The 72,089-nt window shown below is 38.9% G+C and overlaps 1 protein-coding gene across 4 annotated transcripts; it reads right to left on the bottom strand.

The window, feature by feature from the left end:
- Positions 1 to 6,149: 6,149 nt before the first annotated feature.
- On the bottom strand, positions 6,150 to 38,039 carry ZFYVE27 (zinc finger FYVE-type containing 27). Of its 4 annotated transcripts, XM_053450379.1 has the most exons (14): positions 37,945 to 38,039; positions 34,129 to 34,341; positions 32,984 to 33,054; positions 32,042 to 32,228; positions 31,812 to 31,907; positions 28,850 to 28,962; positions 25,300 to 25,439; positions 24,202 to 24,246; positions 21,861 to 21,932; positions 20,965 to 20,985; positions 19,760 to 19,904; positions 7,707 to 7,753; positions 7,239 to 7,320; positions 6,150 to 6,899 (listed from the first exon to the last, which is right to left on the bottom strand). In XM_053450379.1, exons 2-14 carry the CDS (start codon positions 34,338 to 34,340, stop codon positions 6,835 to 6,837), a joined length of 1,296 nt encoding a protein of 431 aa, XP_053306354.1. In that variant the 5' UTR covers position 34,341; positions 37,945 to 38,039; the 3' UTR covers positions 6,150 to 6,834. The 4 variants fall into 4 exon arrangements, with proteins under 4 accessions (XP_053306354.1, XP_053306356.1, XP_053306355.1 ...); XM_053450381.1 differs by lacking the exon at positions 24,202 to 24,246; XM_053450380.1 differs by lacking the exon at positions 20,965 to 20,985.
- Positions 38,040 to 72,089: the final 34,050 nt, after the last annotated feature.

Raw genomic sequence — 72,089 nt, forward strand, 5'->3', positions numbered from 1 at the left:
AAAGTTAGCAATGATAACACTTCTCAGTGACTCTAGGCACAATTTACTCTCTTTCCTCCTTAAAAACTGTTCTCATGTTAGCTATTAGACCCAGTAAGGACAACTGGCACTATTATCAAAAAGTTGCCAACTAGACTCTACAAAAGAAATCCATATAATATTTTTTGCTCTTTTGCTTCTTTTTTAACAATTTGTTATTTTTCTGTGGCCTCCGTTTGCCGCAGGTTGGTCATTGCACACCGTGGCAAGCTCATAAAGCTTTTTGTTGTTTTTGGCCGGTTTCTGAAATCCCACCTGAACTTAACTTGAAAGCTTCATGTGTTTTCAGAAGAATGTACTTCCATTTTGCAGCGTGCTAATCACTAACACGTGTCTACGCTTCGCAGTCCCAGATGTTTCTTACATTCAGGCCTTGCATGCAGAGAAGAGAAAGACGCGAAAACAAGGGGGGGCATTGTCCTGGCTGTCAACACATCAAGCGCAGGTCTGTCAAGCCTCACGTGAAAAGGGTGATTCTAATTCAGTGGTTGTCTGAACCTTGAGCCTATTACAACAGCAAAATTGGGGAGACCTCGTCGCCGTAAAGATTAGTTCATTATAACATTTTGGCAAGAATAAGACAAGGAATAGACAGACAATGGGCTCCTGTGGACCCCTTTTCCTTAAATCACTGAAACGACATAAGCAATGAAAGGAAGGTATGAATATTCAGATAATACACCCTACCAGCAGAACGCCAACTGCAAAAATAAACAGAGCGTTATCACCACCCAAGCCCATTCGTCTCACAATGGTCTACTACATTCATTTTTCCTCTTGGTTTATGATATCTTCTTAAATATTTAGTTAAAGGTTTCCAAGACAAAGTAGGGAAATGGGTATGTACATTTCCTTTAGTGTTTAATCTAACAAAACGTTCAGAGTTGAATTCATCAGAGCTATGAATGAAAACTATGAAGTCTTGTACCTTGAGCTTCAAAATATGGGGATTGACCACAGGACAAGCTATTAAGGTTTGTTCATTACTCCTCGCGAATTACTACATGCTCACACCCCAGTAATGTTGCCCAATTATACCCCTAGGAAAATCTTACATATTATGGATGGAGAATGGTATGGGTCATACAATAACCCCTTGGTTTACTTATGCTGCAATACAACCGATATATGTCTTTGGCCACGTTAAATCCGGCCAGACATAAATACAAATTGTCCAATATTCTGATGCTTGGAGCTACTACACTGAAATAAATCATCCTTTAAATATTTAATGTTGGGTAGAAAGCCCGAGAAAAATAAATGTGTTATAAGAAAAAAAAGAAAGACTTGTGAATTTTGATTCATGGCTATTATTTAGTACTAATCATACAATTCATCATTGTGATTTTTTTATTGATGAGATATAAAGTAAAGGTGGAGGATGGCTGCGTTGGCGTAACGATGACTATGCAGAGGATGGTTCGCATTTAGAATTTTATAAAAACATCTTATAAGAAATGGGTTCTGCTCTATTTATCACATTTTACACGAAAATGAAGAGAGGAATGATCCATTCTATCAGTTTTTGTAAAAGTAGAAACTAAAATATCTCTGTATTCTTCATATATACAATGAGTTTAATTGTCAAGGAGTAGAATAATGGCTGAAAAAAGTGATTCAGGTGCAAAGATTTTAAGTGGTCTTATCACCATAGCAACCAATGGAATGATGATAGGAGCATTCCTTAATTTGGTATGATGATAGGACAACTTTTCAAAAAAAGTAAGAGGGAGAAAAAAGAAATGGGTACTAAAAATGGGTCAGTACTACAAATGGGTCGGCAATGATGAACAAGTCAGCAACGCGTTTCACCCACCACAGCGGGCTTCCTCTAGGCTAGACCGTGAAACGCGTTGCTGACTTGTTCATCATTGCTGCTGATTTGATGCTGCACTATTTTCTGCAAACCCTCATGTAAGGTATTCACTAATATTAAATTATATACTGCTTTCATAAATGCTGATTTTGGCTCTTTTCTTATTTGGAGGCTCTTTTATTTCCACACTGGGAAGCTTTCAAGATATCTACTTGGGATCCCTACACAGACCACCTATATTACACTCAAGTCTCAACACTATCCTATATTTAGGATTTTTGCAAATTAGAGGACATTTACAATGTTGTACCCTTTTATGCATTTTTTTGGACACCTTCCTTTCCTATATACTGCACATGGTGCACATGGATCCCATAATTCTATTGTATTTTCTGATCAGGGCATCTTTACCATTTGTATGTTTCTTTTGAAACCTCGGAAATATGTTCGGAAAATAAATCCTGTAAGGTAAAGGCGGGATTCTTCTAAATGTCATATCGAATTGACTAGTACTAGGTCACTAAACCACATAAAAAGGTACTGATTTATTAGTAATTGAATTGCTCATTTAGTAACTAGGTAGTAAAGAATTTTCAGTAATAGTAAAGAATGTTTATACTGGAGTAGTGATTAATTTGTGATAAAGGGTTGATGTATTTATATATAGTGGATTGTTTTTATTTGATTAATAGAGATTAAATAGTGAGTTAAGATCACAATTGTTTGTGAGTTAGGGATGCCTTTGTGATTCATTAGTAATTTATATGGGTAGCCTTAATTGTATGGTGACTAATTAGTCATTTAGTATTGCTATTATATATAGTAATTAGTGATACCTTGCTTAAATAGTGATTGGTGTTTTCTTTAAGAGCAATTGTTGGATTCCTGATGACTTACTGACTTAGAACAGTGACATACTTTATTTAAATGTTTGGTGATTTATTTTCGTGGAGATTAATTGGAGAATCGGGATCAGATTATTTGAATAATAATTACATGACAGCCTGGTGTCACTTTATTTGAATAACAATGAATTGATTATTCATTTTTATAGTGATAAATTGGTAGATGGGGCTTATTTCATTAAAATAGCGATTAAGGGGTCATGGTTATTTTATTTGAATTATGATAAATCCTCATTTTTTCCCTTAATGAGAACTTCATATGTCGAGGCAGTTTTACACTCCGGTCCCCGTTTAAAATAGACTCCTATGCATTTTACTGCATGAAAATCTGTGCAAGTATTCTATTATTAATGGAATTAAAAATAAGACACATTATTTTTCTCCCCAGTCCTGATCTGCTGTATTTAAGTATAGTTCCCACAAATAATATGTAGCACTTATATAGCACAAATATGGCTTTTATTTAACTGTACGGCTGAAGGGTTCCTGTGACAGTAAGCCACTAGAGTTATTCTACGTTAACCCCTTTCGAAACCAACAGCATACAAGGTATGTCAGGAAAACATTTCCATAGAGGACCAATGACGTATCTGGTAAGTCATCAGTAAAAATTGGTCCTGGGTCGCTATGATCATGATGATCGCAGAGCCACTGTTGTTGCTGACCGCTTCATGACCAAAGTGGTCAGTCTACAGGAGACCTCCTATGCTTCCAGGCATGTGATCCCTTCTACAACCAATCACATGCACAGATATTGCCAGATGACTAAGGCAGTGCTATATTTTTGAATAGCATTGTACTTGCTCCATAGGTGCCAGGCTGCGCATGCTTAGAGAGGATATCCCTTTAACACCTGATTTATCATTATTCAGAATTAGGGCAACACCAGAAAAAACAAGTCACGGGATTAATTTAATACAATGTTATATATTTTATTCCCCACTGCAGTTTCTTTAAACAAATAACAAATTTAGCAATACTAACAGTAATCTTTTTTACATTTTTCTCTTAAAAACCACACACGCAGAAAAAAGAAATATTGAATTAAATCATTCATATATGAAAAAAATCTATTAAAAGAGAAAATACAATAAAAATAAAAACATTTAGACAAACAAAATAACAATACACGGGAAAAAATGAAGGCGAGTAGTATATCTTAGCATGAGATTGAGATTCCAACAGGTAACGAGTAGTGGCAATGGTTGGGCACGGGCTGTCAGGAGAGAAGTATAGATTAAAGGAGCCGGCGGGGCGCGACCTGTTGGCTATCCGTGTTATAAGTGAATGTATAATTAAAGACAGCCTCATTTTATTCAGCGTGTGTTTGACGTCATGTCCGTAAGTAGTCAAGGTGCAATGAATAGGATCCTTAGAGTAAATGCTTTAATATATAGTCTCAAATGAGAGGTTGTAAGGGTTAATCCTGTTAATAATGCAAAACTTATCTTTAAAGTCTACACAAAGCCTCAAAACATTAACCTTCTGAATGATGAATCATTGTATCAACAAAACAAGATATATATATATATATATATATATACCGGTATACATACAGTATATATTGAGATATATATATATATATATACATATATATATATACATACAGTTTATATATATATATATCTATATATATATATAAGATAGGGTGCACTAGTGTTTTATTTAATGAATAAAGCATAAGGTTACATGGGTACTTTTATCAGTCGTGGTTTTGCATCGTGTCTTCTATTTTTTAGCTGGGGGAAGCACCCAGGCATTGTCTATTTTTGTTGAAGTTGCATTCTTTATATATATATATATATATATATATATAAAAATCAATGTCCAGGTTTAAGAAAAAAATAATCATCATCAATACATTCAGGGTTCACCCTCTGTAATAAAATATTTCGTTCCATATAAGACAAGACAGAAAAAACGCCTGTATACATCACAAATAAATAGAATAAATAAAAAGCATGGGTTTTAAACATTTCTTAAAAGGTACATTAACCGTTGTTGGAAACATGTTTATTCCCATGGGATGCGTACAATGTAAGTATATATAACTTCCAGGGTTAACTTAGATCGCTGTTGAGAACAAAAGGGGAAAAAAAAGAGAATGTAAACCGAAATATGTATATGTTGTATAATGTGCCGCACAAAAGCGAGTAGAACATATAAACAGGCTGTTTACAAAGAAAATATTGTGATGTAAAAAAACTGATAATTACCTAGATATAAACACGTGTGTCAGTGCGTATATATATATATTATATATATATATATGGATTATTCTTATTATTTAGCTTTATATATTTTACTTTTTTAGAACAATAGTGCGTTTGTGCTCAGATGCACCATATGCAGAAAAAGGATTTACATATTTTACATTTATTACAGGATACAGTAAATAAAGTATTTTTTTCTCTACAATATAAACATAGTATAGATTTTATGGAATGGTTAAAGATATTATCCGCGAAATAATGAATGCATCCAGTGTTGCTCTATATGATAATATTGAGAATGCTTTGCCCGATTCAAGTAATAGATTATTTTTGTGCCCACTTCTCCTATGTGGCACACATACAGATTAGTTGGAGCTTATGCACCAAACTGTATGTTTGCCAGTATATCATAACTCCCAAGAGTCCTGGTATTTAAGGGACAGTCCTGATTCTCAGGCATTATCCCATGTAGCTGCCACATTGTTCAGTTTCTCCAAACCAGCCCTGCATAATGCATACTTAAACATGTTGAATGTTATTTCATACTTAGCCTCTTCTTTTTGGACAGAAGAACCTGCCCAGGGTGGTCTCTACATAATACCCAGTAACGCCGATGACTTGGAATGTATAGGCAAGTAAAATTGAATTATCGTATTTAGAGAAGTCAGTGAGGTGAAATGCAAGCTGAAATTTTAATAAATAAACCCAAAAGAGAACATATCAAAGGCTATAGACAAAAGGGTGTCTGTTTGGGGTGTGAGGGCACAAGGGTCAAACAGCTTACAAACCGTATCTATGTAAGGCAACAAACACGTATAATTACTCGGCTTACTCGGTTAGCGGCCATGGCATGTAGTTCCAGTGGTTGTAATATTTTAATATATTTTAAGCTTAATATCTTTTGCTCTGGAGCAAATAGATTTCTAGAACAGTGGCGCGTTATCCTCAATCAAAGATATTAAGTTGCTAAAAAGTATCGACAACAAAATACCGACGGGTAACAAGATACCCTCATATATATAATTTTACCCGGTGCCGCTTACCGGGGGGGCTACCGACCGTTTCAACGCCGAAACGATAGCATCCAGTTCTGAAGGAGTTAATAGCGAGCCATACGCGTGCAGGACTTGTTCTTGAGGAAAATAACAACATCTTGTCACCGTCACCAAACCCCCCCCCCTCGGTGACGGCATCTGGAATAATGGCAGATCACAGCCTCGGCTCATACAGCCTCTATTCATCTGCGAGCTTCTTGCATACGCTGCAGGTTTACCGAGAAGCTATTAGCGAGCCGCCGCTGATCTGTTAAAAGGGATGATGCATCTCGCACGCGTCAGCCGAGGATGATGGACTCCATGACATAAGGTGGCAGAGGTTCAGTTCTTCAACGCCTGCCGATCCAGACCTGAATCCAAGGCCGGCTGCAGATAAGCGGCATCTTATCACCCTTACAACTGCTGGAGATAAAACGTTCTCCGTGCGAGACGGCATTTTCCTTTTTTTTAATAAAATGCATACACCGTAAAACCCACAAACGTAGCGTGGGGCTTCCCGGCATGGAGGGGACCCTTTCAGTACGTCTCCTACTGAGAAGTGATATTTTTAGAGTAGGAAGTCAGTACTGTAAGGGACGGCAGACACAGAGCGATCTTCAAAGCTACCAAACCAAACAGTCGGTTCCAGAGCATCTGCCGTGAGCATCTAGAGAGGTAAACAGAAAATGTGCAATGTTCCAGACACACACGTGGGGCTCTAGAGCGCGCGCTCACGCCATGGACGTCATTTCCTACAGGACCTTCTAATCTTAATTGAGGATTGAGAAAGGTATTTGCGTTCGGAGTCCGCAGGGATTATCCAGTTCCTACTTGCTTAACGCCTGGTTGCAAATAGCGCACACAAACACGGTTTCTCTCTGCGCCTCGGGAGCTGAAAAAGAAAGACAGGATTTTGTTTCCCTGGAACTCGCAGCATTAATCATATGATCCTCGTCCGCTGCCTGACGTACATCACAATGAAATATTACAAACTCGGTTGCTTAAAAATCTATCTCCTTTTTGTATAAAATCTCATTTTTGTATAAAAAGAAGACTGAGTATGTTTTTTTTTATATGTATACCCTTTTCCGGGTTAGCACTTATCTACATATCACTGTCGAGAGAATAAGACCCAACGCATTTACCAAAAAACACATAAAATCACACGAAGGTTTAAAACATATACCATGTAAACATATATAGAGAGCCGTATCCGTATTTTGTAACGTACCTGTGGCCCCCATAACTGATTTTGGAACTTTGTAAGAGCAGCACCTCGAACAGAAGCTATTCCCGCAGTTACTGCAGCTTCTCTGCCAGAGAGGATTACAAAGATTGGACAAATGTTTGAACCGCAGTCACGTTTAGCAATCTTTAATGTTTGTTATAATAAAACAGAGGCAATAGTTGAAACTTTGGGCAGTTTGTGTAAAGTAGATTTTCTGTTCTGTGTTTTACTTTGCAGAGAGTGTGGTAGATAACTAGAACTGCCTCCCAGCAGAAGTGGTAGGTGTTAACACAATACGGGAATTTAAACATACACAGGATAGGTATGTGGCTCCTGAATTTAAGATTTGGGTCTTTAAAGCAGTCTTTAAAATGGATGGACTAGATGATCCGCATTGCTTTTATCTATCATCAAATTCTGTTTCTGTGTTTAACCACAAACATGCATGGAATATAAAGGTATTAAACTTACCCTCTTTTTCAGTACTGAGAAGTTGGCGCTGCATCCGGTACATGTGCCTGGAACACGAGCGGAACAAACACACAATGATTGACAGATAGATAGACTGCAATAAAACAAGTAATTGCCCCCCAATCCAATGAGCAGCCCCACAGAGGGGCATCTGGCGAGGGGCAGAGTGTTTATAGGAAGGCAAGCGTGTTTACAGGAAGGCTAATGGAAATAGTTGGTCCATATGAGGCATCTACTGAATTATATGACACAAAGGTTGTTGATGCCGGTCCATGCATCTGGTCATATTTATAATGCGCAATTCTGGTGCAAAACGAAGAGCAAGAAGCTGGAACATTTCATTGGCTTCCACTTAGAACTTTGCTACAGAATGCTTCTTTATACATATCCAGCCCCCCGAATCCACCGAAGCACGCAGGTCATATTATCAGACCCTCTAGTTTAAGAGATATGTCATGTCTGATGAACAGCCTGAGTTCCGTGCCTTGGGCTCCTTCAGTGGTAAAGGCTGGTTGGGTGTTCTTGACTTTGTCTGACGCACACAATCTCCCCTCTTCTGCCTTAATTAGTGGCCGCATCATTCAATGAACGAACCGGGTTAACAGGGTGGTGTCGTAAGGAATGTATCATTTCTAAAATGTCACCTTTTCCTGGCTTTTGTCACTGTCCACGTGTTTTTGACAAGCACCACCTTTAGCAAATGACCTCAAAACCACGATATTCCACAGGCTACAAGAACAGCAGAGCTTTCAGAGGTCATACCGTCCTCAGACTGCCACGCCAACAAAGGAAAAACTCATGTAACCAAATGTATTTTCTTCTCTGACACGATGGCATTAACTGAATCCAGAAATGTTATTCTGGGAACGTGTGCCCTTTCGATTATAAGCTTGTTTTGTATCATGGGGTCTATTCTCGCCCTGTGAAGAAGGGGACAACCAGGATGTATGGAAGCCCAAGTCCATAGGGGGGGGCAAAAAGATCCTAACCTCCTGTAGACATTTTGGCCCTTTCAGGGATGGCGGCTCCAGAAGATAAACGCTGGCAATCAGGTTATCCAATGTGACTCTATATGGCATGATGATGTAACCCTTCCTCTGACAACGTAGAAGCCTGATACCAAGGGCTTCTGATAAAAAAGTAAAGTTTTAAAAAACACCAGTGCCATTCTAACGAGGGATCTCTATGACTGGTACTTCTATTGCACACAGCTGTGGAATGCAGCGGTGCCTTCCAAGTGTACTTAAATTAATATGCTTAAAATGTTATATATAAAGGATTTCCCAGTAAACACCATTAGCATGTAAAATGGTTGAGTGGAAGAAAATTACTGTGTGAGAAAAATAGGTTATTTTGTGTTCTTGCCTGCCTCTCCACGCATGAATGCAAAGTTTTCCTCATCGCACCTTAACTACTATATTTATTGCTTATATAATGAGTGGGGGTCTCGGCAGACATACTGGTATAGTTGGACTCCCCAGCCTGGGCGCTGAATGGTCTATCGGCTAAAGCGGCTACATTGTTGCCTGATGAAGTGCCCTATTACAGCGTGAACGCAGGGTGTAGCAAAGGTGAAGTTCCATATATTTTTTTATTTTCTAAGCTCATTTAACATCATCATATTGTAAGTAACCCATGTGCTGTAAATGTAGACGGTAATAGTGAAAAAAGGGTCATTTGAACATTTTATGTGCTTGCGGGGGCTTGGGGCGAGTATAATGTTTTATTTATTTTTGTAAAATTGTAATTCTCTTTTATTTTGGAGAAAATAGCACAGTGGAATCTCCTTACTGATGAAAAACTGAACGTATTGTAAGCGAAGCTGCTTGAGGTTTACTGCTATATGTCCTTTAAAGCTCACAGCTGTCACCACTGATTTGCATCCCACGCTTTATATAAAATCTAAGGTGAAAAGCCTTAGAATACAATATACTCGAGCATGACTTCCATCCAGAGATCTCAAAACCTTTATTTCATTAAGTTCCCTGATGTGCAAAGATGAAGTAGAGGTCCCAGTGTCTCCCACAGATATGCGTAGATGTGATGGATGAGATGGCATAACTAATGATATCACCACGTCCCCTGTTATCGCATCTCTCCTAGCAAGTTGAATGTTAACGTCAGACAACTTAATCGTTACCAGTTTAAAATTAAACAGACCTAACGACATGCCCCGTCCACAAAATACCTTCCTACGCTGTCAGCACACAACATCTGTAGGGATCCACTGATCTATTTTGACATTTAAAAAGAGACAAGGCTGCAGGTTGAGTTTTTTTTGTAATGTAAATCATACGGGAGAATTGCGAATGAATGTAGCTGGAAAAAATGTCATTCATGGACTGCAAGCATCACGATAAAGAACTAAGAAATGGTATTGTCTTCCATAGGAGTCTTGTTCTGATTCAGGTATGAATCCCATCTTTTTCTGAAGGATGATAGAATGTCAAATTCTGGTTCTATGCCCATTAAACAGAATATACTCTGAAGCATTATCAATAAATCACTTGTAACGGCGACCACACTGTCATATTATGGGTTTTCTAGTCTCAGAACCAAATATACCTTTTTTTTGGCCTCTGATTTATTTGTTCTAATCTCTTGGGCACTATAAGTTAAAGGCATTTTAAAGCTACCTGTCTCATTCAAAAATTCATAAATATTAAAGTATGTGTATCAAGTAACTGAAAGCCAGAAAAAATGGATTTGAAGCACTTAGGCGCATGATGGATACGATGTATTTTACGATATGACAACCTGTCTGGGAATATAACAAATAAGCCAAGTTATTGGGTAGTAAAAATAAACATAAAAGCTTCTCCAAAATGCAATCTTCTAAGTTAAAGAACTTGGTTAAACATATTGAAACATATTGTCCTAATGCTTTGCATGCCTAATTTAAGAAAACAAAGAAACAAAATAACCCAGGAATAACCTGAAAAAGATCGATTTATATTTTAAAATGTGGACAGGGGATGTCTCCTCGCACATTGAGTTATTCACTACACGGGGCCAGCTCAGCCCTTCTTGATGGTGAAACTACCAGTGCTGGCCCTTCATAATGGATTAGTCAAGTGAGATACTAGAAAATGGGATGATTCCATTGTAACAGAGCATTCAAGAATTGGGGGCATTGTGAATGTTAAGTAATGCATCCATCTTTCATATCATTCGTATTGTGAATAGGCATCTGCATGGTAGCGTCCTCCATAACTCCATGTTTTGATCTTAGTAGGACATTTTAGATGTGATGAGCATAAACCATTCTTCTGTATCTGGAAACTCATCTCTGTGTTGTTTCTTTACACTCCAGAAATCAGCCACCTTATTTCAAACTATTTTGTTTTTGTAAATGTAGCACTTTCAAATATCAACATTAGTAGCTAGACCAACACCGATAGGCATGACTTCAGGCAGTACCTGCTATATAGTGTTTAAAGACCATTATCACAGGATTTCATATAACACAACCCATAGCATTAAGGGCTGCCGTCAGTTCTGGCCAAGTTGTAACCTCCTTATGATTGTTATGGGATATGAGATACCGTTTTTACCTGTACTCTCCTGTAACAAACATTTAAAGACTACTGGTAACAATTAAACTAGTAACAAATTTGCAAGTTTACATTGTAACAGTCACATTAACTACTATTTGATTGAACACACAGGCTGAATAAACAGAAGGTGTAACCGAGTACAGAGCATGTTGCACAATTATGGCAGTTTGCTACGAAACCTTCTATGTATTTCCTTGGCAGGCCTACTGAAGACGAAGAATGCCTATTAACATACTCTGTGAGTACTCTAAAATGCATGATTTAAAAACAGGGGAACATAACCTTAGGTAGAAGCTGCAGCTACAGAGCTGCATCGCCACTCCTCCTCCATGGGCTGACAATTCTTGACAATGACTGGCTGCTTTAGGCAGCCAATCAGTGCCAAGAAAGCACTTGCATTGAAGTCAATGGGAGCGCTTTCTGCACATGTCTCATCAGACCCCGTCCTCAGTGATTGCTGAGCCAGCGCTGGAGCCGACTGGCTGTAAGTATATTAGATGCAGAAGGGGTCTCCTTCACATAAAGTAGCTTGGTGGTGGTGGGGGTAGCAAACGCATTCCGCAGAATCCCCCAGACATTTGCCAGGGGGCACGTGTACATTTAAAGGGTCTTTTTCAGATATCATATGCATTAAAGTGCATATGATGGCTGGAATGTACCTTTAAACAGGCTTTCATTTCAAAACATTCTGGTTAATGAGGATTTACAATGCTTAGGTTACCACGCGACCCGGTAGTAGGAGACGAGCTTGAGCCATTTAATCATCACTCAGCAGATCAGCAGAGCAGGGCCAAGGTTCAAATCCAGAGCCTCTAGAGGTATTTATGTTAAGACACTGGAATATTCGGATCATATAATTCTGTTAAAGTAGATTACTACCACTTGAATGATGTAAACTTTATAGCTTGTTTGAAATACAATGCGGTTCTCTAGAGAGGGCAAAATAAGGATGTATGGAGAGGAAATGGGAAGGGGTAGGTTCCACAACACTCATTTATTACAAGAATTTCTACAGTCAAACAGTTATTACAAAATATCAAAAATGTTGGCTCCTTTAAATGCACAGGGAATTAGAACACTGAAGGAGAATGGAGAAAAAAAAGCACTTAATACTAAATATGTCTTTTCTGAGATACTGTGCTCAAACACTAATGAGAAAAGCAAAGGCCATGTCATCTGAGAATTTATATCCCTTCTGTTGCTTTCTCATTCACTAGATCCACAGATGCTGTGCATGGCAGCCATACGTTCCTCATTCTTCATCTCCTGGGATCGTGGGCCTCGGGTTCTAACTTTAGTCTTCAATTCCAATGCTTCTATAGATTTCTTTATCCTTTAACGTGATGGCAACGTTGGTATTAAAGAAATTGCATTAATAATGAGCATTTCTATCATTTAATGTATATTAAAGTGGTGATTGCTTCAGTCTGAAGCTAACAGAGACACGTTCTTTTGGTAATGCTATCAACAGCATGGCATACATATTTGACAAAAAAAAAAGTTAATCAAAGGCTTCTGAGTTCTAAGTGCTAATGTAGAATAGGAAATGCCGATTCTGCAAATGTGATGATACGCAGCCAAGCCACCTGAGGTTGGACAGCGAGATAATACTCAGTCCTACCTCTAATGCAGGGGTGTCCAACATGCGGCCCTCCAGCCGCTGCGGGACTACATCTCCCATAATGGGAGGGCTGGCTGAAAAGTATGGGAGATGTGGTCCTGCAGCAGCTGGAGGGTTGGACACCCCTGCTCTAATACAAAGTCATTTCTATGGGTGGACAGCAGGTCAAGAGGACCTTCATAGTGTCTTTAAAACCAAAGGCAATAAACGTCTAGCTTTCTACAATATCCTCCTTTTATAGGGCCATGTTGGTTTGCTTCCCTTATTGTTATTATAGGTATATGTCCCCTGCAGACAAGGGATGGGTAACCTTAAGCAATGTATATTTTACCAGCAACGCATGTCTTCCATACTCCAGAAGCACTTTGTAACCATTCTGACAAACAATACTATTAACTGGTAAAACACCATTTATTTTAAAGGGCCTATCTTACTTCTGCACCTTTATTCACCCAGACATTAGGAAACTGACCCCGCTGATAGAAGGGTTGACTATACCCTCTTGGCAGGATTGGTTTTGGTACGCGGGAAACATTTATTGTGAAACTAAACAAAATGAGCAACAGACGGCAAACACAGAAAAAAAATAAAATAAAATTCAGAAGTGCGAACGGACTTCCTGCCCCGAGCCACCTCTCCATAATATCTGCTCTCAGCTAACAGGCCGAGAATAAACAAAACCTCAGAACGTTCTCCCCCTGGACGCCTCGGTATAATGAATGGACAGGAAATGTGTGTTATGTAACTTTCGGTAGACGAGCAAGTTTGGATAAGATTGAGAAAAGTAGAATTGTTTTCTTCCATCTGCTCTTGGCCTGGACCATACATTCTGATCGGACACGGTGATCAAGTCATAGATGCACGTGTTATAGAATGGAAACAAAGGATGCTTTAAGAGCGGTAAACGGAAACACAATAGGGGTTGATAGGATAATTTATTGTATTCTTCGAAATATAAGTTTTAAAAGCAGCTAACGAGAATTCTGGTGAATTTGTGTGTTAAATTGGCAGCAATAGTTTACATCAATGCATACTTCCATTCTGGGGAAGAAAAGTGGTGTTGGCACTAAATGACATCCATGCGCACACTACGCTCTTACATGTTCCCACCTGGTGCCTGCACTTTAAAGAATAGGATCTGTCACACAAGTTTTTGTTAAGGTAAATTACTTGCACCATCTAGCCCCAGCCCACCAGGAATTTGCCCAATTTGCCAGATGGCCAGTCCGGACCTGCATTCATGCCTTTATGTGGTGTCCTCACAGGTAAATTATACCTACTTTAATAATAGTAATAATACAACATGTGAGGGCACGATGATTGCTTAACTCCAGATGCCATTTACAAGATCTTAATAATAATATTACTAAATCGACACCTTAAATATCCTTTGCGTTTAAAAACCAACTGCTAGAAATAACGGAAAGATAAAAAAAAACCAAAAATCTGTACTTTTGATGGTTTTCCTGCTCTGCGGTAGGTCTTAAGGAATAGAGCAAACAATCAAAAGATGTTATGCACCAAAGTTCTGGTTCCTGACAACTTGTGTATCATCCAGAGAATACAAGGATACATTTTATTCCTGTTTGAGTAGGAAAATGAAAAGAAAACAAAGTTTCTTGGGAAAAATGTATTGGATTCCAAACAGATGAAGTCCCACGGTGGAAAACGTGTTGTTGCAGCAATGCCTATTGTACTAAATTAAATAAATAAGGTAACACCAGACTGTGTGATAAAATGCGTGGAATCTTTGCTTAAACCAATATTTGCATTTTTTTGCTAATATAAACAGCAATTTACAAAAAAATTAAAAAAAACGAAATCGCAAAACGTTAACCTACAGACTTCAGCTGCAGAATCTCCATGCCGCTATTTGAAGTGTTCGAATAAAGCCCCAAACATATTCCTCAGCCTGGTACATAAATGGAAGCGTGTTAAGCAAAGGCAATGATCAGATCTGTCTTTTTATTGGTAATGTGAAGCGCATTAAAAACTACACAAGCCTTTGGAGAAGATTTTTCTGCTGCTATGGCAACAAAATCTTTTAAATTTAAATCAGCCTTTGGGATATTAAATTCAAAAAAAAAATCTAAAAAAAATTTAAGCACACCCTAAAATGCATATAAATAATATTAATAATAAAAAAAATGCATTCTTATTAGCGCATTTGACTGGAAAACTATATTGTTTAGAGTAGGCTTTAAAAGGGTTAAAGAGTGTCTAATGCACATTTTAAAGACTGTTTTCTCCAACTGGGGTAAGCTGTGACCTAATAGTGTAATTCTATAATGAAAAAGCTACAAATTGTTGTACAGATCATTAGAAATAACTATGAGTCATACCGAGACACTGGGGAACTTAAGTTAATCTGCAAGATAAAATTTGACGTTTCATTAAAAAAATAAAAATTATGATTTTGATTTACAAAAAAAGAAACGAAAAAAAAAAAATGTAATCGTGGGATTTAAAATCAGGGCACCCCGGCTCCAATAACCAAGTCGTTATGGTTAATTGCTGCATTTAAAAAGGTCACGTTGCAATTCGATTAACCGTCTGGCAAATCCTCCAATAAAATGCCACCACAAATTGAACTTTTAAAAGGTTTTGGCTGCTTCCAACAGCCTTCCGGAGAGGCACTAAATAGTGTAGAAATCTTGAATTTTATGATCTTAAGTGTAGCGCTGGGAGAATGATCTCAGCAAAATAATTTCCATAATCTCAATTGTTTTAAATGGATTATTCAACGTTTCATAGACTACCAATTATTATTGTGGCTTTCGGATTAGATTTATGACGCTTTATGTCTTATTCTTTCATAAGGACGGTTGGGAAAAAAAAATCTTATATGTGAGAGGCTCATCATCAGATATGTAATTAAATCAAAGAGGCCATCCAAAAAAAAGCACAGAGGCGCAATCATGGAACGCTTTATCTTTACATTCTACTGGCCAAAAAGCTAATGCATGGATCAAAAATTCAAGCTCAAGATTGTCAGCGTAGAGGTACGAATGTCTACTACGCTCGCAAAATGCCCTTTTGAGGCTTTCACCTGGTAGCAATTTGGCTAATACCTTAACATGGAAACACATTTTCTCCATGATTAACTTGGGAGTCACAATCATTATTCATCATGAACGTCTGAAAGGTTTTTTCGCAATTATTTGGAATAGTAAAAGACTTTTAAACGTTGGTTTCCATTACCAAAAAAGATTTGCATTTATAAACCTGAAATGTATCTATATACAAATACACACACAATAAATACACAATTATTCTTAATACATATTCTGTTTATCTGATATCTCTTTTGTCCGCCCTGCCTCAACCCTGCAATTTCCTTAAAAATATGTAGTTTTAGTTGAAATTGTTACTCATTGAAATTCAGTGGCGCATTTGGCCAGGTCTCCCACACTTTCTTGTCACCCGCAAATTTTTACTAATGATGGCGACGGCTGCCGGTTCTCCAGTGCTCTACTGAAATATCTAAAATCTCTGGTGCCCCTTCCTTCTCACTGTGTTACCCCTAGCATTGTGTCCTACTGCATATAGCAGTCACCTTTCTCCCACAGGAAGAGAAATGCTTTAATTGGTCTGGTCTATTAAACCTCATTATTAAGTCTCAACTACCCTGAGACATAAAGCGAGGTGGAACTGCTGTGCTGTCATGGTGGGGGGGGGGCAACTGATGCCCTTAAGTATTCCAAAATGGCGGCACGCATGACGTACACAAAATAAAAGTATTTTATAAATAAAAAGTAATGACTCATTATAAATCTAAATTAAGTAGAAATAACAATTCATTTTTGATGTCTGGACCCATTCGCAACTTGCATATGGGAACAGACAAAATATCACACCAAGTAACTCATTGTAGATGTGTTCAAACAGTGATGGGGTAGACAGATTAACCTTGTAATGAAAACAGTTTATTGCCGTTACCCTTCATGAATCCTACTACCTTCCTTCTAGTTTTTACTCTCTTGCCCTTCTCTACTTCCTACTTCCTGTCTCCGCCAACATGTCTCCACACATCTCTGTATATATGCAACATACACATTCTACACTCATTTAGAAAAACAATAAATTGTTTATCGACAGAAATTGGAAGGCGATTGGCGTTCCAGGCTTCTAAATATCCTCATCTGCTTTCTGTAAAAAAGAAAATTAAACTGTTCTGGAGGGTCGCATGAGAGCAACAGCCTGCGATTCTGAATTCATGACCCAATGTTTTGGAAGGGGAGTCATTTCTATCGGCAGAGAGGCATCTGAACGTTATAATCGCACACGCTGGTTCCGTGCTGCTCCAGCATGACTCCTGGCTACGACGGGCAAGCATTCGGCTGTAACTTAAAAAAAAATAAAAAAATTGTAGACTATAGCCAAGCAAGAAAAAAAAAACCTGAGGGAGTTTTTATAATTTATCCTTCATGCATAAGTACAAGAAAGTATTCCAGATGGTATCAGCATGTACTGAGCTACCAAACTCCAGCCTTTCACTCCCAGGTTATGCAATATATCTTGCTCACTTTATTCGAGATGGAGAATTATCGCCGGCTCAAAACCACCAGCTTACATGAAATGAATGATTGGCCTTAATAGGTTTCAGCAGTAAAATCCTGCCGGTGCGACGGAACCTTTAGGGGTTTTCTACATTCTTTTATAGATTAAATTCAATATAAAAAAAACCAAATCTGTTGGAAAGGTAATATATTATAATAAAAATAATAATAATAATAATAATAATATGAGGGAAGAGGCTTTTCCTACCCTCAGGTGTGGTGGAGAGACCTCAGACTCAAATGGTGTTGTTCAGACTATTTAACTGGATGGTCTAATGTCTCTGGCAGTCTCACCAACCAAGAATGCACATTAAGTTACTTAAAAATATAAAAATATTGTTCTTACCTTTAGGAGAAACTGCAGCAACAGAGTTGCAGCAGAACACCACATCCGTGGTTTGACGTTACTGCGTTAAGCAGCCAATCGGTGGTAGGAAAGCATTCCCAGTGAGTTAGATACCCCCTGAAAAGCTTCCTAAGCCAGCACTGGAGCCGACCGGTGGTAAGTATATCACGTGGCAGGTGGTGTTCGGCTGAAGGCAAATATGCAAGCCCAATAGCTGGGTTGGGCGGTGGGAAAGGGGCAAGTGGGACCACTCGGCTATCATATGCATTAAAGTGTCTCTTTAAAGAGATGTTCTAATGTAAAACATGACAAACTCCCACATGTAAAAGGTCTTGGCAACGCACTTGCCAAACGGCTATCAAATGGACCCTTCTTGAATTGAATTTGAATAGGGTAATGAATGGGCATGACAGAATGAGAAGCAGCAATCCTCCTATTTCTCCCTCTTTTGGACCCAAAACCATCTTGTCCCACTTCCCTCCATTGAGCCCAAAGCGTATGGTGAACATGAATCTATAATAGTATCCTACAGGGCCAGCATTATCTAATCACTTGCCCATGCGGAGGTTCTCTCTCTTCTCCTTAACCACCTTTACAAAGACTACCTGATCAAATCAATATATATATATATATATATATATATATATATATATATATATATATATACACACATACATACATACATATATACATATACATATATATATATAAAATGGGTTTTCAGACGGATATATTGCTTATTGTAATCATTACGTGTCTATTGAACATAAATGTAAAAGTGTAGGATTTAGGAAAAGAGACAGGTTGGTTTTAAACAAGTTGGCAATGTATCTACTGATACGCATTCTACACAAGCATTAGCAGCAGGGGTTAAATTAAGACGCATGCTGCTCTCAATTAAAACGTTGGTAAGAGCGGCTTACTCCATGTTTATTTTACATTCTTTCTCCAACTAACGTGGAAAAGGCACACTAAACGTCTCATGTTTCCAGTTAGAAGCTTTAAGCCCAAACTTAAATCAAAGTCCACGGCGGATCAGAAATAAGAGAATGTTTGTCTGTGATTGCATTGCTTAACTCGCGTGGCACCGTAGCTTAACAGTTCATATCTCCAGAGATAGCAAGTATGTACGTCCCGCGTACTCGCGTTCTGGCAGCTGTATTGTACACTGCGGTAACAGAGCAGAACAAATCCTTTTCCATTAAACAAAGGTACAGTTGTTCGCAAACTCAAAGTCTAAAGAGTAAAAACACTTAGTTCCACTCAATCTAGGGTTACCTTACACAATTCGGGCCACGTGAACGGAGCTGAGTTTAATTACGGTAGAAAAACCCGAGTCTGCTCCAAGCGTAGGTTTTACGGCAATTTAAGAAAACAAAGATAGGAGGCATAACTCGCTACAGATAGAAACCAAAATAGCCTAGCAGGCTGCTTCTGATCATTGAGATGATCTTGTGTCAATCCCAGCCATGGCCATAAAGCTTCATCATTTTCACACAGGGTAAAGCCCCAATTAGGCAATCTGGACGTAGATTCATCGCCCTATCTGTAACACATTGTTATGGAACCAGCTTTGAAGCTCCACCATGGAGCTCGCGCTCAAGCGGTGATACAGTCAGCCGGTTAGACTGGTCAAACAGTTATTACCTGCTTCTATGCTTGTTGAAATGCTCTGTGAGAATACAGTTTTCATAAATAAACCCCAAAATGAAAGTTATTCAAGAGACCAGATATGTTAAGAGGGTAGCGCTGGCTCATGTGGCTCCTCAACAACCATCTGTGCTTCTGCTCCTAGGAGTTACCAATGTTTACACTGATATAACCCCATTGATGCTCGAGAACTGGTTTGAAAACCCGTGGCTATGTCGTGCCTCCTTATGTTCTTCTTCTACCAACAGGCACAAAACTTTAGTTTTTTTCCACTTTATTCTAAATCACAGTTTGCTTGGAATTACAATCATTTTACATACCCAAGTTATTGGTGGGATATCGCTTGCGAAGCTTCTCCGTAAGCTTAGACACTTTGCTTTTGATGGCCTCGTTTTTACTGAGAAATCCATTGTCCTGGAGGTTTAGGTCGTATTCCACAGCACACTGGGACACATCGTCATCTTCCTGATAAAAGACACATACTTACGTTAACCACAAAAAATACATACAGGTCCGGAGCAGACATGACATAAAGTACCCCCTCTCACCACGCAGATGCCTCATTAATGGTCTCCAAAGACGGCTATAAATTGCATTCCAGTCTCAGCACTTGCGGTATGTATCTTATGGGTGTTTGCAGATTCCTTGCTTTGTTATATTTAATATTATAATCAATAAATCAAATATGACTATATATTAAAACCATACCTATGTCTACAGTCACCAAAATATACACGCGTGTTGGTTATCTGCCAGTGAGCAGCGATCTTAACTACTCGTCAAAGGACTTCCAGGAACGAAATAGGTTGCCTCAGCACCAGAAAAACAGAGGAAACGGCTGATTTGGGACAATAATGTAATTTGACTACTGTTACCGGAGCTCCACCGAGGGGAAGAAAGCTCAGAATATCGGTGAGACAATCATACAGATTGAAAAGAGTCAGCTGAAACTTGGGTAGGCTACATGTCCATGTGAAAGTGGACCTTTAACTTACAAAGAAAACATTTATCAACGGGACATTAAAGAATAGAAGTCGTTATTTTTGTGGCACCTACGGCACACGTCCAATTATATCTCTACCCTCTAGAGAGGGTTCCTTTTTCCTGGTTTCTCCGCTAGTTAGAAAGATTTAACACCAAGCACCGCAAGTTGGCCCAATTAGGGGAAAAAAAAAAAAGGTTACGCAGATCCTGGTTGGGAAACATGATATAGAAATAAACCAGCTAGACTTGGTAAGTTGTTATGTTTTACACAAAATTGCGCTGTATTCTCCAAAACTAAAATACACAACTTTTTTCACAATTGCCAATACACTCATTCTTTCATAGAAAGGCCTCCGTTAGATTTCCTGATATTAAATGTTTGTGGCAGTTTGTCTTTTGGCACAAGATAAACATGTTCATTGCATGTGAAATATTAAAAAGCATAGAACACGCTGACATTGTGCGATCTGCATTTCCCGTTACTACGCACACCGTAACCAGTTACCCTATACATGTTTCAGGGTGGTTTGTCTGCACTCACCAATGTCATCGGTTGTTGATCCTTTCTCAAGCAGCATGTAGAGAAGAGGACACAATTAAGATAAGAAAAAAAAATGGTAATGGTCAAGTGAATTTGGATGATGGCAACCTCAGGTAGGAGCACAGACAAACCCCAAATACCAAAGCATAAAAAAGGATATTACACATAAAACAGTATTTATAGACAAGTGTATGAACGCCTGTTGCTTTCATTTGAAATTGAAACGTGGACCTACACAAGCTGCGTCGGGGTATTCCTCAGATTACCCTACTGCGGGGCAAATCTAGGAGTCATACAAAGAAAGCTCAAGTGTTTCCAATGAAGTTTAGCTACAGCAATAGGGAAAATATTAACTCAAAAGGTGAAGAAAAAAATTATTAAATAATTATTGCGCATCTAAATTTCAAGGGAAATTGGATTTCTTGAGTTTCTCTGGGAAGAATGGATTGCCCTTTATAACGGTCAGCGAATGCGGGGAGAGTTCTTGGAAGTCATGCGACTTTTAACTTTGCATTATAAAAGAACTCTGCCCCCCCGTTGGTGAAATTCAATGGCTTCATATCGCTTACAGAGTTGAGCTTATCCGTCTATCTATAAGTCTATTGTTAGAACACCTTGCTTAGATTTGATTTCCTGAATCCAGGGATCATTTTCTTAATTCTTATTAAAATGTAAGGCTGGAATTATTTAAACAAATGGTTGAACGCCAGGTAGCAAGAGGTCTCCAGGACCAGAAACATTCACTACTCTTCCAAGTCCGCAGGTGAAGCTACACTGATTTCACAGAGTCAGCCTACACACCTTTAATCCTTGAATGGTGGCTTCATACCACGTTGGCACCCATGGTATTAAAATTAACCGTCCAATTGTCATTCATCACATGAAGAGTTACTCACCTCAATAGCGTCTTTAAATTCTTCATCAGGCTCTGCTTCCTCTGCCTCTTCTACACTCCCAGGCGAGAGGTCCTGGAAAACACAAAATATCCAGTTTAGGTTGAATTTATCTACAATTACCAGGCATACACAAAAAAAAAAACACACATTACTAGAATCGCTTACAAAAGGTAAAGATCAGCATTCAAATCCCCACAAAAATATATATATGTTTTTGGAGACAGTCAGAAAGGCTCTGTTCTATAAAAAGAGATTTTAGGGCAGCAAAAAGAAAAGGAGACGTCTGGAAGACCCGGTAAGTTTTCTGAGCTGTAGGGTCCAGAACAGATCCCTTAGAGACATGTTTTAAACAGACTATGAAAATTCAGCTAATTTGCTAATTTTTATTAACCCAAAAAAAGATAGGGAACCATACTTCCCAAGTGTCCGGGAGACAAATGTCGCGATACCCCTTATCTAATCACTCTAGAGCAGACCTGGGCAAAGCACGGCCCGCGGGCCACATCCGGCCCGCTGAATAGCTCGGACCGGCCCGCAAAGAGTGTCCTGGTGACTCACCAATGAGTCCGGTGTCCCCCCCCGCCCCGGTCACTTACCTTAAACTCCTGTGTTGGAAGCGTTTGTCTCGGGTGCCGGCGCTTTACGCTGGGCGCCGGCATATGACGTCAGACGCCGGCGATCAGCAGTGAAGCGCCGGCACCCGAGACAAACGCCTCACGCTTCCAACACAGGAGTTTAAGGTAAGTGACCGGGGCGGGGGGGGGAGATCCTGAGAAGGGGGGGTTAGGGAGTTAGAGGGGAGATACTGAGAAGGGGGGGTTAGGGAGTTAGAGGGGAGATACTGAGAAGGGGGGTTAGGGAGGGAGGTCTTACTGTGTGTGTGTGTCTTACTGTGTTTGTGTGTGTGTGTCTTACTGTGTTTGTGTGTGTGTCTTACTGTGTGTGTGTGTATCTTACTGTGTCTGTGTGTGTCTCACTGTGTCTGTGTGTGTCTCACTGTGTCTGTGTGTGTCTCACTGTGTCTGTGTGTGTCTCACTGTGTCTGTGTGTGTCTTACTGTGTCTGTGTGTGTCTTACTGTGTCTGTGTGTGTCTCACTGTGTCTGTGTGTGTCTTACTGTGTCTGTGTGTGTCTTACTGTGTCTGTGTGTGTCTTACTGCGTGTGTCTTACTGTGTTCATAGCTTATTCAGTTATTGTAATAAATATTTTAGCCCATTTTTTAGCTCAAAATATTTTTTCCTTTTTTTTCTCCTCTAAAATCTAGGTGCGTCTTATCAGCAGGTGCGTCTTATAGAGCGAAAAATACGGTATGCACTCCGAAGCCTTGTTCATTTTGTTCACTTCTGTGCTGTGCTAATAGTTATTCAGGCCTTACTTATTCAAGCACCTCTACCAATGACGTAGGCTTGAATAACTTTATTAAACAGCACATAAGTTAACAAAATGGACAAGGCTTCGGAGTTTGTAGTTTGTAGAGGTCTGGCCCTCTAAAACCATTCCAATTTCTCATGTGGCCCCATGGGAAAATTAATTGCCCACCCCTGCTCTAGAGTACTGCAGTACTGAGCTCAACTAATAATAATAATAATACTAACCCGGGATACATCAAATGAACCAATTTAAAAAGGCCGGCGGGCCTGAACACTCACAAATAAAGCGCAGAAAACTCGTTCTCAGTACAGAGAAATTAACAATATCAGCGAAACAAACAAAAAGTGCTGCCTTCAATGAAGCCAGATTTATTAAGAATTAAATTGCATTTTTTTTTTATTTTTTATTTTTTTTTTTTACACATTTTCCCCGTTTCCCTCGAGCCCAGTGTGTCCGTTCACTGAAAACAAGCGATCCCCTTCTCAAGAATTTATTTACATGTAGCTTAGAGACATATATATATATTTTATTCACGAGTTAAAGTCATGACTTTTTAAAATGCATGGACAAAAAAAATAAAATATTCCAAATAAAGTCTACTTCTTAATTGTATGGAATGTATTCATATCCATCCCGCTCTCCTGACATTGATGAGAAAAGAAAAAGAGAATGGAAAAAGAAAAATAGAAGAAAAAGAAAAAAGAAACTATTGCAGGAGATATAAACGGGATTCTCAAAGGGAAAATATATTTAAATATATTTATTTATGGAAATGTCAGCCGTTATTTCGGGAGCTGGGGCCTAGATCAATAAGAGGTCCTCTTATAGGGAGCCAATATTTGCCCTATCGTGGCTCTTTTTGCCCCGTCCTTGTAAGTAAAAGGTGTAACTTTTTCCAGCGCTGCTGGAACCAAGAGTTTTTTTTAATGCTTTCAACAGAAATTGGGACATTTCTTCACGAAATCCTACCAGTTTATGGCTTGCAAACTCTGGGCTGTCCAAGCAGGAGGGAAACTGAGGAGACAGAAAACGAAGGAGGAGAGAGAAAAAAAGTAAAAAAAACGTATTAAAAATGATTTTAAGATTGGGAGAAAAAAAAAAGCAAGGAAACAAATACCTGATGGGAATGAAATATTCAGGGGGAAGCGAGGGGTCTGAATACTTTTCCCGAAAACACGTTCATTATAAAAATAAACAAAAAGAAATATTTCAGCCCACAAAAGGACGGCTGGGCAGACGGCCAAACGTGGACAAAAGAATAAAACTCTGCCAGGCAGCGAGCGATTTAACAGATTCCATCCAAACTTAATGCAAGAATAGAAAAGAAAAACGGTGGGATCCAAAGAGTTCCCTCCAAGTTACCAGAGGGGAAGTAAGAATTGGACTTGCGCATTGTCCTGGGATCATTAATAATCGGACATCGCGTAGAATTCATGAGGCGCACAGTAGATTTCTACGTGGAAAGTAGATGTAAAAGAAAGCGATCTGGTGGCCTGATAACCTTTTAAGTTATTTCAAAGCAAATTCTTTCTTTGCGTGATTATTCTCCAATGACTTGGATTCACAAGAACGTTGCTGGAAAGGGAAACGCACATTGGCGGAATTTATCAGATTGTTGTATTTTATAAAGCCAAGACGCCGCAGGTTCTTATCTTTCCGACCACTTACATAAAACGCAAATACCCCATTATCTCAAAACGGCATAGCGTTCGACTTATAAATTAGCTTTAAAGAAAGAAAGAAGTGGAAGGAGACAACTGCTTAAAACGGACATCTACGAATATGGCCGTACAAAACACCAATTTATATAAAATATATAAAAACAGACAAACAATAACTCTTTATAAAGGTTATAGGGATAAATACACGGGAACTCCACAAGCATCGTTGCCAAATACTCCGTGTCGGGGCAGACTTGGTCCCAGTTGAGCGGCACCTGGCCCTTTCCCCAAGTCAACCCACCCTTAATTGGGGGACATATGAAAAACCATAGGCGTGCTAATAAATATTACGTTGTTACCCTATATAGAGAACCATTTTTCGTGGAGCCCTTTGGGCGACGCATACCTCGGAGCTTGTTGGAACAGGTGTAGGCGTGCGATCGGATATGGTGCCGTTGTCTACCTCTTGAGGATCTTGTAATGGTTTTAAGGGATCATTTTCTGGGCCGCTTCTCTGTTGTAACGATGCTTTATATTCTGCTACAACTAGACGAGGAAAGAGATAACGTTAACGATTATTATTCACTTTTATCACATTCATTCAGCAAAAAAACTTTTAACACATACTGCCCGGCAGCCCTGGGGCATTTTCCCCCTGGAATAGTCTGTATAGTAGCTGCCTGATAAAAGCCACCTAGTAGTGAGATAAGCATTGGCTAAGCCTAATGGGAGTTTTACTTTACAGCAGTGGGAGCGAGTAGGTTTCGGGGTCAGTTGCTGCAGACTATAACTTCCATCACGCACGCATTTCAAAAGCCAATTTAAAAAAATAATAATAATTAAGTATGGATTTTTATGCAATTTTTTTGTATTTTTACCCCACAAAAACAAATCCTAAATTCCAGAAAAAAAGTTTATTTTATGCACCCAGCCGTTCTAACAGTCCCAAGTGTGACATCGTAAAGGTCAAATTTAAAACTAGAATAAAAATACTTAGCAAAACCAAACAAAAAACATTTCAATGATTCAGTTATGGGAAGAAAATGACTATTTTTTTTTTCTCCTAATGTATCCCTGGTAGAAATCCAACTCACAGCGCTGCCAACAATCATTAACCACTGGCAAACGTTACTGCAAAATTCTTTAAATCCTTATCTTTCTTCTAAACTCGTGCAAAGGTAAACATGACTCAGTCTTCCAAATATCCTCGTATTTGGCCTTATCAACCCCGTATGATAGATCGCGCCCTCAAATCCCACCTTCTGTCGGCCTCAGAGTTCATTTCCCTTCAAGGATCAAATTCGGTTATCAAAGCGAGCGGTTCAGGTGGGGACCAATTACGCAGCAGCGCCCGCAATTACCTGCGCGAACGGCTGCCATAAAATTAGAAAATCTGAACTCCTTGAAATTGGGGCTCTCAAATTTCATTCTCTGGGTCTTTCTCGTTTTTATTTTTATTTTTTTTTTTATCTATATCAAAGTTCTGTCTTTTGAATCCTCAATACTCCTTTGTCACGTAATGCTCCACCATTTATACGAGCTGGTCGTTCACATATTTTACACGCAACCAAGACATGCCGTAATGGTCTAAACGATTCCACCGACACAACAGGATAAAAGCCACTCGAGTTCCCGCACTCAGCCTCACGGCATCTGGTGTCTCACCAGGTTCAGACGAGGAAATGTTGTAAGACACAAATGTTCACACTAAACGTAATTGCCCATGATCCATTCCATCCATAATGTTTCTGCGTGCATTGAAAATGACACTTGGACAAAATGCACAAGGCACCGTCGGCTATTAACAGTGCTCGCCAGATGGAAACCATGCGCAGCCCCCGCTGTTATTAACACATACATATGAACACCATTATTGTCTACAGACGCACACTGACACTTGGATTCATCATCCGTGGAACACTGAAACCAAAACCAAATTCTCTGTCTGAGCGCCGCTCAGACCTCACAGTAGCTTTGTAAGAGGCGTCCTGCTTTTTCGACATTAGACACAACAGTATCTGTCCAAAGGACACCCCAAAGCCAGAAGTAAAAGCTCTGAAATTTATGTCCCAGCATCCAAACTCAAACATCTGTCTTCACTTCTTGCTTGGAAAGTCCGCAGCTTGAAAAACATGAAGGAGGAAAGACACACGAAGGGCTGCAGGGAATTGTCAGCTTCCAGGTTTTGGTCGAGCAAAACGGACGCTCGGATGTTTAGCGAGATTTAGGGACATGGCATCGGTTCTGGATTGGGGGGGGCGGTAAATAAACCATCTATGATGTGATCAGCAGATATTTCAACAGCTCAATGTTAATGAACAAGCAAGAGGACGTTTCCCAGTCACAGCAGAGCCGGTGAAGGACGTTTAACCCTTTAAAAGGTGAATCTACAACCTAAACGGTGCATACGACACAAGAACTAGAGAACAGACAAAATATCTCTGAGCTGCCGTCTCCGCAACGTCCCCGCTGTTCAAAAACATAAGAGCTGCTCACGCCAATGAATCATTTATACAGCACATTGATTCAGTTTAATCTGAAACCTGTCTTCAACCCACTTATTTTGCTTATAATTTACATGATGAGGTTTATAGCTGTGGGTCTGCAGAAGAGCTCCAGTGACGCCCCAGCAATTAAAAGCATAAGACAGTAGGGGCTTCCGTTTAATAGATCATTTAGCAGCATCCCCTCTATGCATTTGCCTCTTTCTCCCATTCCCCAGCCCCTTGACTGCTGAAACATCTCTAGCTCACCAGCATAAATACAGGGTATACTCCCCGCCAGCCAGCTTCAGCAGTGATTTCTGCGAGAGTTACAGGGGTGTAATGAGACCCCACCGTGCATGCGCAGAGCGAGCTTCCCTTTAACTATGTAAGGGGCCAGTTCTGCCCTTCTTGCTGGAGAAACTGCCAGTTTTTACATACAAAGAAGTCAGCAAACAGACTCTCCTACAAGCAAACTCCCGTGTGTTATGCTTTATTAATGATGAAGCAGATCAGCAACACTTTAGCTCCCTGGCATGGATTTATTTCAACTGTTGAAATAAAGCGATGAACAGAGTACAATGCACCATCCAGTCCTTTTTCCGTTACGTGATCACCAGATAACACCTTCATATGCAGACCAAGGATGGCATTTCTGGGTTCTTACATTATGTTCCTGCAACAGCTAAATGTGGCATGTGCAGCTTAAAATAAAGAGTGACACTGCTGCCATCTAGTGGATTTTGTGTGTATAACAGCCATATACCTGGCAGGTCAAGGATGCAGGATATATTGCGCACAGGTAGCACCCACACTGCTTAGGTGTTTAGTGAAAGGGGCCAAACCAGGAGCTCGACAGCTTCCTAATGTGTCCCTACAGTCATGTAATTATTTAGTAACTGTTTGGCTATGGGGGGCACTCCCTGCATACATATACATTGTATTTCCTTAAATGACTCCTTGGTTTGGGAAATAGTTTATCCAATCAGTTTCACAATATTTTACTTAAAATATCAGCAAATGGGTACAGTGAAGTTCAACAATGCACAACATAATAATGAATGTGATGTATCCAGATAATAAACAATCTACAATGATTAGGAGACAAAGCATACACGTTCGATAGGAAGCACACTGCCACCTAGTGGCACCGTACCAAATAACATAGGTATGCAGCCCGATAGGTGCACCGGACAGCTTCTATGCTAAGCTACCTCTACTGGATATGTTTGGCAACTACATGTTTTTTTTTTTACTATTTATTGGAACTTTAGTACAATTTGACATTTAGTTAAAATGTCATTATTCAGGAAGTGCCGTTCACCTGATATTCAAGATGGTTTATTTTTCAATTCATTTTTTTTTTATGTGATTAATTCACACTTTAATATAAAAACATAGGCATTCAGTCTTATTAAAAATAAAAAAGAATGAATATCATAATGATAGATCATAGAGAAGGGCTCTGCTTACCTCTGTAAAAGTCAGCGTTCCTCATGAACAAGGTGCTGTTGATAATGGCCAGAACCCAGCACACGGGCAACAGATAAAGAATACAAATCGAGCCCAGCATGAACCCATAGAACCTAAAGGGAAGCAAGAAAACACATTACGAACTTCTTTATGGGGACATGACAGGCGTGAAAACCAAGAATCAAGCATCAGGAGCCTTAGTACAACTCAGGCATTCCATACAATCCGCTTTCTACCCATGTCAGCTGTTATCATCCAGAAAGTAGGTGCTGAGTTATTGAAAACAGAACAGCAGCCAATGGGGCTGACAAGAGGGTGCGTTCTTTATTTTTGGAACCCATATAGAAATAATCTAGACATTACAGCGGCAAAGTACAATTATTATATTATAATCTCGATTTCTAGACATTACAGCGGCAAAGTACAATTATTATATTATAATCTCGATTATAAGACGACCCCCCAAAATCTGAATATTAACTTATGAAAAAAAGAAAAAGCCTGAATATAAGACGACCCTGTAGGAAAAAAGTTTTACCAGTAAATGTTAGTTCATGTAAACTATGTGAACAATTGTTTGTTAATAAAAGCTATGATTGAGAAAAATATTTTGTATGCATAATAGTTATGCACATCTGCCCCCAGGCTTGCCACTCTGCCCCAGAAATGCCTTATACCCCATATATGCCACTGTGTCCCATGATATGCCTTTTAACCCTCTAAATGCCACTGTGCCCCATGATACGCCTTTTAACCCTCTATATGCCACTGTGCCCCATGATATGCCTTTTGACCCCCTATGTGCCACTCTGCCTCCAGAAATGCCATATACCCCTATATGCCACTCTGGCATTTAGGGGGTTAAAAGGCATATTATGGGGCAGAGTGGCATATAGGGAGGTTTAAGGCATTTCAGGAGGCAGAGTGGCATTAAAGGGGTTAAAAGGCATTTCACAGAGCACCTCCAGAAATGCCTTACACCCCCCATTTAACACTCCCCCTCCCTCCTCCAAACTTACCGGTGCTTCTGAGTTGGGGGGGCGCATAACACATGAGGATCCAGGTCCCCTGCATCTGAGCCCCCGGTGCTTAGTCCGGGCAGCATGTAGAGCTCCACGCGAATCGCGTAGAGCTCTACACGCTGCCCGGACTAAGCACCGGGGACTCAGAAGCACCGGTAAGTTGGAGGGGGGGGCATAACACAGGAGGATCCAGGTCCCCCTCCAGGTTCCCTGAGGAACTCACTGCCTATAGAAGTGGTACCATTAAACTCAATTGATCCCTTTTTTGCGGAATATACAGGGCTATAAAGAATAAACAAGGACATGATTACGTATAGTTTGTTTGTTCAGTGAAAAATAAGACCTGAGAGTCAGGAATAATTTTTTTTTTCTGTTCTTGAGTCACAAAAAAAACTAGATTTCCCCACAGAAAAGTGAAGTTGTGTATTAAGAAGAAAGAGGAAATGATTGCATTCTGAGTAACGCTTTCCCGTTTTTACCACTATATTTATACCGCCTCCATGGTAAAAGTACAGCGGGTCTGTCGTTTCATTTCCAGATACAGATATCTCTTTTGAAAAGTTGTCAGGAAGGATAAAAATCGCAGAGCAGGTTTCTGTATCTAATACCCGGTCAAGAGCTCTTATTGTTATCTACAGAAAAGATCGTTTTAGCGCTGAGAAGGTTCTATTTCATTTTCTTCCAATAATCTCCCTTTATCTGCAGACCTGGAGGCCGCTATTGTTGTCAGTCACGTGATATTTTGGGTGAGTTTTCCTGCTAGAACAACACAGTAAGCTATTTCTTTATGGCAAAGCTAATGACTTTGGTCCTCCATAGACTTTCATTAGAAAGAGTGCCCATCTGGGTGATTAAGACTGGGCCATTCTACTACCTAACCAGTGACTTTCATATCCTTTGGTCCTGAGGGTTTTTTTTTTTTAACATATGTTGGTTAAACAAGGATTTTCCTTTTACCATATTTGAAGTGCCCACAAAAATAGACATCGTAAAGATATTAATTATTTGTGTTAATACGTAAAAAAATAAAAAAAATACAAAAATTAGTGATTTTGCTAAAGATTTCTTCAACATGGTAGGTGCCACTGCTGAATAATGACTCAATTTATTTTTGGCAACATCCCCTTATTACAGCCATATACCCCTTTTGGATGCCTGTGATGTCACAAACTTTTTTCTTTTTATTTATAGTTCATTCTGTGCTGATCACACTGTGATGAGCAAGCAGGGCTCCATATCCCCGCACTGCTGATTGCACTGTTTGTGATTAGCCAGCAGGGGAAGCCATCAGAGATCCCAGTAGGGTTTGGACAGACCTTCTTGGGTTTCTTCTCTCTGATGCGTGATCAGGCATTCACACTGTAGTTTTGCAACGGCAGTCTCGCCGAGCGCCATTACTCCTGATCTGTAGGCAGTAAGCCAGCAATCTCCCATGCAGCAGCGGCAGACAAAGATGTGTTCTATCATGCGACCTGCACACTACCCTGGGAGACCTCTAAAGTGTAGCTCCGCAGTGTCTCATAGACAGGCTGCAACGGGCAGAGAGGGTGTAGGGGGGGCTTCAATACCAATTCATATTAATGTTACAAAATAACAACTGCTCCTATAAAAAATAGTATTACCAAAAATATAAACATCACTAGTATGAAAACCATGCATTAACGTAGAAAAAAGTGAAAAAAGGCAGAATGTTGCAGATGTCTAGGAACGCAGCACCACTGGATTACCACGTGTAGGAAAAAGAAATAGAATAGCCAAAGTTTGTATCATAACCTTCTTTATCAGTATTAACAGGGCATTACCCTGGGGATATATTATTATTATTATTTATTGTATATTCAGTACAAATCTAGGCTTGTCCTCAGTGTTTACGCACTGCTTGTGTGCATGTTTGAGGAAGAGAGCCCCGTTGCATTCTTTTCACTGGTTTGCTTACTTACCGCACAGACGTGGAAGGATTCTGCCAGTACAGGACTTGGTAAATTTGCTCACAGCTGCCACAGATCATGTGCAACATGCCATCGAGGTGAACCAAGCTGCCGAACACAAAAGACAACGGTTCTACAGAGCTGATATTTTTTTGCTTATAGCCTCACATCGCACAAACAGCGTAACGGGCTGCACAGAACTCCGACAGTCACAGAATCGACTTATTTAACGATTTGCTTACAAGCTGCGGAACTCCGTCACAGCCTCCTGACGGGAAAGCTTGACTTTCTGCAGCTCCTCTCGCCGGATGCTGTAATATTTTCTCCGAGCGAGCGCAGGTTCGGGGAGATGTATTTGCGACATCTCTTGCAGATATCCAATCAGTGCAGGAATTGAGATGAGAAGAGCGAACACAGTGAACCATGCAACTACAAGAGAAGTCAAGGGTTAATCAATAAGTGACCCAAAGTGCACTATTAAGGACTGTGTTGCACGATCTCTATTAGAAACTCTTTACTTCATCTTCTAAAGGTAAGTGATAGCATCCCCTCTGTAAGAGCAGATCAGAAATGCCCACGTTTACATGCTCACCGACACACGTTAAAGATCGGTTATAATTCCGGTTATGCAGCCAGATAACCGCAGTAATAGACGGTGGACGTCTGTCCATTCACTCTACTCAAGCTCCTTACTGTCATTTCTAAACAAAGGCACGGCGGTCATGTGCGGCCGCACACCTGTCAACTGTGACACAGGTCGCTTGCACTAGCGATCCAGCCCTTGGCAAGGCACACGTCTTTTGTTAATACTGTTTGCTCGGTGAGGTTAAACATACACCCCATCTGTACCTTCGCACAACACAAAAGACCTTATTTCTAGTCTGCAAACAAAGTGTATAGCATGAACATAGTTGTAACATTTGCTTTATACTTCATGGTTTACCTTCTGGCCAATGTCCACCGCAGGAACCGAAGAAATATTTATCTTTACAGGCTGTTCTATCCAAATTGTTAGCAAAAGTTATTATATATATATATAATATATTTATATAAGTAGTATGTATATGTATATATGTGCGTGTTTTTATTACACCGTTGTGTATGTTATGGCAAAGAACAAGTACCCATCTCTTTTTAAGCAAAACTAACTATATAGTATCTTTTATAAAGTACAATGATCTTACCTTCGTTTAGAGTTAGCAGCAAAATATTTAGTGTAAAACACGTTAAAAAAGAACAGATGGGCATCTGCCACCTATGGAAATAAAATAAACAGAAAATGAATTCCTTCACATAAATGAAGAAAGCGCGTTTCCGCATTGCTGGAGAGATTTATAATAACGCAAAGGGGCATTTCGTTTTTACGAGCATTCTATGCCAGGGCGCACGTTTCGCAAAAGACAGAGGTCCCCCTAAAAACATGGCAGTGAAATAAGAGAACGTTTTGCCCTCGCCGAGGGTTGGCAGCCGATAGATCTCTCTCTATGTGTTCTTTGACTACAATTCAAACGCTGACCGCTCAGCCTCATGATTCTTGCAGTTCTTAAAAAGATAAAGATCTAACCCATATGATGCCATTTAGACATAAATCCCCTTAACAAAGAAAACAGTCGTTTCTATACATTGCTAAGTGCCTACTTTACCTGATAATCGTTAAGTTAATTAAATATCTTGGCAAGTATCCGTAAGAAATAAAAGTCTGGGAATACCTGAAAACCTTCTTAGATTAAATGCTATGCAATCCTCTAGAAAAAAGATTTTAGATAAATCTAATCTAATTTAATAAATCTAATTTCCTAAAGGTTTAGGAATATCTCAGAAATGTCGTAAGCACAATCCATATGATGTCATAGTCCTTAAAGTCCTTTGCATGGATTCTAGTGTATTTTACTGCATGCAAACAGGTGCAGGCATTCCTTAGTTATTGGCATTCTTGTGTGTCATATAACTCCTCCCTCGGTTGTCTCTCCTGCTCGCAGGAAGTGTACCATGGTATGCTTCCTGCACATGCTCAATAGAACTCCCAACGCCCCAGGTTCAGTAAAGAAAACTGTGCAGGGCTTCAACTAAAAACACTAACTTTCTGAGCAGCAACTTCGGTCATGTAGCAACAGCACACATCATACATGCGCAGGGTTCAGAATACACATGTATCTGTCCCCAATGCACGCTAACCTAGTCCTGTGCAAAAAAATCATCTTTAGAATTGGATAATGTGTAGAACGTTAGTAGATTGTAGACAGTCTACTGTGTCTGAGGCCATTGGACCCTAGGATCAAACACCCCCCCACACAAATTTAGGTATGAGGACAATTTGTGATGACGTTACCGCAACAGGTATCTGATTCCGTCCCAGATATCCCTGACGGGTTCCAGATACATTTCTATTCTCTTGTAGGAAACCACTAAATTGAACAGGTCAAAGGTCTGTGACTTGGCAGTGCTCTGAGGAGACTCGGCTCGCGACTCTGTCATGGTGGGGCTTCCCTCCGACCAGCTTCCGCCACCCAGCGACGCCGCATCTCTCTCTGTAGCCTGCATGCTAAAAAAAAAGGGGATAAACTCATTATAGGGATAGGAAATCAGGAGTATATATCGTACTTTATATAATAGAGGAAGAAAGTGCTATTTTTTATGACTTTTCCACTACCAAATTACAAAAATGGACACAGCCACCACTACGACCCATGGCTGCTGGTCCAGATAGCCAGCGATCAACAGCATCCAAAAAAAACAGAAAGTAGTGAACGCATGGCACATCCGACCAGCTAAGGTGGCAGTTGATAAAACAGATTACGCAAAGACACCGTACAAGGATACATGCATGACTTTTTAACTTGTGTTATTATGTGAAATCTTATGCTGCCCGGGAACTAAGATATTTAATACTTGTATTGCTAACATTTTTCTTTTGTTTGCTTTTCTTTTGCTGTTCTGTACTTGGAAAATTGTGGTGAAAGAATTAAAAAAATAAGTAAAATAAAGAAATAAATAAAAAGGAACTGATGTGGGTTTTTTTGTTCCAATAGAGAAAGGACAAAATATCGGACAACTGGAAACTGTTTGGCCCTCACTAGCACGTTTCCAGACAGTAGGAATCTGAGCTCACATACAAGTACGGACAGTGATTCTGATTGTGAAGGTTGAAATGTGGGCTTATCACCAGAACAACCAATGAAATGACCCAATCCGCGGGACCAGTCTATTGGTTACTATGGCGACAAAACTACTCTGCAAAATAATGTATTTATACACAACTCCCATAGTTACCAACACTGAGGAAAGTTATAGGAAATGAACGGAGCTCCAAAACAAAACTTTTTTTGTTTTTTTAGTTCGGAACACAAATGAATATTATTATTTTACCTATTCTGGGTTAGGATTGGATATCTTCAATCTAATTTCACCCCGCTTGGTGTGACTTCTGGTTGTTTGTGAAATTAGCACATAATACACCAGAAGCATTTCAGGAAGTAGGATTATCTAGAAAACGTTACAAAGGTCAAATTTAATAAAAAGCAACGCTAGATAAACAGCATTTTTTTTGTTTGTTTTTTTTAAGGCGCACTAGCTACATGAGGGACATGAAAAACACGTGACATTGCGATAAAATAAGTCACAATCCCTGTCAGATGTATTTCTAAGAACAAAAAGTTGGAGATCTAGCAATTCAGCCCTGTTACAAAACGAAGGCGATATTAATGTTCTTCGCAACTTTTAGGTTTTTTTTTTTTGTTTGTTTTTTTTAATCCACCACAACTTTCAAAACTGCCCAGTCCCTTTGATATTTCACAATTAATTGTGCAATTACTTTAACTGACATTATTACATCACCAGGGACCCACTTCAATTGATATCCACCAATAAACGCACAAAAGAAAATGTATTATTATTAATTGATTTATATAGCGCCATCATACTCCGCAGCGCTGTACAATCCATAAACCGGCCCTAACAAGGTAGTGCATCGCATAAGAATCGGGACACAAGCGGTAAACACGACCCTGCAAACAAGCTTACAATCTAGATGTGCTTTTTTTTGTTTGCATAACTTGGGACGCAATGTATGAAACTGACTCAATCAGTGTATTTAAAACAGAAAAAAATATGAATTACAGCCAGGTCAACAAAACGATTCTGACGGTAAATTAAAAGAAAGCTGAGTGATATGAGTAATAAGTATATATAACATAGTAATATATGACTAACGCACTTGCATATGTCGTCATGGCAACGTAGTATTATAATTAAAGTGGCCAAAGCATTGAAAACTCACTTATTTATTGGAGAGGAGGCAACATTCCAAACATTCTTAGCTCAAGGAACGGCAAACACAACCAGTAAGTGACTTTATCTTGCTTTGTTGTGTTATAAAGGGGCTTTCTATTAGAGAAACTAAATATCTAAATTAAAATGTCACATTTACTTTTTAGAAAACAGTACTTTATATATTCCAGGCGGTTTTACACTACGAAGATCCACGCGTCCAACCGAAATATCAAACAGAGAAGAGAAACCTCCCCTAAAATACATATTTATGACGCTAATAAGGAACATCACAGATATGTTATTTCTTAAATAGCCAGAATTTACCTTTTAAGGTTCTGTTGCAACGACTTTGATGAATATAAAACATTTACTAACAATTTGGACGCCTAACACTATATTAACATATTTATTCAGAATTCTTTAAATCTAGTTTTAAAGATTTGACAGAAGAATGACACTGATTGGATGTAGGATCAGATTGCCATTGCACCATGTAAATTCAAGAAAGTGCTAAAGGTGTCATTATCCTGTACGTAATGATATAAATCAGGCATATTAACTTAATAAGATTTATTTCACATTTGGTACAGAAGCACTTTTTATTTATTGATATCCAACGAGCACCCGACAGCAGGTGGTACCACACACTTTATTTTTAAATGATGGTGAAATTTTAACAATAAAATATAAGCGTTAATCTAATTTTACCTGAAACGTAACAACTATTTGATACAATGTTTAAACACTTTAGTTTTCTTTGCTAAACACATACTTAATAGACTGTTGCGTGTCAAAAAAATTAAAGATTGTACAAAAAAAGGGAATATTATTTTCCATGTTTGATAAACACAGTAATAATTGTTTAAGTACACAGATTAGCATCTTGGGATGTTTTATTTACAAACTTTTTACTAAAATCTGTCCGTTTAATAAGATTATAGTCAGACCGGCCTGAGCTGCAATTAGCCTAATGAATGTTCTCAACAGAAATAAATATATAAAACTTTAAAGAGTCTTCACCTCCTGTGACCGCCATGGGAGTTCTTATGTATTCTAAACTATATATTATTGTTTATTGTTTTACATAGCGCCATCATATTCCATAGTGTTGTACAACGGGCAAACAGGACATATACAATACATGATACGATCTTGCGAGGAGGAACCTCTTTACCTAACGTATCGGTTTGTCTGTCAGTTCTAGTTTTTTCGGACCCTTTGAATGCATGGACTATAAGAAGCGCTGTGTATATTATTGGCGCTATATATATATAAAGGGTGATAAGATGACAAGTGCTGAAGGCTCCAGGGTCACCAGATCTTTATAACCGCCGGTCAGCTCCATGTATGAACACTCTGGGACTCGCTGTAACCTTTGATGATCCCACTGACATAGTTTACTTAAACTGCACCCTGTGCCTTTAATAACCCCACGCCTCAAAGAGGTTCTGCAGCAGCACAGACGGCTATTTGTTATTCTAAGAAGTAACCCCAAGACATAGACTCTCTGCATTTAAAGACACAGGGCCTGCTTTATTGAATAAATGAGTTATTACACATATGATACAGTATATGCTGAATATAGTGAAGCCAGACTGCCTTTGTACATAAAGGGTCACCTTTTCTGTCTATTAATAGCTTTAAGGTAACAGCTTCAGAATAATACAAGGTGGGGGGATCCAAATGATTCTCTGTGCATCTGAAGGGATCCCCCAAATCCTAATCCCCTGTAACATGCACTCTCTAGCATGCTGGAGGAGGCAGACAGGTTGCCGGGTGATGACACATGCCAGCTGCACAGCACATACATGTTACACACATGACACCCCCGGCCTCTTGCTGTCCCCATTCGTCATGCCGGTCTCGCCGGTCTTACCTTCTCTTTCACTGGCACATTATTCTCAGTCCTTTTAGTTCCTATTCTGTGGATTCTCTCAGCATTTCCTGTTCAGAGTCATTGTGACGTCACAGAGGAACCAGCGGCTCAGGCTGGGAGTGGGCAGGGCCATGAGTGCCACTGTATTAACTCTGTCGCTGCTGAGACAGATGGGCTGGGCAGCTAGTAGCTCATCAGCTGGGGCTGGAGGGCGGCGGGCGGTATTTACTACTGGAGGCAAATAGCTTAGACTGAAATACTAGACAGCAGTAATGGGTAGAGAGTCATAGGCTTGGGATTTAAAGAAGTAGTGTTCTTTTTAATGTTATTATTCCTAACTTAATAAATGTTGTTCTATCCAAAATATAGAATGACCAGATTTTATTTCCTGTAAAGAATGCCAAAACTAGAGACCCGGCAAACTTTACTGCAACTCTCATCATCCTCAGCACACACATTATAGCCCAACACACCAGTGAGATCAGTGTGTATTGGGTAATAGGAAAGATCAGAGGACTTAGATGTCATTTTTATTAAATTTTTTTATTTAGTGTTTTATTTGCAATTTTCAATGTAGATTTTGGAGCTGTCTATGGACATCAACTGGATCTTTTCTGGTGCTGGTCTGGACTGGAAGTCAGTAGAAGCAAACAATGTGCATGTGCTGGTCAGCAATATGGGAAATATTTGCTGGTCATCATAATAAGTGGTTACAGACTTGAGCATTTTTATAGATTTTCTCCCTGTTTGGAAGCTGCAACCCCAACGCTGCAAGAAAACTACAACATTATCGAGTTACTAATCACTTGCTACTACTATAAAGTTGTTATTACACATAGCCATTTGGACACTTGGATAAGGCGTGTGGAATTGAAATGATTTAACTGTAGCTTGTTTAATTAATTCATTTGCTACGGTATTCAACAAAAAGAAAGCAGTACCAGATTTTAGCTATTTTGCAAAGCAATAAGATAGTAACATAGTTATTTAGGTCGAAGATCCCAAAAAGAAAAAGATCCCCACTGTTGATCCAAAAAAAGGCAAAATGGAAATCACTGGATCAACAAGCAATAGCTAATCATGTCCTTACAACTAGTTGTATCCCAGTATCTTCTTCTAAAAACACATTTGATAGCACAGCCTCTGCAGGTGATTATTATTATTATTTATTGTTTTATATAGCGCCATCAAATTCCATAGCGCTGTACAATGGGTAGACCGGACATAACAAGTAGTTTGTAACATAACAAATTGACTAACAGAGACAACAGGTGAGGAGGGCCCTGCTCAAACGAGCTTACGGTCTAGGTAATAAATTCTTGCTGCTTTATTATTCATTATAAAAGATGAAACTTCATGTATTACTTTTACCCGTTAGGGGTTATTTAAAGGGACACTGCCATTGTAGTTTCACTGATTTCAATTATACATTATGAAGGCCAAGTACCTTTAAGTTTCTGCTGCAAATCAAGCTAGGTTGGCCCATTCACAGAAGGGGATTGCATTGGGTCATATAATGCAACATTATGTGACCCTTCCTGAACAGCTAACTGCTGTGCACCAGGATATGACATCATGCACACATACACTACCCAACAGCATACCATTACACATACACTACCCAACAGCATACCATTACACATACACTACCCAACACCATACCATTACACATACACTACCCAACACCATACCATTACACATACACTACCCAACAGCATACCATTACACATACACTACCCAACAGCATACATTACACATACACTACCCAACACCATACCATTACACATACACATACACTACCCAACAGCATACCATTACACATACACATACACTACCCAACACCATACCATTACACATACACATACACTACCCAACAGCATACCATTACACATACACATACACTACCCAACAGCATACCATTACACATACACTACCCAACAGCATACATTACACATACACTACCCAACACCATACCATTACACATACACTACCCAACACCATACCATTACACATACACTACCCAACAGCATACCATTACACATACACTACCCAACAGCATACATTACACATACACTACCCAACACCATACCATTACACATACACTACCCAACACCATACATTACACATACACTACCCAACAGCATACCATTACACATACACATACACTACCCAACAGCATACCATTACACATACACTACCCAACACCATACCATTACACATACACTACGCAACAGCATACCATTACACATACACTACCCAACACCATACCATTACACATACACATACACTACCCAACACCATACCATTACACATACACTACCCAACACCATACCATTACACATACACTACCCAACACCATACCATTACACATACACTACGCAACACCATACCATTACACATTCACTACCCAACACCATACCATTACACATACACTACCCAACACCATACCATTACACATACACTACCCAACACCATACCATTACACATACACTACCCAACACCATACCATTACACATTCACTACCCAACACCATACATTACACATACACTACCCAACACCATACCATTACACATACACTACCCAACACCATACCATTACACATACACATACACTACCCAACACCATACATTACACATACACTACCCAACAGCATACCATTACACATACACATACACTACCCAACAGCATACCATTACACATACACTACCCAACACCATACCATTACACATACACTACCCAACACCATACCATTACACATTCACTACCCAACACCATACCATTACACATACACTACCCAACAGCATACCATTACACATACACTACCCAACACCATACCATTACACATACACTACCCAACACCATACCATTACACATACACATACACTACCCAACACCATACCATTACACATACACTACCCAACACCATACCATTACACATACACATACACTACCCAACACCATAACATTATACATACACTACCCAACACCATACCATTACACATACACTACGCAACACCATACCATTACACATACACTACCCAACACCATACCATTACACATACACTACGCAACACCATGCCATTACACATACACATACACTACCCAACACCATACCATTACACATACACTACCCAACACCATACCATTACACATACACTACCCAACACCATAACATTACACATACACTACCCAACACCATAACATTATACATACACTACCCAACACCATACCATTACACATACACAAACATTCACTAAAACAACAAACACCATCATTCACCATCAACACTATAAATATCCATGTCTATCCATTACTGGATAATACTGGGAAAATATTGTGGGTGTAATCTGTGTGCTCGGGCAAGTCCTTATATACATATTATATAGTTAAAATGGTATGTCTAAAACAGACCTGGCTGCATATTTCACAGAGGTGTTTTATAATTGCTTCACTACTTGTATCCCTGTCCCCACCATGTGACCCCCTAAGCATGATTGCTGGAAATGCTACTGAGCAGAGATGAGTGAGTGTGTCAGGATTGACCAAGATGCACACAAACCAAAAGATGGAAGGAGAGGAGGCACTTTACTGCTTATGCGTTTTGCTTCCTTCCTTGTGAGTTGTGCTCAAGCCCAGCTCCACTCATCATGGTTGGCAGTCCATAATGTATATATCAATATATATGGCAGCACATTGAAATGCTTCGTTTCACTTTAATTCCATTGCAAACTTCCAGTATAGTGAATAAACCCCAGAGAATTGTGTTTGTGTTGTTTGTGCATGTAAACTTGAGCTCATGAGTGTTAAACAACACAACCTATTGTACCATTTTTCATTTCTTGACATTCCCTGGGGTCTCTTTGTGAAGTAATAAGTAAAGGATCATTAATAATGCAGTTGTGCTATTTAAGTGCCATGTTGAAAAAAAGAAATTTGTTGTATTTAAGGTATGAGGCAGTGATGGTTAATACAGGATAAAGAGATAACAATACCCATAGAAAATATGTAAGATAAAATAGTTGCTAATAGTTACATATAATAGCAAATGCTAACACACATTATGAAGAGCCCTTTGATTGTATGTATTGATATACCATATTTGCTCGATTATGACATGGTTTTTTGTCTTATATTTGAGGTCGACTTATAATCAGACCTCAAATAGATGTCTGGCTATAAGATTACAATCCAGATCCCCACAGCGCTGCAGGGGAAGAGCTGCAGGGGACCTGGATCCTCCTCTATGGCAGCCGATGGATGTCTGCACGATGTGCGCACAGACAACCTCCGCTTCTGCTTTCACTTCCGCTGGGGCTTCTATGACGGAGCACCGGCATGACATGACCTTCTAGTGCTCAGTCATAGTAGCCCCGGTGGAACTAATGAGCAGCGGAGCTTTTCTTCGCACATCACACAAACTGGTTGCCCCCACTAGACACCAAGGAGTCAGAAGCACGGAGGACAAGACTAGGGATGCATTGGTAAGTCAGGGGGGCATATGGGGGGAGGTGTAAGGCATTTCTGGAGGCAGAGTGGCATATAGCAGGGTACAAGGCATTTCTGGGAGACAGAGTGGCATATAACAGGGTATAAGTGGCAAGCCTGGGGGCAGATGTGCATAACTGGGGCAGGTTGGCAAATAAAAGAAAATAAAAACACATTTGGATCGTGAACATAGCCAAGGTCATACACATGAGATCAGAGCGAAGCACACGGAGCTTTAGCTGCAAGCAGACTAACAGGAACCAAGCCAAACAATGCAAAGGCCCAGACTCAAGGGCAGAGCAGGTATAAAAGTGCAGAGCTAAACTCAGGTACTCAGGTAACTGGGCTCAGCTGTCCCAAGTAATTAGAAAGGGGTGCTCTTGAGAGGGAAGGGTGGCCACTAGTGGCTGCAGGTAGACATGACAATAAATAATTATCGCATAGTCCAGCCTGGCAGGGTGGAAACCTGACAACAGCACTGCATTTATGTTTGTATGACAGTGATGTAAAGTCAAGATTTTATTGAAGACAGGAGGCGAATATTACACTTTATCTTTCTTTACTATTCCCATAGCATAGCAGCAGTACAGGAATTAAACAGTTACATTTGTAAAACTAAAGAAATCAATCCACCAATCACTATACAGGAACACATATAACTATAAATTCCTCTTTCTTTGTATATGCACGGACCCAGAAACTAAGATCAGTAGACCACAAAAAAGCAATGAAGCGTCATGAAACTGGAAACAGGATCATTAGCCTAATATAATAAAACAAAAAAGAAAAGCAAATACAGGATGGTTAGCAATTTTGTAAATAGGATGGGACAATATTCACCTCCTGTCTTCAATAAAATATAGACTTTATTCCACTGCTTTAGCAAAATTATAAAATTTACTGCAGACAGGAGGCTCATATTATGCAAGTTTAAAGCAACGAAAATAATTATAACATAGGTGATATAGAAACCTGTAGACAACTATGGCCTCCCACTACAGGCCTCCATGTGTTTTAGCCACCAGGTTAGTTCTTTTTTCCCATTTGAGAGAACAACATCTGTGTAGAGGAGACCTTTCCGAAGATGTTGCCCCTTCAATTGTTGTAGGGCTAGATAATAGAGAGGAGCTGGCAAAACTGGATGGGGGCCAAAATCATCCCAACTATCCATTCTTTATAAGACTGAAACAAATGTTTATATCAAATTTATCTTAGAACTTATGTAGCATAGAGTGGTCTGTAAAGAAGTTATCGTTAATCCTAAAAATTCTATGTGTTGAGATGGAATGATGATGGACTTCTTGTGGTTTATGAGGAAATCAGAAATATATTTATTTTATCCCTGTCCCCACCATGTTCCCCACCTAAATATTATTCCTGGAAACACCTCTGAGCAGAGAAGATTGAGCGTGTCATAGAGTGGCCCAAGCTGACCAAGCTGCACATGGACCAAAAGATGGAAGGGTTGAGGCACTTTATGGCTGTAAATAGAGCACCTTTTCTAGGGTAAAATAATGAAGAATATTACCATGAATTATAGGCGTTTTGCAAACTTTATTTGGAATGGAAGGCCTGGGACATGCTGCCCTTTTATTTATTATGGGCAATCCTATCCAGGGATTTGCAAAGCCATAGTTCAATATATTTTATGACATAGGTAATGGGAACCCACTCAGAGGATCTTGGGTGTCGTATAAATTCAAGAACAAATAAAAGTTCACTCAAGTCATCCATAAAGACGTTATCCTCAATAAGCTTAGATTTAAAATTAGGAATACATGGACCCTAAACATTTAGTTTTTGGCTCATCCGTAGGTTCGCCGTCAGGGGTTAAAGGGCCGTGCAAACGACTCTATTGGTCACCTGCAGGGGCCTTCTCTGGTTGATGACCAATAGGCTCACTTGCATGGCCTTTTTAACTCCTGACGGCGAACCTACGGATTTCCACTCCCGTTAACCCCTGTGATGCTGCGTAGATAACGGGACGGAAATCCGTAGGTTCGCCGGCAGGAGTTAAACTTGGAGTGGGGAGACAGGCCAAGTTCCCCATCAGGAGTGCAAGCAACTCTATTGGTCGCCTGCAGGGACCTCCTCTAGCATCAACCAATTGATGCAGGCGACCAATAGGCTCACACGCACAGCCCTTTAACTCCTGACGGTGCAACTTGGCCTGGGGAGACCCTCCTCCCACAGTTAAAGGTCCGTACAAGCGACCTACATACAGACTTTTATCTCTTGGAGTGAGGAGACCAGTGGTCTCTCTCGGCCAAGTTGAGGCACCAGGATTTTAAAAGTCTGTACAAGCGACTCTATTGGTCACCAGCAGGGGGCTCGTCTGGCATCAACCAATCCCCGCTCCAAGAGTTAAAAGTCCTTTAACTGTTGGACAAGGGAGACCATGGTCTCTCCCGGTCAAGTACTAACAGTATTTAAAATAATAGACGAGCTTTCGGGAGTCCTCCCTTTATCAAGTCAAAAGCATCAAAAGCATTGTCTATTATTTTACGTACTGTTAGTCCAATAAAAAAGGTATTACAAGATTCTGCAACATTCAGGTTTTTTTGCATTCTTACCTAAAAGCACAAAATATAGAAACGAATTTAGCAATATTTGTGTCCAGCAGAGTGCAGTATCGTCTCATAGCATCACTACATTCTCCTACATCATTGCTTTACCTACCGGCATGATATAACTAGAGAGTTCCCAGTATTTTCTAAAAATCCAGTCCTCAAACTTACAACCAGGCTAAAAGAAATGGGTTAGAGGAATAAATAAAAAGCGGCGCACAGCCGTTCCAAACCTGCTGTCTCGTCTGTTGCACGCATAGCCAATGATTGTAATAAAAACAGCAAATTGTTGAATATTTTGTGTTTTTATCGGGTGATTTAACATAAAATGTTGACTTATGTGTCATTTTAAATGTTTGGCCCTGTAAGCCGCAAATACTCGCTGCTGCCATTCCAAATAATTACACAATATGATAACCTTTTATCTGTGTTAATACATGAATCCGGGATAAATGTGTCCTTGCAATCGCATTTTATTGTGCATTCGTTTGTAATCAGTGACTTTATTCTGGACCATTTTGTTATAACACGACAACTGAAACAATATTTTTCTGGTGAAATAACGTGGTCTAGATTACAAAACGATTTCTTATTTTGAACCAAGTTAAATATACAAACCTTTGTTGTGGACCCAGCCCAAAATTACATAATATATATACTTTATAGAAACCGCCATATGGAGAGGATCTTCAGGTCACCGAAACCCTATTTACCTAGGCGACTTACCCCTAATAAACGACCATGATAGAATACCATAAAATAGATTAATCATGAGGGTAAACCTGGCTGCCTCACGCACTCCCCATTATCCAATGAAAATTAGAATTTTAGCCTCATGGCCGCGCTTGCCCTACTCCCCGCGTCTCACGTTTTACGGTTTAGCTCCCGCCATCACTGTAACAAGAGATTGAGTTGCAGAAGATGCAAATATATGGGTCCCATGGTCCCCCCTCTGTCATTAGTAGATATATTTCCCTTGGTACAAATATTTAAATAATTTGCATTATATTCCTCAACAGAACAATAATCACTAAGGAAGAGATTTCTTTTTCACACATCAGTAGGAGTTACTCCCCAAGTCCGTGTATTCTATATACCGTCCATTCTTTAATTCATGCAACTGTATGGGCATTTAAGAATGAAATAAATCACACATTTCGAGGGCGAGGGATTACGAAAAGCCTTGGAAAAGGGAATAAAATGGTAAATGATGTCACATTCTGTGGGGAAAGCTTTATTAAGTGTTACGGATGTTGCATTTGCATTTGGTTTAAAAACTTTACACATTGAATGTAGTAATACATAAAAGGGGCCAATGAACTGTGGGCCCCCCTGAGAGCTTTAGCACGAGATAGATTGAGGGGGGATTCATAAAACAAGGCAGCTGTGCTGGGTTTGAATTGTGATATTGCTAAATAAAATATACATTTTTTTAGTAGTTCCATTGATGGAAATCTAAAAGGAAAGTCCTATGGGAAAAAAAATCCAGCCTTTCATACAGTAACGTAGACTGCCATTGACAAAAAAATCTGTTCTTTTCTCATTTTGTTGCAATACTTTCCATAAAGTTTTGTTTATTGGTATGCTTTGTTGGATGTTTTATACAGAGATCGGTGTTCTCGCTGGGGTAAACTCATAAAACCTTAACACTAGCAATATGTAAATAAACTTTTAATTAACAAATCTGCCATTTATATCGACTCAAAAACTGACTACAATTTAACCCGTACTATTTTAATCAACATTGGGATCCTGTAGCTTCGACTGCACAAGAGGTCAGAGGGCAATGTTAACTCATTATACCCCAAAATCCCACACAGTTTACTTTCCAGTAACACGACTCATAGGGATTGTGATATGGAAAACACAGGGTTAACCTAATAAGAGGTTTTTTTTTTTATTAATCTCCAAAGTACGAATAACCTTTATTGCCATTCTCATGTATGTATAAAGCTAGCCGGGGAAATGGTTAACCCCATCTGTTCCAGGATTTTACTTGTCCCTTGACTCAGCTGGTGCAGGTGTGGAATTTGGCAATGTGTTAACATATTCCCTTTAAACGAGGACATGCAGGACAAACACATTATTCCAAAATTATCCCGTAAGGGTGCGTTTTCATAATTGCCCCCTTTAATGGAAGAATATGGCAGCCCTAATTCCAGCTGTACAATGTTAATTACACTACTGCTATTAAATGGCAGGAGGGGAAAGCATATCGATTTTGGTTCTAAAAGGATGGTTTGGATGGTCGGACTTGGCATAACAAGGTCTCCTTGGCACTTTAAGGTATATCCAGCTGGGGGCCACACATTGTAGCTCCAGCGGTTGATCAGTAGAATATATGGGGTGCTGACGTCCACCGGCCCACTGGGCATTTACTCTGTATGCCAGATGGCCAGCCCGGGCCTGGTGGTTTGTACTCCATAAACGTAATCCAAAGGCTGATTGCATTAACTGGCCCTGGAATGTGTCTCGAAGCAGGAGTTTATTTTAATCAATTGTAATTTAATGAGACGTTGTTTAAGGCGGCTTCACTTATGTTACCCAATCACGCACAACCAAATCGCTTATTTTCCTGCATTCATTTTCTGTTAACGCCTTCACGACCAGGGGGCTGAGTAACACATGGCAGAGCCTAGAATTTTCCATTTAATGTACATGAAAAAGTAATGTTCACAGACGTCAGCTACCTATACAAAGTATTACCCGAGGCAACAGAGCTACGATAGCCTTCTTATCAGTATAACGCAGGGCGTGCTGCAGTCGGGTGATATGTACATTATGGATTCCCCGGCATTGCCATCTGAATCCATCATAAAACTTCAATTATGCTTTAATCAGTTTCAGTTTAAAAATAATACAAAACAAACATAAACTCATCACTTTAACCCTTTAGAGAGTAGGCAATTATTCAGTGCATTATAATCAAATGAGCCTATGTTAAGCAGGAAAAAAAGAAAGAAAGAATAGTAGAACAGTGACAAATGTGTCGTTCCTTTGCAATACCTGCTTTTGAATAAAATAATTGTGATCATCTCTGGAATGGATGGAACCAAGGAATATGTGTTTTCCATTCATTAACGGTCCCTTAGTCTTGTAATTAATTTGTTTATTTTGCTGAAACTTTCCCTGACTGTACAAAACGGCTCCAAATGAGGCATAGAATCGATGCTTCAGTAACAACAATATGTAGTGCCCTAGGAGAAAACTAATGAAGTGATTTCTGGCTCAACCAATTTACTATCAGCTTATGGTATTCATGATAATTGAATTCAGGGGAATCAAACTATATTCCAAGAGACCAAATAACACGACCAGCTACTAATAAAATGTAGACATGGAATGTCAGTTGGTTATAAACCAAGTACGAAATTGAGGACCCCCCCCCTGCCTGGAGAGAATAATAGGACTACCAACATCAGCATTGTTACATTTATATAGTTTAGATACAAATTCTGATTTTTCCTAATGGTACTGGCAGTAATTGTCATTAGAGCGACATGTGACTGTTTTGGGTCTATGATTTTGACTCTTTTTCTTAATGTCATTTTAATGATATCATTTAACATAATTTTTTTTTTCAAAAAAGAAATTATCCACAAGCATATTAAATATGATTAAATTCAAAAGCTAGATTTGTGGATTCGGAAAAGTATGTAGTTTTATCTAAATCAACATGGACATATCATAAGGTGTAAAATTAGGTTTATTATAAATACTAAATCATTTTAATATTCGATAATCTGGTCATAATGTATAAAAAATACAACATGCTGTTGACCATTTTTCAACAACTAATAACAGATTTATTATGCTACATATATGTCAGTGACAATAGGAAATACATATGACATGGCCATCCAGTTCATGTTAAAGTGGTGTTTCAATTAACGGCCCCATCAGGATTTGTTCTAATGAATTAAACTCTGCAGAAGGAAGAGAAAATTAGATGTCTGCTTATCAGTCCTTAGCCCAAGGGTACAGAGCAAGGGTGGAAAAATTAAATTATAGATCTTGGATAACCGACTGTGTTGAAAGAGAAAGAAAATATGTTAAAATAAGCATGTTTGATACATTTCCCATCCATTTCTTCTGTGTCTGGCCAATTCCCCAACCTTTTCACCTTTTCCTATCCGCTCAACACTTTCCACAAACTCCACCACGTTCCTTCCAGATCTGCCCTCCTCCTTGTGTAGAGGAGGATATACACCGGTATATATAATACGTAAATCCTACCATGCAACCAACATAACACCTCCTTACTTAAAAAAAAGATAAATCCCACAATAATTTAATAAAAAAGAGAACATATACCTTTCTGTTAATTATTTTTCAAGCCAACATCTATGCTAAGTGTACAAGACTTTGTTAAACATGTATTATATACTATACTGTGCAAAATGCACACATTTATTTTATTTATTTTCCCTAATGCCATTGACATTAATAAATAGAGAAGAAGAACGAGTATCCTTTGGATGACAACTCTAGTAATGCACTAACACTGTTCTCTCCCAGCATGTGGTCTTGTCATCTTCTAAATGAGATGCAATGCTTGCTTTTAAGGGCACTTATAATGCCAGAATGTACTTAACAGTTCCATCTTGGGAACAGAAAAGTAGCGTTCCGGGCAACTTTCTTTCTTTAGTCCTAAGCTAGCTGTCAGATATGTCTAAAGTTCCGTAAAGACGGAGATTCATTAATTCAACAAAATTGATGACTTTGCTTAATGTAGATCAGTTTATCTCAACAGTAAGTTTCCGTGTGTAACGTTCAGCCATTTTAACCCCTTAAGGACAATGGGCGGTCCCTAAACCCATTGAAAACAATGCATTTTGACCCCGTACATGTACGGGCTTTGTCATTAAGGGGTTAATCCTGCTGCCCAGAAAGAATAAAATAAATATATAAAAGCGAACAAGTCTGTTCCAAACTTTTCTTTTATGTTTTCTTCCTTTTGAGCTTTGTACCTCCAATCAAACCCTCCACCGGATTACCAACTGTAGATGTTCTTTTCAGTAGATGAAAAAAGCAAACCATGTTTCTACAAAACACCCGAGAGTCAAACTGCCTTTCACATAGTAAACTTGGCCTTGGCATCTTATAATCTTTGCTTTACTTATTCTCTTTTACTGTGTTGCTGAAGGAATGGAAAGAAAAGTGAGCTCTACATGGAAAAAGAAACCCTCATTATCTTCATGGAAGAAATGTAACTTGTATATCCATATAGTTCTCGCATTAAATGTTATGCTGCTGGGTGTGTATCTAATTGGGATAATTAGTGTTGCGATATATTTCAGGCACTTCCGAAATTGAATCAGTTAACAGTGAACATCTTCTATTCTTTGACTAAAGCTTAATTTGTTCTGAAATCCCATAGCAGAATAATTTAGATCTTAATTTAAGAGAAGTAGCGTTTTTAAAGCAGGATAAAAGCTGGTAAATATAACATTTGGAGAATCTCCCTATGCAGTCCAACATTCTAAATTAATTATCATTTTCTCATTCTTTCACTCTCTATTGGCCTTTGCTTGCTTCTCCCACCAAGGATTGTGTTCTGTTCTGTTTGTTCTAGGCTTATTTTAACATCACCAGCCTTTGCTTCTAGCCTGCCCTGACCTTGTCCTGTTCTGCTTGCACAAATGGCTTTACTATATTTGTGCCTTTAGCAATTCTTTTCCATTCCTGGTGCAGGTTCTCCTGCTAAATATATAAAGAAGGATACATTTAATAGCCATTATTTTAAAATGTTTGTCTTGTTGATTTAACCAGGCTTTGTAAAGGGCCAATGAAGCCAGGAGAAGCTCACTAGGGTTTTTCCATCAGAATGCATAGCAAAATCAGTCAGCTGAAACTCCAGCTTCCCTGCAAACTTCTATTTTAATGAATAAACCCCAAATACCGGTTACATTAAATAAACCTATATGTTATGTGTTAAGTATCTTAGGTATTTTTCTAACTATCTACTCCCTCTCCCTACTTCTCATTATCCTCACTTACCTTGTTGCCGGAGTCCTGCGGTGGGAGCGGGAGGCATCCGTCTTCCCGCTCTGCCGTGGTGCCGGCATTTCGTGTTGATGTCATATTCCGGCGCTCGACATGAAATGCCGGGACCGCGACGGAGTCATGGAGAGTGAGGGGCGCTGAAAACTTCACGAGGAACCGCTCGGCGCCCCTGGCCGGGACTTAAATTAAAGCGTTGGTTGTTTTTTTTAACTTTATTTAACATGAAGGATGTTAAATAAATCCTTCCATGGCGTGCAGTCGCACACCCCTAAGGCCGGTCCTGGGCCCAATAATTCATACTTGCACAAAATTACCCGATAGTCTGGCCATAATTCTATAATAGGACAATTTTATTTATGTTTTTAGGTCCAAGGAGAGCATGTGCCTGTTGTTATTGCAATATTTGAAGCTATTGTCTATATACTGTAAGTGCGAAGCGCTAGGATTTCCAGCTTACGCTTGGGAGATGATGCAGTTCTGCCCAACCTTCTGCCAGCGTGCAGCCCTGAGCAGCAGGCTATGAATTTAGCCAAATGATGCTTGCAAAGAATGGGAGATTTTTACTGATTCTGCGGGTTTTTTTGTGTATACTCCAGCAAGTTCATCCTACGCCATGGGGTGAGACTTTCCGCAGATGATGGCGGCACTTCATTCTTGCTGCTGCCTGTGCTTGTTCTTCATTTTTTTTCTTCCTAGCAGGTACATGATAGCACATTAATATTTATGGAATGTCCATTCTTGCGTCTGTCGGTTTAATACATAGATCCGTAGGCAAGAGCTTAGGGTACCATTTTTCTAGAGGCATAATGGAGCCCCATTTATTCCTCCCCAAGCTTCACATACTATTACCCCCTGCTCAGGACAGCCATATGTCTATCTATCCTAGGGAATTTTGTATATCTAAATGTTACTAGCTCTATCCATCACTGTTGACAGATTATTCCATGTATCCACAACCTTCTATAATAAGTATCCCCTATTGAAAGAAATCTATAAGGTCATTCTTGTTCTTATTGAAATCAGTAATAATGAACTTACCTTTTTATGGTTATAGTATTATTTCGAGGCCACTTACACTATGTAAATAGAGAATAACAGCAAAGTATGTCTATTATTAGTGACTTAAACGCCATAGTACCCCTATATGAATCCCAAAATGTGTAAATGCTACATTACCCCATATATATATATATTATCCTTCGAAATGAAACCGAAATAACATAGGACAAGGGGGATTGTTGATGGTTTTTGTTTGTTCTAATTGCCATTTAATTATTTATCAATGGCTGCTGTTTGAAGCAGAGCATAGCTTTAGTTTTGACTCCAGGCTACATAGTTGTGCAAGCAGGCATTTAAACGCATTAAGAGAATTAACGACATGCAGCCATTAAGCTGATCTGGGAGTTGCAGAACACTCAGAAATCTTCGCAGGAATTAGGACTTATGCCTCTTCTGAACACAAGCTGGAAATGGATAGCGGCTTCATCCGGTATGAAAACAAATAACAAAACACTTTTTGCCATACATCATGGTGACGATGTTAATGTCCTTATTATGCATCTGAAAACTGTGAATAAAAAGCCCCCTCCCAAAATGCATCTGAGCTCCACAGTCTAAATAGGAAACTTGGCACTCTGTACCAGGGGGAGAAGAAGGCCCAATGGACCCCCTGTACCCACCTCGCCAAAAACAGAACCTAACAAGTGTCCCAATACTTTTGTCCATACAGTATATGTGTGTGTGTATGTGTGTATGTATGTATGTATGTATGTGTGTATGTGTGTATGTGTGTGTGTGTGTATGTATTGGTTGATGCCAGAGGAAGACCCTGCAGGTGACCAATAGGCTCACTCGCACGGCCTTTTTTTTTTTTTTTTTTTTTTTTTATTAATTATTTATAAATGACAATACAGACATATACATAGTACATAGGACATTTCATTCTTACATCATACAGGTAGTATTACTGTTATATTTTTACAGCATACAAGATTCCGGACCGTGGCAGGACCACTTTATCGAGGGGGGAGAGAGGAGAGAGATAGTGATAATATTTTTAAACCTAGTAATAATATAATAATTGCCAGGATTATGTGGGAGAAAAACAAAAAGATAGAGAGAGAGAAGAAAAAAAGAATAAATAAATAAATAAATAAATAAATGAATAAATAAGTAAGTAAATAGTAATTTTTAATATGTTTGATCATTTGTAGAGATCCATCTATGCCATGGAGACCATATTACATCATAATTCTTAATGTTATTATGGATTCGGCCTTTTTAACACCTAATTTCCACTCCCGTTAACCCCTGCGATGCTGCATTGGATAACGGGAGCAGAAATCCGTAGGTTAAAGGGCCGTGCAAGCGACCAATAGGCTCACTCGCACGGCCCCTTACCACTAGTTGCTATGCAGATAAGAAAAAAACCTGGGACCCTGCTGCAACAGTTAAAAGTCCGCGCCAGCGACCAACAAAGTCGCTGGTACGGACATTTAACTTAGCATAATACCTTATAACTTCGGACACAATGCTGCCCTCTATTGGTAAGATACATTGAGTAGCATAATAACTTATTATGCTACTCAATGTAACCAACCAACAGAGGGCAGCATTCTGTAGGTGTCTGTAGACGAGTGTTTAATAAGGCTTCTACTACCCCCATATATATATATATATATAAATATATACAATAGAAAATACATGCATACATATGGTGGCTTCATTAAATGGAAGGTTTTAATTAGTATGTCCTAACGTGTCATTTGTATAGCCATGCATGACAATCTTTTTTCTAATCAGCATATTAATTAACGAGCCAGAACAACCCTTTATTATGTTTTTTTTTTCATCCTCCCGCTCAACTTCTAGATAGTAGATTATTGCAGTAGAGAAATATGACGAATACACCCAGAAAAGTACATCCTCGTATTAACTATTCCCCAGGGGTTCTCGCTGGCAGCCATTCATTGCTGAACGGTTATGTCGCGCTCGCAAACATTTGAAACAATCAAGATGCCATCTGTAGCAACGCTGGCGAATCTTCTACTCGGAGAACGCCTGAGCCCTTATCAATCAAACTGCGCTGGGAAGGGTGGTGAGGGCTGACCTTGAGAAGCTGTGTAGTTAACTGCATTATGTTTACGCTTTCAAAAAAGAATAGCTGTAACATTTCTAACAAAGTCATCCATTTATTTGCCGTTTCAAAGTTGTTTTTCTAGCAATCTCCATTTGAATTCTTGCAAGAAGCTCAAAATGTAGTGTTAATGAGCGAGTAAAATGGGGCAAACGGTGACAGAAGCGGTCTTTGTGTTGAGGTAGGGTTGCAATGTGAATCCGAACTTGACTTAATTTATTTAAAAGTTCTAAAAGTGAAATGTTTTATATTATCCTCCTGGCAACATTCCAAATGGCCTGGAAGGACACATACATACATACTCTCTACATACGTTGGACACAGGCTATTCTCAGACTTCCAGTAGTGTTCCATACATTGTTATAGAAAGATCAAGAAAGGAGCAATTGTGGTGGAACAAAACTCAAGAAACAAAGCTATGTTTTACTCTAAAACAAATGAATACTTAGTATGAATGAATACTTAAATCTGTAAAACACTTTTCGGTATTCCTGGAAGAATTTCACAGATACTGGGCAATTTCGGCATCACTTTTACGGGGTTTGATGAGAGGGGAGGGTACATGAGCTGCATTTGTCTGATTACATTTTCTTTCTGGATCATTTGGACGGATATATTTAATTAAAATCTCCCACAGAAATATAACCTTTGTATTTTAATTTCAAAGTTAATTCAGTTCTGATTAAGAATGATGTGCTTGTTTCAGCCTAAAACCTTTGCAAATGTCACACGTTTACTTTTTTACCATTATTTGTTTCATCAGTACGCTGACTGGGAAGTGTTTCATTTTTTTCGTCCCGGAGGCACAAAGACATTTTTTGCTTACACGATACTCTCTGTTTGGTTAGCTGCGTGCGAGTTAATTCCCTGTGTCATAAGCTGCATGAGATGTCTTTCTCTAGGGTGTACCTATTACCGATCCATTGTGGACATCTATGTATATCAAACATGCATTGTCTTACCATATGTCTTGACCTCGTTGGGTCTACTGTATGGAGAAACTGGATCGCCACACATGGATATACGAAACCCAAGGGAGGGCAGGGTTTTCTAGGTCTCCCTTAAGAGGGAGAGCACTTAAACAGTAAAGAGGAAGTGGCAGCAAAAAGACAAAGCCTCCCAAAAAAAAATCAAAGTGCCATATAAAACATAAATTCATATATACACAAAAGCAACACAAAAGATGCACAAAAAAAAAACATTTGTGCTGTACCATTTCCCAGGCCAAGGCTGCTGTCCCCTGAAAAATTTCACCCGCCACCTACAGGCTAGGGTAGAAAGAGATAAAAACGGTGGTCCTGTATGGTCCTTGGTGCACTTACCAGCCCCAACAACATGACTGAGTTTGGCATACCCCAAAAAACACATCCCTATTTCATGCTCCCCGGCAGATCTGGGTATTTCTTACTCAAAGATACTTGATCTTTGCCAAAAATAACCATTAAATGGCCGATCCAACGTCTTTTGGCCTCTCCTGGGAACAAAACTGGGGCAGCTTTTATCTGGCGGAGAACTTTTCTGGTGTTAATGGTGTTTATTAGTCTATCCTAATTTATCATCATCAAACATTTGTGCACAAAGTCAGATTTTGGAGAGCAAATTTTGCTAAGCCCATTACCTGTCATGGAAATCTTCTCTGTCCCATACTGAATGCTATGAAGGAAAAAGGGTATTTCTCTTCACGGGCCTATATCTCTGAAATATAAATACAAGTTTTTCTTTGTGCTCCAGGAAGCAAAGTGTTCAGCGTCACTCCAGCTGTCTAATATTATATTTTGTGAAACAAAATGTTGGATGTCTCTGTCTGGCTTCACTGTGCATTACAAAGGGATAATGTACCGAAAATAGGCTTTTAATTGGAGTAAAGATGACATGAAACGTAAAACATTACCTCAAGACGCTGTCTCCAAGGAAAATAACTTGACCGCCGAAGACTATTCACTGTTTCCAGTTATAGTTTCTTTCTAAAGCTGTTATTGATTTTGACCATCTTACTGGACACAGTTACTGCCTACAAAACTAAGAAATATCCAGTTATTAGTAAAAGGGGTCACGGATCACATGCAGCGTACTGAAAGACAATTTTATTAAATATATAAATACGGTAAATATTAATATATATATATATACTGCCATAGTGATTTATGGATGAATATTATGTATTATTTTCTACATACCAAGGCCACTTCAACCTAATTATGAAGGCTTATGCTGAAAAATGTCATGCATATTAAAAATAAAGTACACATAGAATTCCTGTGAGGCTCAGCCAGACATACTACTTCCATGATGCTGGCTGAGCATCATGGGAAGTGTAGTTAACAGTAGATGTTAACTGTGAATTACAATTCCCATGATGCTCATACACACTGCCCTTACACACACACACACTGCCCTTACACACACATATACACATACACTGCCCTTACACACACATATACACATACACTGCCCTTACACAATTGGTTGATGCCAGAGGAGGCCCTTGCCGCCGACTAATAGAGTCGTTTGCACGGCCCTTTAACCCCTGACAGTTAACCTACGGATTTCCGCTTCCGTCAACCCCTGCGATGCTGCGTAGATAAGGTAGGCTAGATGGGGAAGGTACCAGGGACATTAGTAGATGAACACGAAGATTTTTCGTGTTGTGTGTCTTCGTCTTCGTCTACGTTTTGCCACAGCCATGTTCATATGTTCGGTATTCGGGCTGACCAAAGAAAACACACCCTTCATGTACGTTTTCATGTTCGCCCCGATATGAATGCACAAGTCTAATAGATATCATTCTGCTGTTACTTTTGCATAGGTAGATCAGAACTAAACAGCAAAAATAACATAGAGTTTCCTCAAAGCTAGACTGATAATACCGGGCATTTCTTGCAATTAATCAAGCTTTGTGTTCAGTGATTTGGTATAAAAATAAATATGCCCATGTTTTGATAAGGACGCGATAGGACAGCACCGATGGACTATTTTACTAAAAAAGGCAAAGTGAAGATCGTTGCCAAGGAAACAAAAGCTTAAGACTTCCTGGAGCGGACTGAAAGAAGGCCTTTTATGAGGTGATATAAATTAGGTTAGACAGCAAAATATAAAAGGGAAAAAATGGAATAAATGAAACTATGTTTTACCGCGTCCTAGATAAGTAACTTCACTTTATACATTTTTAACAATCGTTTCTCCTGCCAGTTTGCAATTGGTTTGTTTTCTTTGAGTTTCTTATTTATTTTATTGTTTTTTTAGCTGTCTACTCTGAGATTTTCCTTTTTCTGACATTTTCTTTCTTTGAGATCAAGGTACTTGGAAACTTTTATTTCATATCAGCTTTTTTTTCCATTCAGCCACATATTGTTCAGCTTTGGTTTTAATTTTTAAAAATGTTGCTCAGACATATTGCTAGATAATCAAGAAACAACCATCAGAATCATTAATGATGCAATATTTTCTCATTGGGATCAGATGTGTGTATGTTCCAATTAAATTAGCCGTGACAGGCAAGACTGTTGCATTATATTGTTAGTAAACGCTTTGAGCTGCCGGCTTTGGCATTTACCGGAATTTTCCTCCCTCCGTCCTTTTTCTTGTTCTTTAAATTTTCTGCTGTCTTTCTATCCATGCTGTGTATATATCGTCCATAAATAAGTAAAGAAAAACACAGCTTAATATGTGTAAAAAACTAGTAAAACGTGCAGCTAGTTGTGTTGAAGAAGCAGTTGTTTTTTGATGTTTTTTTAACAAAAACCAGGAGGCTTGTATTATATATTTATTTGTATATATGTATATATATGTATGTATATTATTATAGTTTAGAGATGCTGTGATTTGGGTTATATTTTTATATATATATATATATATATATATATATATAAAACCCAAATCACAGCATCTCCAAACTATAATAATACATTTAGTAGCGTGCATCAATAACAATATGCAGAAAAAATTGAAAATATGCACTTCGTAAATGTGATACTCAAAATGAGTAAGACTGATATATAACAAAAAGTTCTCAAGAAATGATATATTTAAAAAAATATATATTTTATATATTTATATATCATATACATATATATATATATATAATATTGCCATAAAATGTGACTAAATCTTAAGTAGCCTTAATTAATTAATAAATAAATAATAATAATAAAAAAAAATTTAGAACCTGTTTGATGTGCGTGCGCTGATCCCTTTGGGTTACATATATATATGGTGGGTAAAGGTGATGGAAACCCTTCCACTTAAATTTAAGGAGTAGTAGAAGTATTATTTAACACTCATCTACAGACACCAGACAAGCCAGAAGGCTTGTTTTTCCCTCAGAAATCTCATGGTGCTGCCACAACCACAAGGGATTCTGGGTAGGCGCATGCAAATAAGGTCAACAATTACCACCTTTTGCCTCTATATTCACTTTATACATGGATCCCTTGAAAGTAATCGCCCGCTGTACAGCACAGCCTTTAGACAAAACTCAGGTAAGAGGTGCAATAGCCAGATCACCGCTCATGGACAGCTGTTTCATCTACAGACACCAGACAAGCCAGAAGGCTTGTATTTGTAGATGTGTTAAATAATACTTCCACTACCCCTAAAATTTAAGTGGAAGGGTTTCCATCACCTTTACCCACCATAACTTATGTAATGGTATTTCTTGGCTACCCCAAGCCTCAACTATTAAGCCAGTATCACAACCTCATGCTGACGAGTCCCATTATGGATGAAACAGCAAGCAGTGATCTGGCTACTGCACCTCTTCCTGGGTTCTGTCTAAAGGCTGTCCTGTGCAGCGGGCAATTACTTTCCAGGGATCCATGTATAAAGCAGATATAGAGGCAAAGGTGATAATTGTTAACCGTATTTGCATGTGCCTACCCAGAATGATGATATATATAGTGGGCATAACGGTCCAGCTGATGAGATCAGATCTCCTGGACTGGCCCAGGGAGATGTAACTCAATGAAGGCATGTGCTGCTGCAGCACAGATCCTCTACTTGAGCACTCATGTGGCCACCTAGTGATGGTGGTGGGCAAACCTGTGTTCATTCCAACTCCCCTCCAGCCACACACCCCAACTCTAACCGCACACCCCAACACAGGTGTCCCTATTTACACAGGTAAAGTGTTGGGGGTATGTAGATGTTTTGTACAGCCAGAAAATTGTCTATGGTGATGGCTGGCTATATTCTTGATATTATACACCTGTTAGTAATGGGCGTGGATGAAACTCCTAAACTCAATAATTAGGAGGGGTGTCCACATACTTTTGGCCTTATTTTGTATTTTTTGTGTTGTACTGGTTGCTTGCTGGACCATTTGGAGAGATTTGATCCCCTAGTTCCCAGCCCTTCACTGAAAAAAACAGATGGAGGTGTTTTTGCTTGTGGACGTATTGGTCTTGTTTTGCAGGGGATAAATGTATTTATTTCTCAAAATCTTTGTTGAAGTTGAAAAGAAAAATGAAAGAAAGATAATTCAGATCATAGATTCAATTGATCTTCACAATGACCCACCTTGGAGTCTATGTTGTGTGCCAACGCACACTCACCCTAGAATCTGACGGCAATGTCCGCGAATACACGAAGAGGACACAGAGTTTGACTGCTTTTTTAGAATGGAGGCTGACGTCTCCGCCACCAGGACACGCTGTTGTTGTCATGGAAACCCAATTGTTTGTGTATCTGCAGGCATTAGTGAATGCAGACACAAAACGGGAACTTATTTTGTACTGTATCATGATAATTTCTTGATCTAATATTTACATTATATAATTTGTAAATACTCCTATGATATATTTGTAGTCATTAACGTGTTTTGGTTCCCTTTTCTTGATTAACTAAAATTCATTTTATTCCTCCGAAAGAGCACTCACTGTGGCCTTGAAATCTATATTTACAAAACTCATGGACGTTGATTTATTGTCCGACTAATAACTGTAGTTTTGCTTGGCCAACCTTCCCCATGGATGGGCAGAGTTTCTATTCAGCTTATTCAATGTTGGAATTATTCCCATCGTATGCATTTATTTTTAAAACGATATAATGGTCTGCATTCTACATTTTGCACGAAGTGACCTGGTTTTATTCTTTGCGTGGAGATTTGCATAATATGTAAAGGGATTGGGAGCGCTGAGAATTCAATATCTCGTGGTGCATGGAAAGTAAATCCAGTGTTTAGGACATAAATACTAAAATGGACCATGAAAAAACTCCTAGGTTCCGTTCCTTTATTCATAAGCACCAAGTGTTCTTGGAATGTAACATTTAAGATGAGTTTTTCCCGTTCCCAATGCTTGCTTTTAATAGTATAACTGCCCAGATGACTCATGCGCCGCTTTAATAGTTGCATATCTAAAACGATGCAAATTTTATCAATTTAGCGGCGCGCTCTGGATGTTGATAAATGACCTTGTGTGTGTTTAAGCTGATTACGCCTTTTAAATCCATTATATTTTTCAAGGCCTTCCAATAAAACAACCACACTTTCTTTTTTTCTTTTTTTTTTTTCTTTTCTGTCTCTAGAGAATGTTTTATTTCACCCCATCAGCAATTTCATATCTTTCCAGTAACAAATCTAACTGCTCAAATATCTTACGTTTAACCATAAAAAACCTCAATATTTATTATATATTTATTTTTCCACGAAGTTGGCCTTTAAAAGAAAAGCAAAAAGTTTAGTCATCTAATCAGTCATTCTACATTTAGGTACAACTCGACTGCTTAAACAATGGAGTTATTATGGAAAAGTTTTACAGCTGTGCAGTACTGAAATGTTCTGCTTACATACTATATGTAACTATTTTGCAAACTGGGTCACGTATACTTATATATTGTATAACGAAAGAAACTAAAGCAAGTATTAATCTCATTCCCACCATAAAATATATGGGAGCTTTATTTCTCGGATTCTATTCTTAGAGTGTAGGTTTGAGAAAAGGGTTAAATAAGTCAGTTGTACCTATCTAAGCCAAAGGGGGTTCTGACACCAAAAATAAACTCGCCATTACTAAAAGAAGCAGCAAAAAGTCTTGTTTTGCCATTGCTAGGTAGTCTTCTTGATTTACTCATGACATCACATGCATTCATCATAGTTTTGTGCTACACAACTTTTCACTAAACACCTTCTGTACTCAAGTGAAGGCAGCCCCCCCACCCCAAAAATGTAAATCATTTCTCTTATCTGTAAGAAATAAAAGAAACAAATAAAGCTCTTTCCTATGACGCCGGAGCCTCTGTGTGCACAATGAGGACAACCTGTCCCGCATTGGGAGGAGTTGTCCCCCGTGGTGAGCGCCGAGGCTCCGCCCTGATGCAGAAGTGCTCCAGGAGTCCAGAGTAATGCAGATGGACCTGTGGAGAAACAGAAGTGTGTCTGCTCTTCTCCTTCTCTACAGATCCCTCTGCATCATTCTGGTCTCCTGAAGCACTTCCTCATCAGGGATAACTTCTCCCCCATTACCCCATATTATCTTTGTTTTTTTCTCATAAAGATTCTCCAAAATGTGTAATTTTCGGGATAGCAATTCATGTTTACAATATTATTTTACTGGTTTTATTTAAAACATTTGTATTGGGAATCAGAATAGAAGCCAGAATTAGGTCACATATGTCTCCAGCTAAAAAAACAATCAAATTATCTCATGAGGCCACATGCAATGGTCTTGGTTGGTAACTTGAATATCCACTGCTTGATACATGTCTCCACAATTGTGACCTTGAAAAAAAAAAGTAAGATTATCTCCTACAGTTTTTAGGAAATACCTTTTTTAAATAATTCAGGTGAGTAGTGTTTTGGGAGTAGGTTGGGGCCGTATTGATGCATTTTTATGTTTTGTTTGTCCTACATAAAGCACCTGTTTTTTGGCGCTGTGCTGTTTATTGAATATATCTATTTGATATCTGACATAGAGGTTTGAATTTTGAATCACTGAAAATGGCCATGGTCCAGCCGGACCCCCTGTGGTATCCTTTGTGTGTGGCCTCCTCCCTGAGATGACTCCAGTCGTCCTTCACTGTGGGGAACGACCAAGAAGATCCAGACCTCCTGCAAGCCTTCGGGCCGATGTGTGAAGGAAGGGGTCACATATCCCTCTAAGGGGTGCAACCGCAGAAGATAAAGGGGTCTGGTGCCTACCGTGGCCCCTAAGTGGACACATTTTCAGCACAGTTTTGTAGATTATAAAATTAAGACAGGAATGGTATTTTGTCGTAAGGAAATGCATGTATGAGCTTGTGTGGCTGTTATATTTTAATTCATCGTTCTGTATTAAGTAGTATTAAGCTTTACTTCAAAGTCACCGGTGTAATTATATTTTTACAGGACCAGCTCAAAAAACTAAAAACCTTGCCCTGTGGTCTGTTGTAAACGTCTTTCCTTGTACCAAGAGCTTTGAGGATAAACAGCTCTGTCATGTTATACATCTTGCTTAATTTTATTCCAAGACAGAATCTACAAAGCATGTGATGCAGCGCAGAATACAAACATGAACAGCATAACCAAGTGTATACAAGTGTAACGTGTATAGTAAATAATATATGTAATATAAGGAAACTTTACTGACAGGGTCGTATAGGTTAATGCAGTGATGGGATAGGCACATGGCTCCTGAATTTAAGGCAAGACCAAGAACTCGTTAAGATCTGAGTCTCTACGTCACTAAAGACAGGCAGACTAGACGTGCTGAATCTGTCCTTATCTGCCATCAAATTCTAAGTTTCTATGTAATAGAAATAATGCACCTAAAACATCACAAGCAGTCCTAACTGGGAAAGGTCCAACGGTCAAATAGGTTTTTGGGTCAATGGTTGCATTTTGGAGAGGAAATTAGTATTTTCCATCTGTTCAGTCTTTATGGGTGAGTTTTTCCAATGTATGGCTATGACCTAGGGTCATCTTTAAACTTGCCCCTACTCAAGGGCAGTGCTCGTTACCCCTTTCCTATCGCATGGTTTCATTTCTAAATTGCACTCACCAGTATTAAAAAAAAAGTTGCTCTATTCAGATCTGTCCTCTGATCAAGTTTTGCTCATTAATTAATACTTCATTTCAATAATGTCTCATTTTGTAGCTAAATGATAAATAATAATAATAATTTGAGGAGTTCACCTACAGACAATGCCTCACTTATTGTTCCAGTAACCAGCGCCTGCCGCTCGACTCATTAACGTGACTAATTCTGTGCGGCTTTAATGAATTTACTGTTCAGCTTTTCTTGAGAGATCAATAAATAATGCCTTCCAAATCGGGCTGTATCCTGGCCATTTTGTATCATATTTTTGAATCTCAGATTGATAGATTGGCCACTTGACATTTATATGCTGTGAATTGATGGAAACTAATAGACGATTGCTTTGGCTAAATCATCCTGCACTATATAAATATTACCTTTACAAATCTAATGAAGGGTAGAGTGCACCTGCATGAGTAATATGCCTGGAACATATGTCACTCCTATTAGAGATGGTTCAACATTTTATTATGTACGGCTATAATGCGACTTCATGCAATGAGATTTATTATGCCCTCTTCATTCTAATTACTCCTACACATTGTCTCATCAACACTTAACACTCTCTGGGCCAGCTGTGTGATCAGTACTTTGCAAAATACGCCTTTTGTGAAACTCCAATAAGGCCAAGCAGACTATATCCCTGATGCTATTTCTTTTTGGGATCTGGGGAAGGTCCAGCATGACTGCACCCAAGTGCACAAGGCAAGGTCTATAAAAACATGAGTTTGGTGTGGAAGAACTTGACCTCAACCCCATCGAACACCTTTGGGATGGCCTGGAACGGAGATTGCGAGCCAGGCGTTCTCCAACATCAGTGCCTGACCTCACAAATACTCTGCTGGATGAATGGGCAAAAAGAACCACAGAAACTCTCCAAAATCCTGTGGAAATCCTTCCCAGTAGAGTGGAAGCCGTTATAGCTGCAAAGGGGGTACAAACTCCATATTAATGCTAATTGTTTTGGAATGATGTGTTCAACAAGCCCATATAGGTGTGATGGTTGGGTGTCCGCATACTTTTGGTCGTATTGTGTATTTACCATTGAATAACGCAGGTAGAAAAAATATGTACATTGTTTTGCTCTTGTTTCTATACATCTTGTATGGCTTTAGAAAACCTGAATACACCGAGCAAAGGCTATGAGATCCTAGAAAAGACCAACATGGTAGGAGTAAAGAAGGAAATCAGGAGAAGATAGAGGGATAAGGAACATTCTGGTGGGCAATGCTAACAAGGCTAATATGTGTTAGAAATGATGAATAGCTAATGGTGATCCAGGATTATTTGTCTTTGTCATGGATTGTGTCATTCATTGTAGATTATACATTCATTTACTCATCACTCCACTGTCACTGTAAGGTTCCACTAATGATCAGAACCTTAACATGCAGATTGCGATTGAAGCATGCACAGGGTCATGTACCTGTGTCTTCAAAATTCCTCCAGTCTTCCCTAAAACATAGATGCCCGATAAACAGATAGTATGAATATATAACAGATAATATGAAAACATATTCAGGAGGCTAAGGAAGGAGAATATAAAATTAGCTCTTCGATAGCGTGTTCTACGCAGTACCAGAAAGAATGTAAATGATTCATCCAGACTTTCCAAAATGACAATGCATTTCAATTTATTAAGATATGGTTTATAAATATAGCCAAATTAACTAAAGCATACTTTTATTTGCAGAAGCAGCATAACTGAGGAATCTCAAGGGTTTTACACAAATCTCAGATTGAATGAGCAAATTCTGCATCTGACCATTTTATATTCAAATTTGTTTTAATGATCCAAAACTGGTGCTTTTCACATTATTATATTGCATTTGAAATAGACTGGATACAGCTGACTTAATTATACAAATATAATTTAAAAGTAATGTTTTATGAGGACTGTTATCAGAAGCTTTTGGTTGCCGCATTTATGAAGTCATTACGACAGAATCTTTGGAATGGACCGTGTAAGGGTTAATGTAAGGACCAGCTTGTTCCCCAGTATGAACATTGGGTAGCAATTTTTTATTAAACACTGTATCAAAGTAGGGAACAAATGTATTGCAGAGGGCCAGAGATAAGGGCGCACAATTGACTTGATGAGCCAAGTAACCTTTTCAAAATTCAGTACAAAAAGTAAATTAATATCGTAACCATTTTGTCTCCAGTAAGATCATGCGCACGTCCCAGACTAGCGAATAAATGGCCGTTCCAGCAAGTAACAGGTTAATAGTTTTACTTTTGGTTGGGGGTCTAATGCTAAATGCATTATTCATAAACTTGCATTATCTCCATGACTACAAACCACAGGAGATAATAAAAAGCAAATGACTCAAACCATATACAATAATAAAAAATAACACGGAAATTGATGTCAGGAGCTTTTACTAATCTTTTGGTAAAAAGCAATCTCCTGCGAGACTAGAGGTTATTATCTTGTGGTTGTACGTTCTATTCTGTACGCCATGTATTTGGTACTCTTTGTCAGATCAATGTAATTTTAGAAAAGACATGAAAACAACAACGGGATTAGCGTGTAATGCTTGTCGACAGAATCTTGTTGATTATGGGTAGATTGATGAAGAAAAAAAGAAAAAAAATGAGAACTGTAATTTTAATGTAATTACAGCGGTTTTAGGTATGTTTTCGGTATCAATATTTGAAAGGTATTTAAGCGTATATAAGGACGCACTGTTTCTGGGTTGTGTTATAATGCGTAAAACTGCCGCTGAAGCAGATCAAGATGTTGACACGTATTTTCTCGGTTCAGTCGTGTTACGGTTCCATATGTGACTTGAAAATCCGCATCTGGCTTTTTCAGTAAATCTCTCGTTCTGTTCCATTAAGAAAGTTTAATCCACTTGGCACTAAATGAAGTATTTCGCTGATAAGCACTAAATATGAATACCTAATTTTTAGACCATGCATATGTTTAATGGCTTAGTAAAACGAGCTACTATAGAACACCCAGAGAAAGTATTTCATATCGAGAGCGTGCAGCTTGGTATTAGTCTATCGCTTCACGGAGCATAATTCCTTTCTGGATACATTAAAAAAATAAGTTAATGTACATTGAAGAGGGGCACTATTTTAGATTATTCTTATTACTAAATAATTTATCAATATCGAAACAATCAAACACAAAACGACCTCTTTCGGTTCATTTCTAAGCTCCTGAAAGATATATTTGGTATATATATGTTTTCAGTGTTGGGGTTTTAAATGGGCACCCAACTAGGTCTTCATAATATAAATCATATACATAAGGAAATATATTTCTTATTGTGTTATTTTGACAAATGAATGATGGATGCCCAGCGAGGAAATGAATAATCATACAAGTCTGTTTCATCTTCTTTATTATCTGTATTATTCCTGGAACAGGATTCTGTAGCGATTACCACCCCAAAGAGTTCCAGGCATTAAATTACCTTTCTTTAATGGCTGCCAATAAACTGTTCCTTGAGATGTATACAGTCAGAAGATTTGATATTGTCTGGTACAATCTTTTTATTATCTGGTTACATTTTTTTGTTTTATTGAGTTTCATAGAAAAAAAAAGAAAAACATAAACAAAAAACTAATGGTACATACGTGTATCCAAATTAATCAATAAATATATATTCACATATTGCCATACATATGAAATATAACAAGTATCCTAGTATATCTAAATTTCAAAAAGGAAAAGAAGAGAGAAAAAAAAGAATCTTATTTTCTATTCATTAAACTATCTTGAAACTATAAGAAACACTTTCCAAAGACCTGCGCAAATGTTATAGAAATTCTAAACATTCCATGCTGATATGATTATAATATTATTAACCCCTTAAGGACAATGGGTGGTCCCAAAACCCACTGAAAACAATGCATTTTGAGCCCGTACATGTACGGGCTTTGTCATTAAGGGGTTGAAGTTAAAATGCAACTCCAGTCAACCTTCAACATACTCTGCCTTTCATACCCATGAGGCTTTTAGTAAAGTTCAGAAAAATATTTGAGTTGAGTTAGAGAACAGCACCTAATCATTAAAATTGCAGTAAAGGACAACATTGGCGAAGATGTGCGTAGGGCAAGTGGCATAATGGTATGGCCCATTGACACAGCAAAGACCCCATAAAAGCATATTGGCCATAAATGATTCGGATTGTTTTTCCATTTAGTTTTTGAATGACAAATTTCTTGCACATTTCTTCTCTTTCTTCACAGGTCCATCTGCATTGTTCTGGCCACAAAAGGGGGCCCCGCGATGACAGCGTCTCCCCAATCCTCCAATAAGGGGAGAGGACGGCTGTGGTGCCTGATCGCCCGATAGAACTGCCGCCCCAATGGAAGTGCGGCCCTAGGCCGAGGCGAGAATATGCCACTGACCTTATATCAGCAAAACTGAATATCAAAGAGTTAAACTAACTAATAAATACACATTGCCAGAATGTAACCATCTTCGAATCTCTGGTGTATCTCTAATCTGGTGTCATCTCAATGAAATACTCATTACCGGGGCTGGGAAGTTGTCGATGGAAAAATGTACAATGTAACAAGGGAGTCAATGACAAAGAAAACAGATAATGCCCAGTCAGTCCTAAGAGTAATTCCTAATACCCAGGTCACTTGGCTAGTATGTGTCTACACCCTACTGTTCCAGTTCAAATCGTCTCATTACGTGCCGCCGTGCACAGAGTAATGAAACAGAAGTAATTCACAGAGCTTACAATTTAATGCTGTATTGTGAGCAGTCACCCGAGAAGAGTGTATTAGTGACACGCGTGTACAAAATCAGAGCGAGAGGTCCATGGTAAGAGACATAGAAGAGACAATCTGAGCTTCTTCTCTCAGGCCTTCTGCTGTCAGTTTGATTAAGCATACATGGGCACCGGTTCACTAATTAATATTTAATTGTCCTTGAAGACAGTCATCTAGTTCTTCCTAACCCTACTAGGCCGTTGCAGAGTTAGTGTTGGCTTTTTTATCGTTTTGGAATTCTGCCAAAATACTGCATTTTTTTTTAATAATCACAAAATCCCCTTTGAAGAACTTCTGTGAAAAGGGAATTAGTCACGGAACCGGTGCTTAACATTGTGGAAGAAGTCCATTAAAAAAGGCATTATGCTAGCACAATTTCAAGGAATTATACACTCCAAACGTGCTGGATTTACAGCCATTGTAGAAAAACCTGACGTCTCATTTGAATTTTGTTTCATTTATGATTTGGAAAGTTTTTGGCAACTATGATAGCACAAAGCTTAGACACTATTTAGAATTAAGCTCCATGTCCCAAACACGGCCAGATTATTATTATTTCAGCTATCAGGGAAGTGATTGCTTCGTCTGTACTACCAGATCATCTGTGCATGCGCGTGCAATGATATGCGCTGGTTTTTTTAAACTGTTCTTTAACTTCAACCCCCATGATCCTATGAACCTTAATACTTGTTTATTGGAACAAATTGTAAATTTAGCCACATAGTACGGCTTTATTAATACGTGAGATAAAGGAGAATAAAAACCCAAATATGCATTGCTATGTTTCAAAAAAAGGAATGTTCCACACTTTTATTTTATGGGGGAGGGGATGGCGCTTTACCTAGATTTTTTTATTTGAGTTTGTGACGTGATTGATAATCATTCATACAACATTTATGCATGAATTATTGGGATATTTAGGGATTTTGGCTCTCCCAATACATTAATATCCAGCAAACAAGGAGAGAAGGACAAAAGGGTTTGTGTCTCAAGGAGGGACTGTCCAACTTAAAGAGGGACGTGCTTGATTTGCACCAGAGCCAGTCTCTGAGCACATTACTTTTGTGCGTTCATGTAAATAAAAATATATATTTTTTACATTTTATAATAGAGATCTGCTATAAATGCTTCTCTTTTTCCATACATGAAAAGCTATATGTTTCCGGTCCATCTGAAGGCGCTCTGCGCTCTCTGTTTTTCTACGGCTTCCAGTTGCCTTGCGCACAAACCCATTACCCATTCACCGGGGAGGCTTCATTTCTTCCGATCAGGTTATTAAACAGATTTTAATAGCGTGTCACGTTGTAAATTCCGCTTTGCAATAACCGCCACAATTTGGAAACAGAATCTTCATACTTGATAGACAAGGCAGGGAAATGATCAAGCTGCTAACCGAGCATGGCAGCCAATATAACGCAAAATAGCCAAATACAGCATCACCGGCAGCAAACGACATTACTGGTGACAGCTATTTTCTGACCAAAACTAATTCTCTGCTGTAAACCCTTTTCAAAGGCACGTCATTTTTAATAATAATAAAAATAAAATTAAAAAAAGAAAAAACACCGGTAGCTTGAAATGCTCCATGGATCTCCTGATTTATGTGTTTTATATGAATCTGTCGTCTACAGATTATGTTTAAAGCCATATGACCAGGAGTTGTTACCCATTTGCCACCAGGGATCAATAAGGTATATACTGCTATTTAATTACTTAGAGTTTAGATCCCAGTTTTGAGCAGTACAAGACTATCCCATCTTTATTGGGACTACAAGCAGCTATTGATGCTGTGATGGCAACAAAACATTGCAGCCTTTCAGTTTTCTCACCCCATATCATGAGCTGCAATGATGAAAAAAGGTTAAATACTTGATTTGTTAAAAATGATTAATGTCATGGTATATTTTTTTATGTTGCATAGGTGTAAGAGCTCCTTTAAGGCCCAGTGCTTTTAGTTATCCCCCGGGACCCCATTGAAGAATCTAATTAACCCCTTCTATTATACAGAGTTTTATGGAAAGGTTTTAAAACAACTTTCAATAGAATTCAAAAGATAAATATACGCTGCGTCAGTCACCTCTTAAGTCTACCAGCCCACGGCTAGTCGCCGTGATGGAAAACAATCGTATTACAGATTCACAGCACATCTCTATTATTTATGTCTAGTGCTTCGTGAACGCACCCAATGCAATACGTATTGGAACCATAATTAAGATGTAGTACGAGCGACATGGAGACAGAAACATTGAGTGATGTTAATTAACTACTTGTGGGTGGATGTGAATGAAACATAGCGCTCGTTATGTGTCAGAGTCCACATATGTTATTTAGACATCTGCTTGCCAAATATTGAAATAGCTGAAGTGCAACAGTTACCTACCAAGAAATGGCTTAATACCCCGACTACAGGGGTGACTAAATGACTGCTTTGCAGAGCATTGCACATCTTCATCTGGACTTTCTGTATTCTGCTGGATTAATCACAGAAGATGGCAAGCTGGCCAAGCCATGGCAGGAACCAAGCTAGAGCTCCGATATGTAATGATCTGTGCAGGCAACTATTATGATCTTCCACCTGGAGTATAGCTTCTGGTCCAACTTATCCTCTCCCCCGTCCCACTTAGCAGTGTTTGAAGTTTAAAAGGAACCCAATCCATGGAAAAAGTCATTTAAACAAAACTTTACATTAATAAAAAATCTGTGGTTTTGTTTTCTATGTTTGAGCGATGTCCATGGAATTTTGAAGGAACATCATGTCAATGTTTTTGAGATAGACAGTCTCTGTAGGTACCGTTAGTCTCCATTGTTATGACAGTCCCCTTAATCAAAATATCCATGTTACTCTGCAAAAAAAAGTCTTACGAAATTGTGATTCTCAGAATAATACAATTTGTCAGAACTTTGAACGAATGTTCCTTTTATACAGATGTTTGTGTCCTTTCCCACTATAGCTATTGTAACCAAGGCTACCAAAGTAATTTGTTCCTTCTGCACATGTTCTTCAAGGCAAACTACCTGAATGGCCGGCTCTATTTGCTATATGAGTGCTTTTCCTATCAGATAGAATGAGAATAGTTAACTACGCCAGCCTAGATAGAAATGTCTGTATCTATGACATTAATAAAGAATAATGAATTCTTCAGATGTTAGAATGGTTGGGGAGAGATTACAGTTTCAGTCAACATTGGCTGAAATTCGCTAGCAGAAATGATATTAGTCCCTTATTAATTCCATAATTCAGGACCGACTCGCTTAATGTGGTGGTTTGCTGTTTTGAATGATAAGTTATGGAATTCAATCTTAGCACCAGAAATTGGCTTCTACATTTCCACTAATAAAATAGGGTAATTTTAATATGTTTATAAAATATGAAGTCATATGTTGTGCTTTTATTTGCAAATCTAATTGCGGAGAATGTAGTAAAATGTGTTGGTTTTATTAGAAAATGGTGAAGGGTAAGTGAGTTGTAGGAAAAATGTAACTGCGTGTCTGCACCAACTTAACGTGACAATCTAATGTCCCCTGCAACCTCACCAGCAAAGAATGCATACTAAAGCTTTCATTCATTGAACCTGTAAACAAAATAAAAACACTTACCTTTAGGAGAAGCTGCAGCGTCCAAGCTGCAAGGGAACATTTCCTCTGTGGTCCCATCACCACGCTACTGATTGGCTGCTTAAAAAAATAAATTGGATCACTTTCTGCACATGAGGGTTTCATAAAATACTTGCCAAGCCAGCAATGGAGCTGACTGGAGATACTGTAAGTACATCGCATGGGTGGGTGCAGGTAGCAGGAGATGTCCAAACTCATTGCCATCGAGTCAAAGTGCAGGATGGATAGGGACCACTCAGCTGTCATATGGATTAAAGGGTCTATTTAACTACAGGGGGGTCAGGCACACAACATCAGGGTAAATGCCAACCGACATCAGTAGGAACACCCACTGGCCCCATGCTGCAACCCCAAAAAGTTCCCAGGTGTGCCCATTATGTGCTGCCATTGATTACATTGATGGGATTAGGTGTAATTTTAGGGATCCACCTGTACAAGTACAATATTCTTGGATGAGGTTTTACTAACACCACTCTAAATCCTAATACTCTAACTCTTACAGTTTGATAAGAACCATAGAATTCATAGCTCAACAGATGTAAACAATTTAAGTAAAGAACGTAAACATGCATGGGATAGGCATAAAGA

The sequence above is a fragment of the Spea bombifrons genome, chromosome 11 (genome assembly GCF_027358695.1).
Source record: "Spea bombifrons isolate aSpeBom1 chromosome 11, aSpeBom1.2.pri, whole genome shotgun sequence".
NCBI lineage: Eukaryota > Metazoa > Chordata > Amphibia > Anura > Pelobatidae > Spea > Spea bombifrons.

Bases quoted from the DNA above. Each gene is read 5' to 3' on its own strand.
- ZFYVE27 (XM_053450379.1), bottom strand. From the start codon at position 34,340: ATGCAGGCTACAGAGAGAGATGCGGCGTCGCTGGGTGGCGGAAGCTGG. The intron at 21,933-24,201 runs GTAGGATTTCGT...TGTGTTTTCCAG, and splicing joins AGTTTGCAAGCCATAAACTG to GACCTCTCGCCTGGGAGTGT. The intron at 19,905-20,964 runs GTGAGTGCAGAC...GTCTTTTATCAG, and splicing joins ATCAACAACCGATGACATTG to GAAGATGACGATGTGTCCCA.